This window comes from Delphinus delphis, chromosome 18 (assembly GCF_949987515.2).
Source record: "Delphinus delphis chromosome 18, mDelDel1.2, whole genome shotgun sequence".
NCBI classification, from domain to species: Eukaryota; Metazoa; Chordata; class Mammalia; order Artiodactyla; family Delphinidae; genus Delphinus; species Delphinus delphis.
The window spans coordinates 42,824,014-42,896,102 of record NC_082700.1 but is presented as its reverse complement, the minus strand read 5'-3'; positions in this window follow the sequence as shown (position 1 = coordinate 42,896,102).

Here is a 72,089-nt window from a genome sequence, read left to right as displayed (position 1 = left end):
AGGAACTCCCATAAGGTTAACAGCTGATTTCTCAGCAGAAATTCTACAAGCCAGAATGGAGTGGCATGATATACTTAAAGTGATGAAAGGGAAGAAACTACAACCAAGATTACTCTACCAAACAAGGATCTCATTCAATTTGATGGAGAAAACAAAAGCTTTACAGACAAGCAAAAGCTAAGAGAATTCAGCACCACCAAATCAGCACTACAACAAATGTTAAAGGAACCTTGCTAGGTGGGAAACACAACAGAAGAAAAGGACCTATAAAAACAAACCCAAAACAACTAAGAAAATGGTAATAGGAACATACATATCAATAATTACCTTAAATGTGAATGGATTAAATGCTCCAACCAAAAGACACAGGTATGATGAATGGATACAAAAAGAAAACCCCTATATATGCTGTCTACAAGAGACCCACTTCAGACCTAGAGACACATACAGACTGAAAAAGAGGGGATGGAAAAAGATATTTCATGCAAATAGAAAACAAAAGAAAGCTGGAGTAGCAATACTCATACCAGATAAAATAGACTTTAAAATAAAGAATGTTACAAGAGACAATGAATGACCCTACATAATAATCAAGGGATCAATCCAAGAAGAAGATATAACAATTATAAATATATATGCAGCCAACAAAGGTGCACCTCAAAACATAAGGCAAATGCTAACAGCTTTAAAAAAGAACATTTGACAGTAACACAATAAGAGTAAGGGATTTTAACACCTCAATTAAACAAATGGAGAGATCATCCAGACAAAAAATTAATAACAAGCAAAAGCTTTAAATGACACAATAGGCCAGATAGATTTAATTGATATTTATAAGACATTCCATCCAAAACAGCAGATTACACTTTCTTCTCAAGTGTACACGGAACATTCTCCAGGATAGATCATATCTTGGGTCATAAATCAAAGCTTGGTAAATTTAAGAAAATTCAAATCATATCAAGCATCTTTTCTGACCTCAATGCTATGAGATTACAAACAAATTACAGGGAAAAAATGTAAAAAACACAAACACGTGGAGGCTAAACAATACATTAATAAATAACCAAGAGATCACTGAAGAAATCAAAGAGGAAATCAAAAAAAAAAAAAAAAAAAGAACCTAGAGACAAATGACAATGAAAACATGAAAATCCAAAGCCTACAGGATGCAGCAAAAGCACTTCTAAGATGGAAGTTTATAGCAATACAATCCTACCTCAAGAAACAAGAAAACTAAAATAACAATCTAACCTTACACCTAAAGGAACTACAGAAAGAAGAACAAATCAAACCCAAAGTTAAAAGAAAGAAAGAAATCATAAAGATCAGAGCAGAAAAAAATGAAATAGAAAAGAAGAAAAATATAGCAAAGATCAATAAAACTAAAAGCTGGTTCTTTGTGAAGATAAAGAAAATTGATAAACATTTAGACAGAATCATCAAGAAAAAGAGAGAGAGGACTCAAATCAATAAAATTAGAAACGAAAAAGGAGAAGTTATAACAGACACCGCAGAAATACAAAACATCCTAAGAGACTACGACAAGCAACTCTATGACAAAGAAATGGACAACTGGAAGAAATGAACAAATTCTTAGAAAGGAATAACATTCCAAGACAGAACCAGGAAGAAACAGAAAATATGAACAGACCAATCACAGGTAATGAAATTGAAACTGTGATTAAAAAGCTTCCAACAAACAAAAGTCCAGAATAAGATGGCTTCACAGGTGAATTCTATCAAACATTTAGAGATGAGCTAACACCAATCATCCTCAAACTCTTGCAAAAAATTGCAGAGGAAGGAACACTCCCAAACTCATTCTATGAGGTCATGATCACCCTGATACCAAAACCAGACAAATATACTAAAAAAAAAAAAAAGAAAATTACAGGCCAATATCACTAATTAACATAGATGTAAAAACTCTCAACAATGTAGTACCAAAACAGAAACCAACAACATATTAAAAGGATCATACACTATGATAAGTGGGATTTATCCCAGGGATACAAGGATTCTTCAATAGATACAAATAAAACAGTGTGATACCATATTAACAAGTTGAAAAATAAAAACCATATGATCACCTCAATAGATGCAGAGAAAGCTTTTGACAAAATTCAACAGCCATTTATGATAAAAACTCTCCAGACATTGGGTACAGAGGGAACCTATCTCAACATAATAAAGGCCATATATGATAAACCCAGAACAAACATCATTCTCACTGGTGAAAAACTGAAAGCGCTTCCTCTAAGATCAGGAGCAAGACAAGGATGTCCACTCTTGCCACTATTATTCAACATAGTATTGGAAGTCCTAACCATGGCAATCAGAGGAACAAAAGAAATAAAAGGAATACAAATTGGAAAAGAAGAAATAAAGCTGTCACTGTTTGCAGATGAGATGACACTATACACAGATAACCCTAAAGATACCACCAGAAAACTACTATAGCTAATCAGTGAATTTGGTAAAGTTGCAGGATACAAAACTAATGCACAGAAATCTCTTGATTTCCTATACACTAACAAAGAAAGTTCAGAAAGACAAATTAAGGAAACAATCCTATTCACCATTGCAACAAAAAGAATAAAATAACTAGGAATAAAAGTACATAAAGAGGTAAAGGATCTGTACTCAGAAAACTATAAGACACTGATGAAAGAACTCAAATACAACACAGAGAAATATAGCATGTTTGTGGATTGGAAGAATCAATATTGTGAAAATGACTACACTACCAAAGGAATCTACAGACTCAATGCAATCCCTATAAAATTACCAATGGCATTTTTTATTTACAGAACTAGAACAAAAAATTCTTACAATTTGTATAGAGACACAAAAGGCCCTGAAAAGCTAAAGCAATCTTGAGGGAAAAAATGGAGTTGGAGGAGTCAGACTCCCTGACTTCAAACTATACTTCAAAGCTACAGTAATCAAGACAATACGCTACTGGCACAAAAACAGAAATATAGATCAATGGAACAGTATAGAAAGCCCAGAGATAAACCCACACACCTATGGTCAACTAATCTATGACAAAGGAGGCAAAGATATACAATGGAGAGAAGGCAGTCTCTTCAATAAGTGGTGATGTGAAAACTGGACAGCTACATGTAAAAGAATTAAATTAGAATACTACCTAACACCATACAGAAAAAAAATTCAAAATGGATTAAGACCTAAATCAAGCAAGATCTATATTGACCCACCTCCTAGAGTAATGGAAATAAAAACAAAAGTAAACATATGGGACACGTAATGAAACTTAAAAGCTTTTGCACAGCATAGGAAACTATAAACAAGATGAAAACATAACCTTCAGATGGGAGAAAATATTTGCAAACAAATCAACAAAGGATTAATCTCCAAAATATATAAACGGCTCATGCAGCTCAATATTTAAAAAAAACAAAAGCCCAATCAAAAATGGACAGAAGACCTAAATAGACATTTCTCCAAAGAAGACATACAGATGACCAAAAGGTACATGCAAAGCTGCTCAACATCACTAATTACTAGAGAAATGCAGATAAAATCTACAATGAGTCATCACCTCACACTGGTTAGAATGGGCATCATCAGAAAATCTACAAACAAAAAATGCTGGAGAGTGTATGGAGAAAAGGGAACACTCTTGCACTGTTGGTGAGAATATAAATTGATGCAGCCACTATGGAGAACAGTATGTAGTTTCCTTAAAAAACTAAAATTAGAATTATCATATGTCCCAGCAATCCCACTATGGGGCATATACCCAGAGAAAACCATAATTCAAAAGAACCCATGCACCTCAATATTAATTGCAGCCTATTTACAATAGTTAGGTCATGGAAGCAACATAAATGCCCATCGACAGATGAATGGATAAAGAAGATTTGGTACATATATACAATGGAATATTACTTGACCATATAATGGAATGAAATTGAGTCATTTGTAGGGATGTGGATGAACCTAGAGACTGTCATACACAGTGAAGTAAGTCAGAAAGAGAGGGAGACCTTCAAATGGCAGTAGAGAAAGACGTGGAGATCAACTTCCTCCCCACAAATACATCAGAAATACATCTACATGTGGAACAAGTCCTACAGAACACCAACTGAATGCTGGTGGAAGAACTCAGACTTCACAAAAGGAAAGAAAGTCTCCACGAACCTGGGTAGGGCAAAATAAATAAGAAAAAACAGACAAAAAAGACTAGGGACAGGACCTGCCTCTTGGGGAGGGAGCTGTGAAGAAGGAAAATTTTCCACACACCAGGAAGCCCCTTCACTGGTGGAGATGGTAGGGTGGCAGGGAGGAGCTTCAGAGCCACAGAGGGGAGCACAGCAACAGGGGTACAGAGGGCAAAACGGAGAGATTCGCGCACAGAGCATTGGTGCCGACCAGCACTCACCAGCCTGAGAAGCTTGTCTGCTCAACAGCCGGGGCAGGTGGGGGCTGGGAACTGAGGCTCAGGCTTCGGAGGTCAGACGCCAGGGAGAGGATGGGGGTTGGTTGAGCCTGAAGGGGGCTAGTCCACCACAGCTAACTGGGAGTGAGTCCGGGGAAAAGTCTGGAACTGTCTAAGAGGCAAGAGATCATTGTTTCAGGGTGCATGGAGAGAGGGGATTCAGAGCACTGCCTAAATGAGCTCCAGAGATGTGTGCAAGACATGGCTATCAGTGCAGACACCAGAGACTGGCGTTAAACACTAAGTCTGATGCTGCAGCCACCAAGAAGCCTGTGTGCAAGCACAGGTCACTATCACTACCTTCCATCCCCAGAGCCTGTGAAGCCTGCCACCACCAGGGTCCCATGATCCAAGGACAACTTCCCTGGGAGAACACACAGTGTCTCAGGATGTTGCAATGTCATGCTGGCCTCTGCCATCACAGGCTCATCCTGCATTCTGCATTCCTTACCCATCCCTCTCACAACCTGAGTGAGCCAGAGCTCTCTAATCAGCTTCTACTCTAACACCCTCTTGTCTGTACAAAGAACAGACGTCCAAAGGTGACCTACATGCAGAGGTGGGGGCCAAATCCAAAGCTGAATCCCAGGAGCTGTGTGAACAAAGAAGAGAAAGGGAAATTTCTCCCAGCAACCTCAGGAGCAGCAGACTAAATCTCCACAATCAACTTGATGTACCCTGCAACTCTGGAATACCTGAATAGACAATGGATCATCCCAAAATTAAGGCGGTGGATTTTGGGAGAAACTGTAGACTTGGGGATTGCTTTCTGCAAATAATTTGTTTCTGGTTTTATGTTTATCTTAGTTTAGTATTTAGAGTTTATTATCACTGGTAGATTTGTTTATTGATTTGGTTGCTCTCTTCCTTTTTAAAAAATATATATAGGTATACATATATATTTTTTCCTTTTTCTCTTTTTGTGAGTCTGTATCTGTATGCTTCTTTATGTGAGTTTTCTGTATAGCCTTGTTTTTACCTTATGGCCTAGCGTCCTGTCTGTTGTTTTTTTTTTGTTGTTTTTTTCTTTACTATAGTTTTTAGTGCTTGTTATTATTGGTGGATTTGTTTTTTGGTTTGTTTACCCTCTTCTTTCTTTCTTTTTTTGTTTTTACTTAAAAAATTAATTTTTTTTTTATTTTAATAACTTTATTTTATTTTTTCTTTATTTCTTTCTTTTTTGCTCCCTTTTCTTCTAAGCCATGTGACTGACAGGGTCTTGGTGTTCCAGCCAGGTGTCAGGCCTGTGACTATGAGGTGGGAGAGCCGAGTTCAGGACATTGGCCCACCAGAGACCTCCCAGCTCCATGTAATATGAAATGGCGAAAGCTCTCCCAGAGATCTCCAACTCAATGCTAAATCCAGCTCCACTCAATGACAAGCAAGCTATAATGCTAGACACCATATGCCAAACAAATAGCAAGACAGGAACACAACCCCACCCATTAGCACAGAGGCCTGCCTAAAACCATAATAAGGTTACAGACACACCAAAATACACCACCTGTGAAAAGGAGACCCCAAACACAGTAGGTTAAGCAAAAGGAGAAGACAGAGAAACACACAGCAGATGAAGGAGCAAGGCAAAAACCCAGGAATGCAAACAATGAAGAGGAAATAGGCAGTCTACCTAAAAAAGAATTCAGAGTAATGTTAGTAAAGATGATCCAATATCATGGAAATAGAATGGAGAAAATACAAGAAATGATTAAAAAAGACCTACAAGAACTGAAGAGCAAACACACAATGATGAACAACACAATAAATGAAATTAAACATTCTCTAGAAGGAATCAATAGCAGAATAAATGAGGCAGAAGAATGGATAAGTGACCTGGAAGATAAAATAGTGAAAATAACTGCCGCAGAAAAGAAAAAAGAATGAAAAGAATTGAAGACAGTCTAAGAGACCTTTGGGACAACATTAAATGCACCAACAGTTGAATTATACAGGTCCAAGAAGAAGAATAGAGAAAGCAAGGTACTAAGAAAATATTTGAAGAGATTAGAGATGAAAACTTCCAAAATATGGGAACGGAAATAGTCAATCAAGTCCAGAAAGGGCAGAGAGCCCCATACAGGATAAACACAAGAAGAAACACGCCAAGACACATATTAATCAAACTACCAAAAATTAAACACAAAGAAAAAAATATTAAAAGTAGCAAGTGGGCTTCCCTGGTGGCACAGTGGTTGAGAGTCCGCTTGCCAATGCAGGAGACATGAGTTCATGCCCCGGTCCGGGAGGATCACATATGCTGTGGAGCTGCTGGGTCCATGAGCCATGGCCACTGAGCCTGTGTGTCCGGAGCCTGTGCTCTGCAACGGGAGAGGCCACAACAGTGAGAGGCCTGCATACCGCAAAAAAAAAAAAAAAAAAAAAAAAAAAAGTAGAAAGGGAAAAACAACAAATAACATACAAGAGAATCCCCATAAGGTTAACAGCTGATCTTTCAGCAGAAACTGTGCAAGCCAGATGGGGGTGGCAAGATATATTTAAAGCTATAAAAGAGAAAAACCTACAAACAAGATTACTCTACTCAACAAGGAACTCATTCAGATTCGATGGAGAAATTAAAACCTAGGCAGGAAACACAGAGAAGGAAAAGACTTACAATAACACACTCAAAACAATTAAGAAAATGGTAATAGGAACATACTATTTTGATAACTAACTTAAATATAAATGGATTAAATGCATTAAATGCTCCAACCAAAAGACATAGACTGCCTGAATAGATACAAAAGCAAGACCCATATATATGCTGTCTACAAGAGACCCACTTCAGACCTAGGGACACATATGAACTGAAAGTGAGGGGATTGAAAAAGATATTCCATGCAAATGGAAATCAAAAGAAATTTGGAGTAGCAATTCTCATATCAGACAAAAGTCTTTAAAATAAAGACTATTACAAGAGACAGAGAAGGACACTACATAAAGATCAAGGGAGCAATCCAAGAAGAAGATAAAACAATTGGAAATATTTATGCACCAAACATAGGAGCTGCTCAAAATATAAGGCAAATGCTAACAGGCATAAGAGGGGAAACTGACAGTAACACAATCATAATAGTGGATTTTACCAGGCACTTCCACCAGTGGAGAGATCATCCAAAATGAAAATAAATAAGGAAGCACAAGCTTCAAGTGATACATTAAACAAGATGGACTTAATTGATATTTATAGGACAATCCATCCAAAAACAACAGAATACACATTCTTCAAGTGCTCATGGAACATTGTCTAGGATAGGTTATATCTTGGGTCACAAACCAAACCTTGGTAAATTAACGAAAATTGAAATCGTACCAAGTACCTTTTCTGACCACAATGCTATGAGACTTGATGGAAAAATCTGTAAAAAATACAAACATATGGAGGCTAAAAAATACACTACTAAATAACCAAGAGATCACTGAGGAAATCAAAGAGGAAATCAAAAAACACCTAGAAAAATGTGACAATGAAAACACGCTGACCCACAACTTATGGGATGCAGCAAAGGCAGTTCTAAGACAGATGTTTAAAGCAATACAATCCTACCTCAAGAAACAAGAAACATCTCAAGTAAACAACCTAACCTTACAGCTAAAACAATTAGAGAGAGAACAACAACAACAAAAAAAACCCCCAGAACTTAGCATAAGGAAAGAAATCATAAAGATCAGATCAGAAATAAATGAAAAATAAATGAAGGAAATAATAGCAAAGATCAATAAAACTCAATGCTGGTTATTTGAGAAGATAAAGAAACTTCATAAACCATTAGCCAGACTCATCAAGAAAAAAAGGGAGAACACTCAGATGAATAGAATTGGAAATGAAAAAGGAGAAGTAACAACTGACACTGCAGCTATACAAAGGATAATGAGAGATTACTACAAGCAACTATATGCCAATAATTTGGACAACCTGGAAGAAATGGACAAATTCTTAGAAAGGCACAACCTTCCGAGACTGAACTAGGAAGAAATAGATAATATAAACAGACTAATCACAAGCATTGAAATTGAGACTGTTATTAGAAATCTTCCAACAAACAAAAGCTCAGGACCAGAAGGTTTCACAAGCAAATTCTAACACATTCAGAGAAGAGCTAACACATATCTTTCTCAAACTCTTCCAAAATATAGCAGAGGGAGAAATACTCCCAAACTCATTCTACGAGGCCACCATCACCCTGATACCAAAACCAGACAAAGACATCACAAAGAAAGAAAACTACAGGTCAATATCACTGATGAACATAGATGCAAAAATCCTCAAGAAAATACTAGCAAACAGAATCTGACAGCACATTAAAAGGATCATCCACCATAATCAAGTGGGGCTTATCCCTGGAATGCAAGGATTCTTCAATATACGCAAATCAAACAATGTGATACACCATATTAAAAAACTGAAGGATAAACACCATATGATCATCTCAATAGATGCAGAAAAAGCTTTTGACAAGATTCAACACTGATTTATGATAAAAACCCTCCAGAAAGTAGGCATAGAGGAGACCTACCTGAACATAATAAAGGGCATATATGACAAACCCACAGCCAACATCATTCTTAATGGTGAAAAACAGAAACCATTTCCTCTAGGATCAGGGATATGACAAGGTTGCCCTGTCTCACCACTATTATGCAACATAGTTTTGGAAGTTTTAGCCACAGCCATCAGAGAAAAAAACAGAAATAAAAGGAAACCACATCAGAATAGAAGAAGTAAAGCTGTCACTGCAGAGGACATGATACTATACATAGAGAATCCTAAAGATGCTATCAGAAAACTACTAGAGCTAATAAATGAATTTGGTAAAGTAGCAGGTTACAAAATTAATGCACAGAAATCTCTTGCATTCCTATACACTAATGATTAAAAATCTGAAACAGAAATTAAGGAAACACTCCCAATTACCACTGCAACTAAAACAATAAAATACATAGGAATAAACCTACCTAAGGAGACCAAAGACCTGTATGCAGAAAACTATAAGACTGATGAAAGAAATTAAAGATGATACAGACAGATAAAGAGATATACCATATTCTTGGACTGGAAGAGTCAACATTGTGAAAATGACTACCCAAAGCAATCTACAGATTCAATGCACTCTCTATCAAAATACCAATGGCATTTTTCACAGAACTAAAACAAAAATTTTCACAATTTGTTTGGAAACACAAAAGACCCCGAGTAGCCAAAGCAATCTTAAGAAAGAAAAATGGAGCTGGAGGAATCAGGTTCCCTGACTTCAGAGTACGCTACAGTAACCAAGACAGTATGGTACTGTCACAAAAACAGAAATATAGATCAATGGAACAGTAGAGAAAATCCAGAGATAAACCCACACACATATAGTCACCTTATCTTTGTTAAAGGAGGCAGGAATATACAATGGAGAAAAGACAGCCTCCTCTATAAGTGGTGCTGGGAAAACTGGACAGACACATGCAAAAGAATGAAATTAGAATACCCCTAACACCATACACAAAAATAAACTCAAAACGGATTAAAGACCTAAACGTAAGGGCAGACACCATAAAACACTTAGAGGAAAACATAGGCAGAATGCTCTATGACATAAATCATAGCAAGTTCCTTTTTGACCCCCCTCCTAGAGAAATGGAAATAAAAATAAAAAAATAAACAAATGAGACCTAATGAAACTTAAAATCTTTTGCACAGCAAAGGAAACCATAAATGATGAAAAGACAATCCTCAGAATGAGAGAAAATATTTCCCAATGAAGCAACTGAAAAAGGATTAATCTCCAAAATTTACAAGCAGCTCATGCAGCTCAATAACAAAAACCAAACAACCCAATCCAAAAATGGGCAGAAGACCTAAATAGACATTTCTCCAAAGAAGATATACAGACTGCCAACAAACACATGAAATAATGCTCAACATCATTAATCATTAGAGAAATGCAAATCAAAACTACAATGAGATATCATCTCACACCAGTCAGAATGGCCATAATCAAAAAAATCTAGAAACAATAAATGCTGGAGAGGGTGTGGAGAAAAGGGAACACTCTTGCACTGCTGGTGGGAATGTGAATTGGTACACCAATATGGAGAACAGTATGGAGGTTCCTTAAAAAACTACAAATAGAACTACCATATGACCCAGCAATCCCACTACTGGGCATATACCCAGAAAAAACATAATTCTAAAGACTTATGTACCACAATGTTCATTGCAGCTCTATTACAATAGCCAGGACATGGAAGCAACCTATGTGTCTATCAATAGATGAATGGATAAAGAAGATGTGGCACATATATGCAATGGAATATTACTCAGCCATAAAAAGAAATGAAATTGAGTTATTTGTAGTGAGGTGGATAGACCTAGAGTCTGTCATACAGAGTGAAGTAAGTCAGAAAGAGAAAAACAAATACCATATGTTAACACATATAAATGGCATCTAAAAAAAGAAAAAAGGTTCTGAAGAACCTAGGCACAAGACAGGAATGAAGATGCAGACATAGAAAATGGGCTTGAGGACATGACGAGGGGAAGGGTAAGCTGGAACAAAGTGAGTGAGTGGCATGGACATATATACTCTACCAAATGTAAAGTCGATAGCTAGTGGGAAGCCTCCACATAGCATAGGGAGATCAGCTTTGTGCTTTGTGACCACCTAGAGTGATGGGATAAGGAGGGTGGCAGGGAAACACCAGAGGGAGGAGATATGGGGATATATGTATATGTATAACTGATTCACTTTGTTATAAAGCAACAACTAACACACCATTTTAGAGCAATTATACTCCAATAAAGATGTTAAAAAAAAAGAAAAACAAATATCGTATATTAACACATATAGGTGGGATCTAGAAAAATGGTACAGATGAACTGGTTTGCAAGGCTGAAATAGAGACACAGATATACAGAACAAACGTCTGGACACCAAGGGTGGAAGGCGAGTGTGGGTGGTGGTGGTGGGATGAACTGGGAGATTGGGACTGACATATATACACTAATATATATATATATAAAATATATAACTAATAAGAACTGGCTGTATAAAAAAATAACTAAAATTCAAATACAAAAAGGAGAAACTGATGGTGTCTAAACACACAATCGGAGCTCCTAGGCCTCCTTTTTCCCTCTGTTTTTAAGGTCGTTCCACCTATGAAGGCTGATAATCCCAAAAGGCAGTTCTTTGCATGGGCAAATTATTCTGTATTAGAATCTTTTTTTTACTCCTATACCTTAGAAAAAACATTTTCAATGAAAAGTTATATATAATTTACTATGGTAACTAACTATCAGTCACTCTTGCTTTCGTAGGTAATCATCTGTAGAAAATAGAAGGTTTCAAACTCAGTGTACTCTTCATGTAAAGTTATAACTATTATCAGATAGAAGATTAAATAATATTCTATTAGCAAGAGGTGAACTTTTATAATGTCTTTATACACAGACATCAAAAACACTTTTAAAATGTCCTACATATTGGGGATACAATATTTGTTTCCATGTAATGATAGATAGAGATGATTAAATTAATAGGCAGTAAATATAGCTATACTGAAAATTTTGATTCTCCAAATAAACAAGGATAAAAGTCATTCACCTTCTATCTGTGTGAAATGTTTAAACTGAGATATGTTTTTTTTTTAAACATCTTTATTGGAGTAAAATTGCTTTACACTGGTGTGTTAGTTTCTGCTTTATAACAAAGTGAATCAGTTATACACATACATATGTCCCCAAATCTCTTGTCACTTGCGTCTCCCTCACTCCCACCCTCCCTAACCCACACTGCTAGGTGGTCACAAAACACCGAGCTGATCTCCCTGTGCTATGCAGCTGCTTCCCACTAGCTATCTATTTTACATTTAGTAGTGTATATATGTCCATGCCACTCTCTCATTTGTCTCAGGTTACCCTTCCCCCACCCCAAGTCCTTTCTCTAGTAGGTCTGCATCTTTATACCCATCTTGCTCCTAGGTTCTTCAAAACCTTGTTTTTCTTTCTTTTTTAGATTCCATATATATGTGTTACCATACAGTATTTGTTTTTCTATTTCTGACTTACTTCACTCTCTATGAAAGACTCTAGGTCCATCCACCTCACTACAAATAACTCGATTTCGTTTCCTTTTATGGCTGAGTAATATTCCATACTATACATGTACCGTATCTTCTTTATCCATTCATCTGTTAATGGACACTTAGGTTGCTTCCATGTCCTGACTATTGTAAAGAAAACTACAATGAACATTGTGATACATGACTCTTTTTGAATTATGGTTTTCTCAGGGTATATGCCCAGTAGTGGGATTGCTGGATAGTATGATAGTTCTAATTTTGGTATTTTAAGGAACATCCATACTGTTCTTCATAGTGACTATATCAATTTACATTCTTACCAACAGTGCAAGAGGGTTCCCTTTTCTCCACAACCTCTCCAGCATTTATTGTTTGTAGATTTAGTGATGATGGCCATTCTGACAGGTGAGATGATATCACACTGTAGTTTTGATTTGCATTATTCTAATGATCAATGACGTTGAGCATTCTTTCATGTGTTTGTTGGTGAGCTGTATATCTTCTTTGGAGAAATGTCTATTTGGGTCTTCTGCTCATTTTTGGATTGGGTTGTTTGTTTCTTTGATATTGAGCTGCATGAGCTGCTTGTATATTTAGGAGATCAATCCTTTGTCAGTTGCTTCATTTGCAAATACTTTCTCCCATTCTGAGGGTTGTCTTCTCGTCTTGTTTATAGTTTCCTTTGTTGTGCAAAAGCTTTGAAGTTTCATTAGGTCCCATTTGTTTATTTTTGTTTTTATTTCCATTTCTCTAGGAGGTGGGTCTAAAAGGATCTTGCTGTGATTTATGTCATAGAGTGTTCTGCCTATGTTTTCCTCTAAGAGTTTTATAGTGTCTGGCCTTACATTTAGGTCTTATTCCATTTTGAGTTTATGTTTGCTTATGGTGTTTGGGAGTGTTCCAATTTCATTCTCTTACATGTAGCTGCCCACTTATCCCAGCACCACTTATTGAAGAAGTTGTCTTTTCTCCACTGTATATTCTTTCCTCCTTTATCAAAGTTAAGGTGACCATATGTGCGTGGGTTTATATCTGGGCTTTCTATCCAGTTCCAAAGATCTGTATTTCTGTTTTTGTGCCAGTACCATACTGTCTTCATTACTGTAGCTCTGTAGTATAGTCTGAAGTCAAGGAGCCTGATTTCTGCAGTGTCATTTTTCTTTCTCAAGATTATTTTGGCTATTCGGAGTCTTTTGTGTTCCCATACAAATTGTGAAAAGTTTTTGTTCTAGTTTTGTGAAAAATGCCAGTGATAGTTTGATAGGGTAGTTTGATAGTAGATTGCTTTGCGTACTATAGTCATTTTCACAATGTTGATTCTTCCAATCTAAGAACATGGTATATCTCTCCATCTATTTGTATCATCTTTAATTTCTTTCATCAGTGTCTTATAATTTTCTGCATACAGGTCTTTTGTCTCCGTAGGTAGGTTTATTTGTAGATATTTTATTTTTTTGTTGCAGTGGTAAATGGGAGTGTTTTCTTAATTTCACTTTCAGATTTTTCATCATTAGTGTATAGAGCACAAGAGATTTCTGTGCATTAATTTTGTATTCTGCTACTTTACCATATTCATTAATTAGCTCTAGTAGTTTTCTGGTAGCATCTTTAGCATTCTCTATATATAATATCATGTCATCTGCAAACAGTGACAGATTTACTTCTTCTTTTCTGATTAGGATTTCTTTTTCTTCTCTGATTGCTCTGGCTAAAACTTCCAAAACTATGTTGAATAAGAGTGGTGAGAGTGGGCCACTTTTTCTTGCTCCTGATCTTAGTGGAAATGCTTTCAGTTTTTCACCATTGAGGTCAATGTTGGCTGTGGGTTTGTCATATATGGCCTTTATTATGTTGAGGAAATTTCCCTCTATGCCTACTTTCTGCAGGGTTTTTATCATAAATTGGTGTTGAATTTTGTCAAAAGCTTTCTCTCCGTCTATTGAGATGATCATATGATTTTTATCCTTCAATTTGTTAATATGTTGTATCACATTGATTGATTTGCATATATTGAAGAATCCTTGCATTCCTGGGATAACCCCCACTTGAGCAAGTGTATCATCCTTTTAATGTGCTGTTGGATTCTGTTTGTTAGTATTTTGTTGAGGATTTTTCCATCTATGTTCATCAGTGATATGGGCCTGTAGTTTTCTTTCTTTGTGATGTCTTTGTCTGGTTTTGGTATCAGGGTGATGGTGGCCTCGTAGAATGAGTTTGGGAGTGTTTCTCCTCCTGCTATATTTTGGAAGAGTTTGAGAATGATATGTGTTAGCTCTTCTCTGAGTGTTTGATAGAATTTGCCTTTGAAGCCATCTGGTCCTGGGCTTTTGTTTGTTGGAAGATTTTTAATCACAATTTCTATTTCATTGCTTGTGATTAGTCTATTCATATTTTCTATTTCTTCCTGGTTCAGTCTCGGAAGGTTGTGCTTTTCTAAGAATTTGTCCATTTCTTCCTGGTTGTCCATTTTATTGGCATATAGTTGCTTGTAGTAATCTCTCATCATCTTTTGTATTTCTGCAGTGTCAGTTGATACTTCTCCTTTTCAGTTCTAATTTGATTGATTTGAGTCATCTCCCTTTTTTTCTTGATCAGTCTGGCTAATGGTTTATAATTTTTGTTTATCTTCTCAAAGAACCAGCTTTTACTTTTATTGACCTTTGCTATCATTTCCTTCATTTCTTTTTCACTTATTTCTGATTGATCTTTATGATTTCTTTCCTTCTGCTAACTTTGGGGGTATTTTATTCTTCTTTCCCTAATTGCTTTAGGTGTAAGGTTAGGTTGTTTATTTGAGATGTTTCTTGTTTCTTAAGGTAGGATTGTATTGCTATATGCTTCCCTCTTAGAACTGCTTTTGCTGCATCCCATAGGTTTTGGGACATCGTGTTTTCATTGTCATTTGTTTCAAGGTACTTTTTGATTTCCTCATTGATTTTTTAGTCATCTATTGGTTATTTAGTAGTGTATTGTTTAGCTTTCATGTGTTTGTATTTTTTACAGATTTTTCCTGTAATTGATATCTAGTCTTATAGCTTGTGGTCAGAAGAGGTACTTTATATGATTTCAATTTTCTTAAATTTACCAAGGCATGATTTGTGACTGAAGATATTATCTATCTTGGAGAATGTTTCATGAGCACTTGAGAAGAAAGTGTATTCTGTTGTTTTTGAATCGATTGTCCTATAAATATCAATTAAGTCTATCTTGTTTAATGTATCATTTAAAGCTTGTGTTTCCTTATTTATTTTCACTTTGGATGATCTGTCCATTGGTGAAAGTGGGGTGTTAAAGTCCCCTGCTATGATTGTGTTACTGTCGATTTCCCTTTTTATGGCTGTTAGTATTTTCCTTATGTATTGAGGTGCTCCCATGTTGGGTGCATAAATAATTACAATCATTGTATCTTCTTGTATTGATCCCTTGATCATTATGTATTGTCCTTCTTTGTCTCTTGTAATAGTCTTTGTTTTAAAGTCTATTTTGTCCAATATGAAAATTGTTATTCCAGCTTTGTTTTGATTTCCATTTGCATGGAATATCTTTTTCCAACCCATTACTTTCAGTCTGTATGTGTCTCTAGGTCTGAAGTGGGTCTCTTGTAGACAGCATATATATGGATATTGTTTTTTCATCCACTCAGCAAGCCTGTGTCTTTTGGTTGGAGCTTTTAATCCATTTACATTTAAGGTAATTATTGATATGTATGTTCCTATTATCATTTTCTTAATTGTTTTGTGTTTGTTATTGTTGGTCTTTTCCTTCTCTTGTGTTTCCTGCCTAGAGGAGTTCCATTAGCCTTTGTTGTAAAGCTGGTTTGTTGGTGATGAATTATGTTAGCTTTTCCTTTCTTTAAAGGTTTTAATTTCTCCATCAAATATGAATGAGATCCTTGCTGGGTAGAGTAATCTTGGTTGTAGGTTTTTCTCTTTCATCACTTCAAATATGTCCTGCCACTCCCTTCTCACTTGCAGAGTTTCTGGTGAAATTTCACCTCTTAACCTTATGGTGATTACCTGTATGTTATTTGTTGTTTTTCCCTTGCTGTTTTTAATATTTTTCTTTGTATTTAATTTTTGATAGTTTGAGTAATGTGTGTCTTGGCATGTTTCTCATTGGATTTATCCTGTATGGGACTCTCTGTGCTTCCTGCACTTGATTAACTATTTCCTTTCCCATATTAGGTAAGTTTTCAACTATAATGTCATCAAATATTTTCTCAGTCCCTTTCTTTTTCTCTTCTTCTGGAATCCTTATAATTCGAATGTTGATGCATTTAATGTTGTCCCAGAAGTCTCTGAAGCTGTTCTCAATTCTTTTCATTCTTTTTTCTTTATTCTGCTCTGCAGTCAGAGATTTGTTTTAACAAATATGTAGAACTGACCTTCCAACCTACGAAAGTCCATGGGATTTGCTGATTGTCTTCAAAACTTATGAAACATTTCCAACTGCTCCTCAAACTACTTCCTAAACCCACCATGGGATTAGAAGCGGATATAGTTTATTTTTTCTAATACAGTAAATATATATTTTTTTAATTCATAAAAGCATTTTAGCAGAAGCATCTCTTTCTCCAACTTGTAGATGGAGTTCCTTTAGAAAACTGACATCTCATCCATGTTTCATTTATACTTGCACCCTCACAGAGTTTTGGAGATATTTTTTTCCTTCCTTTTCTAAAGCACTAGAATTTCATTCTTCCTCTGACCTGTTTATAAATAACCAAGACTGGGGCCCTGCAGTCTGCTCTCTTTTTTTTTTTTTTTTACCAACATTTAATGGAAAGAGGATGAGAGAAAGGAGAATGCATGCTGTTAGCTATTATCTTTACAAATGACTTGTTAGCCTTTTATTTGTCTGCTCATGCTTGAAACACTCCAAGGATATTTTCAGAATCTCAGTAGATGAAGGTTCATACTTGAAATGACTTGACAGGCTGTATATTCCTTAAGAGATTTTGACATGATATTAAGCCATAGTTACAAGCCAATATTTGAATGGGAAGCCCTGGGGAAAACTTTCAGAGCTGGAACACAGCATTTACAGTAGGAGGCAGGTGTCTGCACCAGTGAAGCAAACAATGATATGATATATTTAGTATTGAAAATGGAAGCAAAAGTACTGATTCTTTACCACTGGGGACAGTGGAAGAAGTTGAATGAGGAAAAAAGATAATCTTTTGTGGCCCCTGAAAATGTAAACTTTCTGACGGTATGAAATATACTTTCATCATGGTAGGTATACCCCAAACCAGGTGCGTTTCTCAATATTGCCTTTGAATTTATTTGATTTCTTTGCAGTGACAGGATATAAAGTAGCTGTACTGGTCATATGGAGAGAAAGCAAAGAGCTTTTAATTAGCAATGAGACAGCTGTTAATTTTTCTTGGTATCTCTCTCTCTCCCTCTCCCTCTTTCTCTCTCTTTTTCTCTTTGCACTTTTAATATTATCTTAGCAGGAGTTTCTGCAAGTCAAAAGCACAAAGAAAACCAAGCAAGCCAAATATTATGGTAGGTTTATGGCAGGGGTTGTGTGTTATTTTTAAGTAAATTTAAGAAGCCTAGATGAAGGTTTTATGGAAATTAAATCCACAACCAAGATGCTACAATTACTACTTTGAACATTCTTTTACTTATAACATTGTGTGATCACAGTTGTATCCAATATTATTATATTAAATCCAATTTTTTTGTTCAATTTTTGTTCACTGTGTCAAAGTTTTGAAAGTTATAAATATATATTAAAGGATCTACTACTTAGAAAGTTTTCATTTTAGCTTTAGCATACTTAAAGATAAAAGCAATCCAATATCTAAAGTGTTATCAGCATTAATATTGGAAATTTTTGTCAAAATATTTTGTCGTATACTTTTTGTGCTTTTTATGTCAATACTCTACACATTTCAGTTATTATTCAGAAGTCAGTAGTCATTAATCATTAATCACTATATCTGAATAACAGCTATATATAAATAAACTAAAAGTACTCTTAGTTTTATAAGTTTTTTTTTTTTTTTTTGCCCCACCAAACAGCTTGCAGGATCTTAGTTTCCTGACCAAGGATCGAACCTGGGTCCCAAGCAGTGAGAGCACAAAGTCCTAACCACTGTACCACCAGGGAATTCACTTTACAATTGCTTGTAAAAAGTACTATTAATTTTTAAAGATATGGGGAAAATAAAACATATAAAATTGATTGTAGCCACCTGATAATTAGAGTTTTATTTTTTCTAACTAATAATAAATTTCTCTTCCTGAATCCATTTCTAGAATTTTAAGATTATAAATAATTTTAATATATGGTCTAATATTTTAAAGCTTTAAATTTTATTTTAAATCATAAGATTCGTCTTTATTTTGATCTTTCCAAGATCAGCTTTCTCTCTTTCTTGCTCTACTTAGGCACCTTAAATTTGCACTAGAAGAGTGTAACAATAACAAAATATGTTTGACTAGTCAATGAATTGATGTAAATGGGTATGCTTGATTGTGTTATAATGTTTTAATAGTGGTTTAAGTTTTTCTTTAACATTTCAAAGTTTAGCTTCTTAATGTCATAGCTAAAGCTTGGACAATAACAGCTCAGGCTAAGCTCGGATATGTTGGGAAACTTGACTTGGTCTTGATCTTAAAATTGTATACATTTATAATAGGCAGACAGGAAGGATGAGATTGCTGTCAGGAAAGTAAACAGCAGAGCAAAGTCAGAGCCAGGAGTAATAAAGGTAGAAGTCTAACCTTGCTGCAAAGCAAGAATTAATGTGAGAAATTACTTTTAAATGCATTTGGATTTGACATTAATGAAGGATTTGGAGAGTTAGTTCTCTAATCTTACAATTGATATGGTCAGAATTACATAAATAAATATGAGTTATAAAATTATGACAGAAACTATTAAATGAGTGGTAAAATATTGTAAAGTCTTTGTGGATTAACAAACATAAGTTTCAGATCTTCATTCACTAAGAGTTTCTTTTTTGTTGTTGTTGTTTTGTGGTACGTGGACCTCTCACTGCCGTGGCCTCTCCCGTTGCGGAGCACAGGCTTCCGACACGCAGGCTCAGCAGCTGTGGCCCACGGGCACAGCCGCCCCATGGCACAAACCTGTGTCCCCTGCATCGGCAGGTGGACTCTCAACCACTGTGCCACCAGGGAAGCCCCACTAAGAGTTTCTTTATTTGAGGATGAGGACAGCTGTACCTCTATCACAAGTTTGTTTTAATTATTAAATATATTTATTAGGGGCTGCATTTGGTAGATTATAATTGGGAAACAGTGTTTTCTCCCACCACTATATTAAACACACTTTGTTGTACCAATTGTTGTATCTTTGCCTCTTACTAACATCTCAAGTGAATCTTAGAGCTTCTTAGTAATTGCAAATATAAGAATAGACTCCTCTAAGAACAGACTGAATCAAAATTGAAAATTCTTGTTCATTTACAAACTCCTCCAATTCCCTCATCTGAGACCTGACCAGAAGCATAAAGACTAGCAGTTGTGGGGGTGCAGGTAGGAGGTTGCCGGGATGCGGTCTGTTGTTTCAGTTTTCTTATTCCAATTCTCTCCCAGAGTATTTACTTGTGTTTACTCCAGTGTAAATGCTGAGAACGGAGAAGAAGGGAAAGTAAAAATGTAGTTTTCTTTTTTAGTTGGCTGTTGTGATAGGTTATATCATCTCCAGATGACCTTTTAAAACCCACCGCTTGAGGTGAGAGGGGGAAGATGGCAGAAGAGTAAGAGGCAGAGATCACATTCCTCCCCACAGATACACCAGAAATACATCTACACGTGGAACAACTCCTACAGAACACCTACTGAACGCTGACAGAAGACCTCACACCTCCCCAAAGGCAAGAAACTCCCCACATACCTGGGTAGGGCAAAAGAAAAAAGAATAAATAGAGACAAAAGAATAGGGACGGGACCAGCACCAGTGGGCCGGGAATGAGTCCAGGGAAAAGTCTGCACCAGCCAAAGAAGCAAGAGACTTTTTCTTCCCTCTTTGTTTCCTGGTGCACGAGGAGAGGGGATTAAGACCGCTGCTTAAAGGAGCGCCAGAGATGGGCGCAAGCCACGGCTAACAGCACAGACCCCAGGGACGGGAATGAGATGCTAAGACTGCTGCTGCCACCACCAAGAAGCCTGTGTGTGAGCACAGGTCACAATCCACACCTCCCTTCTGGGGAGGCTGTGAAGCCAGTCACTGCCAGGGTCCCGGGATCCAGGGGCAACTTCCCCGGGAGAATGCACGGTGCACCTCAGGCTGGTGCAATGTCCTGCCAGCCTCTGCAGCCACAGGCTCACCCAACATCTGCACCCCTCCTTCCCCCTGGCCTGAGTGAGTCAGAGCCGCGAGTCAGCTGCTCCTTTAACCCCATCCTATCGGAGCTAAGAACAGATGCCCTCAGGTGACCTACATGCAGAGGCAGGGCCAAATCCAAAGCTGAGCCCCGGGAGCTGTGCGAACACAGAAGAGAAAGGGAAATTTCTCCCAGCAGCCTCAGATGCAGTGGATTTAAAATCTCCACAATCAACTTGATGTACCCTGCATCTGTGGAATACATGAATAGACAATGAATCATCCCAAATTGAGGAGGTGGACTTTGAGAGCAAGATTTATTATTTTTTCCCCTTTTCATCTTTTTGTGAGTGGGTATGTGTATGATTCTGTGTGAGATCTTGTCTGTATAGTTTTGCTTTCACCATTTGTCCTAGGGTTCTATATATCCTTTTTTCTTCTTTCTCAAAAAAATTTTTTTCTTAATAATTATTTTTTATTTTATATTTTATTTATATTTATATTTTTTATTTTATTTTTATTTATATTTATTTTATTTTAATAACTTTATTGCAGCTTATTTTATTTTATCCTCTTTCTTTCTTTCTTTCTTTCTTTCTTTCTTTCTTTCTTTCTTTCTTTCTTCCTTTCTTTCTACATTATATCCCTTTTATTCTGAGCCGTGTGGATGAAAGGCTCTTGATGCTGCAGCCAGGAGTCAGTGCTGTGCCTCTGAGAGGGGAGAGCCAACTTCAAGACACTGGGCCACAAGAGACCTCCCAGCTCCACATAATATCAAATGGTGAAAATCTCCCAGAGATCTCCATCTCAACACCAGCACCGACATTCACTCAACGACCAGCAAGCTACAGTGCTGGACATCCTATGCCAAACAACTAGCAAGACAGGAACACAACCCCACACATTAGCAGAGAGGCTACCTAAAATCATAATAAGTCCACAGACACACCAATACACACCACCAGACGTGAACTTACCCACGAGAAAGACAAGATCCAGCCTCATCCACCAGAACACAGGCACTATTCCCCTCCACCAGGAAGCCTACACAACCCACTGAACCAAGTTTAGCCACTGGTGACAGACACACAAAACAACTAGAACTAAAAAATTGCAGCCTGCAAAAAAAAAAAAGACCCCAAACACAGTAAGATAAGCAAAATGAGAAGACAGAAAAATACACAGCAGATGAAGGGGCAAGATGAAAACCCACCAAACCTAACAAATAAAGAGGAAATAGGCAGTCTACCTGAAAAGGAATTCAGAATAATGACAGTAAACATGAGCCAAAATTTTGGAAATAGAATAAAGAAAAGGCAAAAAACATTTAACTAGGACCTAGAAGAACTAAAGATGAAACAAGCTAAGATGAACAACATAATAAATGAAATTAAAAATACTCTAGATGGGATCAATAGCAGAATAAGTGAGGCAGAAGAACAGATAAGTGACCTGGAAGATAAAATAGTGGAAATAACTACTGCAGAGTAGAATAAAGATAAAAGAATGAAAAGAACTGAGGACAGTCCCAGAGACCTCTGGGACAACATTAAATGCACCAACACTTGAATTATAGGGATTCCAGAAGAAGAAGAGAAAAGAAGGGGACTGAAAAAATATTTGAAGAGATTATACTTAAAAAATTCCCTAATATGGGAAAGGAAATAGTTAATCAAGTCCAGGAAAAACACAGAGTCCCATACAGGATAAATCCAAGGAGAAACACACCAAGACACATATTAATCAAACAGTCAAAAATTAAATACAAAGAAAACATATAAAAACAGCAAGGGAAAAACAACAAATAACACACAAGGCAATCCCCATAAGGTTAACAGCTGATCTTTCAGCAGGAACTCTGCAAGCCAGAAGGGACTAGCAGGACATACGGAAGGTGATGAAGAAGAAAAACCTGCAACCAAGATTACTCTACCCAGCAAAGATCTCATTCATATTTGACGGAGAAATTAAAACCTTTACAGACAACGAAAGCCAAGAGAGTTCAGCACCACCAAACCAGCTTTACAACAAAAGCTAAAGGAAATTCTCTAAGCAAGACACACAAGAGAAGGAAAAGACCTACAATAACAACCCAAAACAATTTGAAAATGGGAAATAGGAACATACATATTGATAATTACCTTAACTGTCAGTGGATTAAATGCTCCCACCAAAAGACACAGACTGGCTGAATGGAAACAAAAAAAAAGACCCAGATATATGCTGTCTACAAGAGACCCACTTCAGACCTAGAGACACATACAGACTGAAAGTAAGGGGATGGAAAATGATATTCCATGCAAATGGAAACCAAAAAAAAGCTGGAGTAGCAATTCTCATATCAGAAAAAATAGACTTTAAAATAAAGATTATTAGAAGAGACAAAGAAGGACAGTACATAATGATCAAGGGATTGATCCAAGAAAAAGATGTAACAACTGTAAATATTTATGCACCTAACATAGGAGCACCTCAATACATAAGGCAAATACTAACAGCCATAAAATGGGAAATCGACAGAAACACATTCATAGTAGGGGACTTTAACACCACATTTTCAGCAATGGACAGATCATCCAAAATGAAAATAAATAAGGAAATACAAGCTTTAAATGATACATTAATCAAGATGGACTTAATTGATATTTATAGGACAATCCATTCGAAAACAACAGAATACACTTTCTTCTCAAGTGGTCATGAAACATTCTCCAAGATAGATAATATCTTGGGTCACAAATCAAACCTTGGTAAATTTAAGAAAATTGAAATTGTATCAAGTATCTTTTCCAGCCACAATGCTATGAGACTACACATCAATTACAGGAAAAGATCTGTAAATAATACAAACACATGGAGGCTAAATAATACACTACTTAATAACAAAGTGATCACTGAAGAAATCAAGAGGAAATCAAAAAATACCTAGAAACAAATGACAATGGAGACATGATGACCCAAAACCTATGGGATGCAGCAAAAGCAGTTCTAAGAGGGAAATTTATAGCAACACAATCCTACCTTAAGACACAGGATACTTCTCGAATAAACAACCTACCTTGCACCTACAGAAATTAGAGAAAGAAGAACAAAAAAAACCGAAAGTTAGCAGAAGGAAAGAAATCATAAAGTTCAGATCAGAAATAAATGAAAAAGAATGAAGGAAATGACAGCAAAGATCAATAAAACTAAAAGCGGGTTCTTTGAGAAGATAAACAATATTGATAAACCATTAGCCAGACTCATCAAGAAAAAGAGGGAGGAGACTCAAATCAATAGAATTAGAAATGAAAAAGGAGAAGTAACAACTGACACTGCAGAAATACAAAAGATCATGAGAGATTACTACAAGCAAATCTATGCCAATAAAATGGACAATTTGGAAGAAATGGACAAATTCTTAGAAATGCACAACCTGCCAAGACTGAATCAGGAAGAAATAGAAAATATGAATAGACCAATCACAAGCACTGAAATTGAAGCTGTGATTAAAAATCTTCCAACAAACAAAAGTCCAGGACCAGATGGCTTCACAGGCGAATTCTATCAAACATTTAGAGAAGAGATAACACCTATCCTTCTCAAACTCTTCCAAAATATAGCAGAGGGAGGAACACTCCCAAATTCATTCTACAAGGCCACTATCACCCTGATACCAAAACTGGACAAGGAATTCACAAAGAAAGAAAACGACAGGCCCATATCAGTGATGAACATAGATGCAAAAATCCTCAACAAAATACTTGCAAACAGAATCCAACAGCACTTTAAAAGGATCATACACCATGATCAAGTGGGGTTTATTCCAGGAATGCAAGGATTCTTCAGTATACACAAATCAATCAACGTGATACACCATATTAACAAATCAAAGGAGAAAAACCATATGATCATTTCAATAGATTCAGAGAAAGCTTTCGAGAAAATTCAACACCCATTTATGCTAAAAACCCTGCAGAAAGTAGGCATAGAGGGAAATTTCCTCAACATAATAAAGGCCATATATGACAAACCCACAGCCAACATCGTCTTCAATGGTGAAAAACTGAAAGCATTTCCACTAAGATCAGGAAGACAAGGTGGCCCACTCTCACCACTATTATTCAACATACTTTTGGAAGTTATAACCACAACAATCAGAGAAGAAAAGGAAATAAAAGGAATCCAAATAGGAAAAGATGGAGTAAAGCTGTCACTGTTTGCAGATGACATAATACTATACATAGAGGATCCGAAAGATGCTACCAGAAAACTACTAGAGCTAATCAATGAATTTGGTAAAGTAGCAGGATACAAAATTAATGCACAGAAATCTCTGGCATTCCTATATACTAATGATGAAAAATCTGAAAGTGAAATCAAGAAAACACTCCCATTTACCGTTATAACAAAAAGAATAAAATATCTAGGAATAAGCCTACCTAAGGAGACATAAGACCTGTATGTAAAAAATTAGAAGACACTGATGAAAGAAATTAAAGATGATACAAATAGATGGAGAGATATACCATGTTCTTGGATTGGAAGAATCAACATTGTGAAAGTGATTCTACTACCCAAAGCAATCTACAGATTCAATGCAATCCCTAACAAACTACTACTGGCATTTTTCACAGAACTGGAACAAAAAATTTCACAATTTGTATAGAAACACAAAAGACCCCAAATAGCCCAAGCAATCTTGAGAACGAAAATAGAGCTGCAGGAATCAGGCTTCCTGACTTCAGACTATACTACAATGCTACAGTAATCAAGACAGTACGGTACTGGCACAAAAACAGAAAGATAGATCAATGGAACAGGATAGAAAGCCCAGAGATAAACCCATGCACATATGGTCATCTTATCTTTGATAAAGGAGGTAGGAATGTACAGTGGAGAAAGGACTGCCTCTTCCATAAATGGTGCTGGGAAAACTGGACAGGTACGTGTAGAAGTATGAGTTTAGAACACTCCCTAACACCATACACAAAAATAAGCTCAAAATGGTTTAAAGACCTAAACGTAAGGCCAGAAACTATCAAACTCTTAGAGGAAAACATAGGCAGAACACTTATGACATAAATCACAGAAAGATCCTTTCTGACCCACCTCCTAGAGAAATGGAAATAAAAACAAAAATAAACAAATGAGACCTAATGGAACCTCAAAGCTTTTGCACAGCAAAGGACACCATAAACAAGACCAAAAGACAACCCTCAGAATGGGAGAAAATATTTGCAAATGAAGCAACTGACAAAGGATTAATCTCCAAAATTTACAAGCAGCTCATGCAGCTCAATAACAAAAAAACAAACAACCCAATCCAAAAATGGGCAGAAGACCTAAATAGACATTTCTCCAAAGAAGATATACAGATTGCCAACAAACACATGAAGGAATGCTCAACAGCATTGATCATTAGAGAAATGCAAGTTAAAACTACAATGGGATATCATCTCACACCATTCAGAATGGTCATCATCAAAAAATCTAGAAACAATAAATGCTGGAGAGGGTGTGGAGAAAAGGGAACACTCTTGCAGTGATGGTTGGAATGTGAATTGGTACAGTCACTATGGAGAACAGTATGGAGGTTCCTTAAAAAACTACAAATAGAACTACCATATGACCCAGCAATCCCACTACTGAGCATATACCCTGAGAAAACCATAATTCAAAAAGAGTCATGTACCAAAATATTCACTGCAGCTCTATTTACAATAGCCAGGTGATAGAAAAAACCTAAGTGTCCATCATTGGATGAATGGATAAAGACGATGTGGTGCATATATACAATGGAATATTATTCAGCCATAAAAAGAAAGGAAATTGAGTTATTTGTAGCGAGGTGGATGGACCTAGAGTCTGTCATACAGAGTGAAGTAAGTCAGAAAGAGAATGACAAATACTGTATGCTAACACATATATATGGAATTTAAGAAAAAATAAATGTCATGAAGAACCTAGGAATAAGACAGGAATAAAGATGTAGACCTACCAGAGAATGGACTTGAGGATATGGGGAGGGTGAATGGTAAGCTATGACAAAATGAGAGAGTGGCATGGACATATATACACTACCAAACATAAGGTAGATAGCTAGTGGGAACCAGCCTCATAGCACAGGGAGATCTGCTCGGTGCTTTGTGACCACCTGGATGGGTGGGATAGGGAGGGTGGGAGGGAGGGAGATGCAAGAAGCAGGAGATATCGGAACATATGTATATGTATAACTGATTCACTTTGTTATAAAGCAGCAACTAATACACCATTGTAAAGCAATTATACTCCAATAAAGATGTAAAAAAAAATAATATAAAACCCACCTCTTAATCCCCAAAACTAGAGCTTCAATCACAGCCCCTTTCAGTAACGAGCCCCTCGCCACAGCTGACTTCAGTGTGGCCACCTTCTTCAATTGTCCATTTTCCCCCCGTATAAGTAAAATGCACCCTTGTCCCTACTGAATAGTAAAAATACAGCTTAGCTAACTGCTCACTCCCTTGTGCTGCCGTTTTGTTGTGGGCAGCCACGTGACTCCAAGTGAGCAATAATACCAGTTTCATGTCTCCACACCCAGCAAATGGATATGTAGAGTGTTCTGCATGTTTCTAGGGACAGTGTGAGGTGAAGTCTTCTCTCAGATGCCAACCCCAGTGTCCTACAAGTGACTTCCTAGCACTTCCTAGCTTAGGTTCAGGAAAAGGGTAAAGGGAAGTACACAGTCCCTTACCTGGTAACAAGAGAGAAAACTAGTAGGTCATTCTCTACCTGTATGATTTCCTTAACATATCTCCTCAAATATCTGATCTCCCCTTATATGAACAGTAAATATGTGATTGCAGCTAATAGAGGAAACAAGATTTTGGACATCAAGATGTGTCTGGCGTCATTCTTAGGAACCTGTTCATAATTATCTTGCCTTATCCTCAGCTTTGAGGATGTAGTGAAATTCTGGAATGAAAAACATCTCTCCCTATGTATACTGATATATATATATATATATATCACTTCAAATATTTTTTCTCAACAAATTAAAAGTATTTATTCTGCTGCTTGGTGAGATAGGTATTTCCAATCCTAATGAGACATTGATATATTTTTGCTCTTTATCTCACTAATGGATTAAAAAATGAAAATTCACTTTATACACACGTTATCACTTATTTTCTATCATAAAGTACAATAGAATATAAACATATAGTGATGTTATTTTTCATTCTGAAAGAAAATTAATAAAAATTGAAATCTGTTTTCAGATTTTATAAATACATTATTCCAGATTTGATAATACAGTAATTACCATATTTTCTTTTAAAAAAGACTTTCAAATTATTTTTTGTTTGTTTTTCATACAGAGGTGTGTAAAATATGACCCTTTTTATTCTTATCTTATTTCTTTTATATTAGATTGTAAAAAAGTAGGGATAGTTTTCTAAATCATAATGAGAATGATAATAAACTGTTTCAAAATAACAAAAAAATTATCACATATTTCATAAACAAATTTTTAGAGCAAGAAGTCATAAACATCATTTAGTTCAATTTATGTTCTTTACAGAAGAAAAATTTGAGGCATAGAGAGGGAAAATTACCTTCTAAGGTCTCATATTTAATACATAGTAAATCTAAAATTAAAAAGATATCTACAGCTTTCTGTCCTCTGACAGTTCCACTAAGCCATGAGGATTCCAAAGTAAATGCTTTGCCTTTTTATAAAGTATACCTTTGTGGTCGTACATTTTATTCATATATGACTATTAGTAACTGTTTAAATGTAAATCATTGGTTATTGTTCAAAAGCTTTTAATGCACACCTAGTTTTCTAAAGTAGAACAAAAAGTTTCAAATTTTCTAATATGCAACATTCAACATTGGCCATAAAATGATTCTCACATTTTTATGATTATGAAACATAATAGAAGCATAAAATGGATCAACTTGTGTTTAACTGAAATCTTGGTGAATTAGAATTGTGCTTTGCCATTTTTCAATGTGAGTGAACTTAGAAGTTCAACATTAATATTTTAACAGATATGTTTTATGAAACAGAATAGTTAACTTGGAAAAATCTGCAGCTTCAGAACAGAATTGAGTAGTTTCATTTTAAAATAGGTTCTAGCTTTTTCTGTTTCCAAAGTCAGCAATTGTTGATGATTACTTTGGTCCTGTGGGTAAATATTAAATCCTACATGGAAAACAAAATGTTTCAAAATCTTATAAAAAGTAGCCAAGTTTACCTTTGCCATACAAATGTACAAAGCATTTATTGTAAGACATATTAAAATATGCATAGAAAAGAAAAAAGCTTGTAAAAATTGAGTTAAACTACCACCACCAAGTTTGCATACACATTTATAACTATATATTATATCTACTACTTAAAGTATTTTGTATTTTGTGAAGGTTTTTCATAAGCACCATCTCACTTCAGCATTGCAACAACCAGGACATTTAGGCATGATGGACAAACAATTTTTTTAAAATTTTATTCATGGAATAAACTGCTACTAATAAAATATCTAACTCTTAAACCACATACAGTTTTCTAATGTTGTACTGGGTACTTTTCATATGATGCTTTTAATGCTCAAAAACCCATTGAGGCAGCTTTTATTTTCTATATTTATTGGTGAGGAAACTAAGAGCCAGAGAGCATAAAATAGTTATGTTCTACGATATCATGCTCCTTCTAATGTAAATCAAGGTTTAGCTTTTAACTGCTGCTCTTCCCTCCTGCCTTTAAAAAATAACTCATGTATTATCACCTATATGAAGCCTCTTCTCAACTTTATTTCTTCCCCCCTAACTTGTCATCATATAATATTAATGATAACAATGGCATTATGTATATTTAGAGTTCTAAATATATCACAGGTATCCTGATAAGCACTAGGGAAGTCTATTATGGCATTAGCCCTCGTAGTGTAAATTTTTATTGCACTGATATTATACATGAGAAAACTGATGAAATGACTGAATGAAAAAGTTGATTTCTAATTATACATTCTCTCTGTTCACATAAAACCTAGTGCTTCTCTTCACATGAGTCAATGGTGGCTAAACATTCTTACTAACACTACAGAGATGAAAAAGTACAGTATATCAGAATCTTTGAGAATCCTTCTTTCAACCCAGTGTAGAGATCCCATTGTTTCTAAGCTAATCCAATAGGAAAGAACAAGATTCAGTACCTTTTGGGGGTGAAGTTGCATGATGTAATATGGCTCAGCTGTGGTATCATATGTTTATACTCATGCGGTGAAAGATAGTTTAAGAGAACAACAAGCAAAGGGAGGGTGAATGTCAAAAATGGAAAAAAAAAATGTTTTCAATAATTAAGGTCCTGGAGTGAGATATGTTTTTGTCTCAGCTGCTACATTGCCTTTCCTACAGTTTAGTTATATGACCTAATTAAGTATCCTCCCTTTCTTTTTTACATAAACCATTATACCCACAATTTTACGCTGACAAAGAGTTGTTTCTTTCTACTATTAAAAAAAAAAGCTGATACAGAAGGTCTCCAAAATTTTTTGAAGAAGAGTATATTTTATACCTTTCTAACCAATATTTTATTCATAATTTTTGTTTTTTATAATTAATAATCTTTTATAATTTATACTTAATTTAAATCTCCAGATTGTGTTATCTCTTCCTTTTATGTAGCGTTTATGGTGCCATGTAACCCAACTCACTGACAGATAGCTGCTAATGTCCCACACACTATATCATTATAAAATCATAATTTTATAATGGAAACTAAAAGCTAGTAATCCCCCTCACACAGACTATTAAGCTGATAATTTAGTATTTGTGTCAATCTGCAAGGGTTTTTCTAATCTACCTCTTTATCCTTGTTTATAACTCAAATGTGTACAATTTTTAAACCTTTAAAACCATAGAGAAGAATGTCTGTAGATCCATGTTAATTTCATAATGCATGTGGAAAATCGGTGACAAAAAACAATATAGGGGGGGACCTTGAAGATGGCGGAAGAGTAAGACGCGGAGATCATCTTCCTCCCCACAGATACACCAGAAATACATCTACACATGGAACAACTCCTACAGAACACCTACTGAAGGCTGGCAGAAGACCTCAGACCTCCCAAAAGGCAAGAAACACCCCGTGTACCTGGGTAGGGCAAAAGAAAAAAAGAAAAAACAGAGACAAAAGAATAGGAATGGCAGCTGCACCAGTAGGAGGGAGCTGTGAAGGAGGAAAAGTTTCCACACACTAGGAAGCCCCTTCACGGGCGGAGACTGCAGGAGGCGGAGGGGGGAGCTTCGGAGCCGTGGAGGAGTGCACAGCAACAGGGGTGCGGAGGGCAAAGCGGGGAGATTCCCGCACAGAGGATCGCACTCACCAGCCCGAGAGGCTTGTCTGCTCACCCGCCGGGGTGGGCGGGGCTGCAAGCTGAGGCTCGGGTTTCGGTGGAGCGCAGGGAGAGGATTGGGGTTGGTGGCTTGAACATACCCTGAAGGGGTTAGTGCACCACGGCTAGCCGGGAGGGAGTCGGGGAAAAGTCTGCACCTGCCTAAGAGACAAGAGACTTTTTCTTCCCTCTTTGTTCCCTGGTGCGCGAGGAGAGGGGTTTAAGAGCGCTGTTTAAAGGAACTCCAGAGACGGGTGCGAGCCGCGGCTAAAAGCGTGAACCCCAGAGACGGGCACGAGCCACGACTAAAAGCACGGACCCCAGGGATGGGCACGAGCCACGGCTAAAAGTGCAGACCCCAGAGACGGGTGCGAGCCGCAGCTAAAAGTACGGACCCCAGGGATGGGCGGGAGAGGCTAAGGCTGCTGCTGCCGCCACCAAGGGGCCTGTGTGCGAGCACAGGTCACTATCCACACCCCTCTTCTGGGTAACCTGTGCAGACCGCCACTGCCAGGTTCCCGGGATCCAGGGATAACTCCCCCGGGAGAACGCACGGCGGGTCTCAGGCTGGTGCAATGTCATGCCGGCCTCTGCCACCGCAGGCCCACCCCGCACGCAGTGCCCCTCCCTCCCCCCGGCCTGAGTGCACCAGAGCCCCCAAATCAGCGGCTCCTTTAACCCCGTCCTGTCTGAGCAAAAAACAGACGCCCTCCAGCGACCTACACGCAGAGGCAGGGCCAAATCCAAAGCTGAGCCCCTGTGAGCTGTGAGAACAAAGAAGAGAAAGGGAAATCTCTCCCAGCAGCCTCAGAAACAGCAGATTAAAGCTCCAAAATCAACTTGATGTACCTTGCATCTGTGGAATACATGAATAGAAAACGAATCATCCCAAATTGAGGAGGTGGGCTTCGAGAGCAAGATCTGTGATTTTTTTCTCTAATCCTCTTTTTGTGAATGTGTATATGTATGCTTCTGTGTGAGATCTTGTCTGTATAGCTTTGCTTCCACCATTTGTCCTAGGGTTCTATCCATCCATGGTTTTTTGTTTTAAATTTCTTTTCTTAATAATTAATTTTAATTTTAATAACTTTATTATACTTTACCTTCTTTCTTTCTTTCTTTCTTTCTTTCTTTCTTTCTTTCTTTCTTTCTTTCTTTCTTTCTTTCTTTCTTTCTTTCTTTCCTTCCTTCCCTCCTTTAGACAACGAATCATCCCAAATTGAGGAGGTGGTCTCTGAGAACAAGATTTATGATTTTTTCCCCTTTACCTCTTTTTGTGAGGGTGTATGTGTATGCTTCTGTGTAAGATTTTGTCTGTATAGCTTTGCTTCCAACATTTGACCTAAGGTTCTATTCGTCCTATTTTTTTCCTAAATAATTATTTTTTAATTCAATAACTTTATTATATTTTACTGTATCTTCTTTCTGTCTGTCTTTTTCCTTCCTTCCCTCCTTCCTTCCCTCCTCCCTCCCTCCCTCCCTCCCTCCTTTCTTTCCTTCTTTCCTTCTTTCTTTTTCTTTCTTTCTTCTTTCCTTCCTTCCTTCCCTCCTCTCTTTCTTTCTTTCTTTCTTCATACTTCTACTAATTCTCTCTACTTTTTCTCCCTTTTATTCTGAGCCGTGTGGCTGAAAGGCTCTTGGTGCTCCAGCCGGGAGTCAGGGCTCTGCCTCTGAGGTAGGAGAGCCAGCTTCAGGACACTGGTCAACAAGAGACCTCCCAGCTCCACATAATATTAAATGGCGAAAATCTCTAGAGACCTCCATTTAACACCAGCACCCAGCTTCACTCAACAACCAGCAAGCCACATTGCTGGACAACCTATGCCAAACAACTAGCAAAACAGGAACACAACCCCACACATTAGCAGAGAGGCTGCCTAAAATCATAATAAGGCCACAGACACCCCCAAACACACCACCAGACATGAACCTGCCCACTAGAGAGACAAGATCCAGCCTCATCCACCACAACACAGACACTAGTCCCCTCCACCAAGAAGCCTACACAACCCACTGAACCAACCTTAGCCACTGGTGATAGACATCAAAAACAGCGGGAACTACAAACCTGCAGCCTGCCAAAAGGAGACCCCACAGTTAGACAAGCAAAATGAGAAGACAGAAAAACACACAGCAGATAAAGGAGCAAGATAAAAATGCACCAGACCTAACAAATGAAGAGGAAATAGGCAGTCTACCTGAAAAAGAATTCAGAATAATGATAGTAAGGATGATCCAAAATCTTGGAAATAGAATGGATAAAATGCAAGAAACAGTTAACAAGGGCCTAGAAGAAATAAAGATGAAACAAGCAATGATGAACAACACAATAAATGAATTAAAAGTACTCTAGATGGGATCAATAGCAGAATAACTGAGGCAGAAGAACGGATAAGTGACCTGGAAGATAAAATAGTGGAAATAACTACTGCAGAGCAGAATAAAGAAAAAACAATGAAAAGAACTGAGGACAGTCCCAGAGACCTCTGGGACAACATTAAATGCACCAACATACAAATTATAGAGGTTCCAGAAGAAGAAGAGAAAAAGAAAGGGACTGAGAAAATATTTGAAGAAATTATAGTTGAAAACTTCCCTAATATGGGAAAGGAAATAGTTAATCAAGTCCAGGAAGCACACAGAGTCCCATGCAGGATAAATCCAAGGAGAAATATGCCAAGACACATATTAATCAAACTGTCAAAAATTAAATACAAAGAAAGCATATTAAAAGCAGCAAGGGAAAAACAACAAATAATACACAAGGGAATCCCCATAAGGTTAACAGCTGATCTTTCAGCAGGAACTCTGCAAGTCAGAAGGGAGTGGCAGGACATACGGAAAGTGATGAAGGAGAAAAACCTGCAACCAAGACTACTCTACCCAGCAAAGATCTCATTCAGATTTGATGGAGAAATTAAAGCCTTTACAGACAAGTGAAAGCTGAGAGAGTTCAGCACCACCAAACCAGCTATACAAAAGATGCTAAAGGAACTACTCTAGACAAGAAAGACAAGAGAAGGAAAAGACCTATAATAACGAACCCAAAACAATTTAGAAAATGGGAATAGGAACATACATATCAATAATTACCTTAAATGTAAATGGACTAAATGCTCCCACCAAAAGACACAGATTGGCTGAATGGATACAAAAACAAGACCCTTATATATGCTGTCTACAAGAGACCCACTTCAGACCTAGAGACACATACAGACTGAAAGTAAGGGGATGGAAAAAGATATTCCGTGTAAATGGAAACCAAAAGAAAGCTGGAGTAGCAATTCTCATATCAGAAAAAATAGACTTTAAAATAAAGACTATTAGAAGAGACAAAGAAGGACACTACATAATGATCAAGGAATCGATCCAAGAAGAAGATATAACAATTGTAAATATTTATGCACCCAACATAGGAGCACCTCAATACATAAGGCAAATACTTAGAGCCATAAAAGGGGAAATCAACAGTAACACATTCATATTAGGGGACTTAAACACCCCACTTTCACCCATGGATAGATCATCCAAATAAAAATAAATAAGGAAACACAAGCTTTAAATGATACATTAAACAAGATGGACTTAATTGATATTTATAGGACACTCCATCCAAAAACAGCAGAATACACATTTTTCTCAAGTGCTCATGGAACATTCTCCAGGATAGATCATATCTTGGGTCATAAATCAAGCCTTGGTAAATTTAAGAAAATTGAAATTGTGTCAAGTATCTTTTCCGACCACAACGCCATGAGACTAGATATCAATTACAGGAAGAGATCTGTAAAAAATACAAACACATGGAGGCTAAACAATACACTACTTAATAATGAAGTGATCACTGAAGAAATCAAAGAGGAAATCAATAAATACCTAGAAACAAATGACAATGGAGACACAATGACCCAAAACCTATGGGATGCAGCAAAAGCAGTTCTAAGGGGGAAGTTTATTGCAATACAAGCCCACCTTAAGAAGCAGGAAACAGCTCGAATAAACAACCTAACCTTGCACCTCAAGCAAGTAGAGAAAGAAGAACAAAAAACCCCAAAGCTAGCAGAAGGAAAGAAATCATAAAAATCAGATCAGAAATAAATGAAAAAGAAATGAAAAAAAAATAGCAAAGATCAATAAAACTAAAAGCTGGTTCTTTGAGAAGATAAACAAAATAGATAAACCACTAGCCAGACTCATCAAGAAAAAAAGGGAGAAGACTCAAATCAATAGAATTAGAAATGAAAAAGGAGAAGTAACAACTGACACTGCAGAAATACAAAAGATCATGAGAGATTACTACAAGCAACTCTATGCCAATAAAATGGAGAATCTGTAAGAAATGGACAAATTCTTAGAAATGCACAACCTGCCAAGACTGAATCAGGAAGAAATAGAATATATGAACAGACCAATCACAAGCACTGAAATTGAAACTGTGATTAGAAATCTTCCAAAAAGCAAAAGCCCAGGACCAGATGGCTTCACAGGCGAATTCTATCAAACATTTAGAGAAGAGATAACACCTGTCTCTCTCAAACTCTTCCAAAATATAGCAGAGGGAGGAACACTCCCAAACTCCTTCTACGAGGCCACCATCACCTTAATACAAAAACCAGACAAGGATGTCACAAAGAAAGAAAACTACAGGCCAATATCACTGATGAACATAGATGCAAAAATCCTCAACAAAATACTAGCAAACAGAATCCAACAACACATTAAAAGGATCATACACCATGATCAAGTGGGGTTTATTCCAGGAATGCAAGGATTCTCCAACATACACAAATCTATCAATGTGAGAAACCATATTAACAAATTGAAGGAGAAAAACAATATGATTATCTCATAGATGTAAAGAAAGCTTTTGACAAAATTCAACACCTATTTATGATAAAAACCCTGCAGAAAGTAGGCATAGAGGGAAATTTCCTCAACATAATAAAGGGCATATATGACAAGCCCACAGCCAACATCATCCTCAATGGTGAAAAACTGAAAGCATTTCCACGAAGATCAGGAACAAGACAAGGTTGCCCACTCTCACCACTCTTATTCAACGTAGTTTTGGAAGTTTTAGCCACAGCAATCAGAGAAGAAAAAGAAATAAAAGGAATCCAAATTGGAAAAGAAGTAAAGCTGTAACTGTTTTCAGATGACATGATACTATACATAGAGGATCCTAAAGATGCTACCAGAAAACTACTAGAGCTAATCAATGAATTTGGTAAAGTAGCAGGATAAAAAATTAATGCACAGAAATGTGTGGCATTCCTATATAAAAATGATGAAAAATCTGAAACTGAAATCAAGAAAACACTCCCATTTACCATTGCAACAAAAAGAATAAAATATCTAGGAAAAAACCTACCTAAAGAGACAAAAGACCTGTATGCAGAAAATTATAAGACACTGATGAAAGAAATTAAAGATGATACAAATAGATGGAGAGATATACCATGTTCTTGGATTGGAAGAATCAACATTTTGAAAATGACTCTACTACCCAAAGCAATCTATACATTCAATGCAATCCCTATCAAAATACCACTGGCATTTTTCACAGAACTAGAACAAAAAATTTTGCAATTTGTATGGAAACACAAAAGACCCCGAATAGCCAAAGCAATCTGGAGAACAAAAAAATGGAGCTGGAGGAATCAGGCTTCCTGACTTCAGGCTATACTACAAAGCTACAGTAATCAAGACAGTATGGTACTGGCACAAAAACAGAAACATAGATTAATGAAATAGGATAGAAAGCCTAGAGATAAACCCACGCACATATGGACACCTTATCTTTGATAATGGTGACAGGAATATACAGTGGAGAAAGGACAGTCTCTTCAATAAGTGGTGCTGGGAAAACTGGACAGGTACATGTAAAAGTATGAGATTAGATCACTCCCTAACACCATACACAAAAATAAGCTCAAAATGGATTAAAGACCTAAATGTAAGGCCAGAAACTATCAAACTCTTAGAGGAAAACATAGGCAGAACACTCTATGACATAAATCACAACAAGATCCTTTCTGACCCACCTCCTAGAGAAATAGAAATAAAAAGAAAAATAAACAAATGGGACCTAATGAAACTTCAAAGCTTTTGCACAGGAAAGGAAACCATAAACAAGACCAAAAGACAACCCTCAGAATGGGAGAAAATATTTGCAAATGAAGCAACTGACAAAGGATTAATCTCCAAAATTTACAAGAAGCTCATGCAGCTCAATAACAAAAAAACAAACAACCCAATCCAAAAATGGGCAGAAGACCTAAATAGACATTTCTCCAAAGAAGATATACAGATTGCCAACAAATACATGAAAGAATGCTCAACATCATTAATCATTAAGAAATGCAAATCAAAACTACAATGAGATATCATCTCACACCCGTCAGAATGGCCATCATCAAAAAAACTAGAAACAATAAATGCTGGAGAGGGTGTGGAGAAAAGGGAACACTCTTGCACTGCTGGTGGGAATGTGAATTGGTTCAGCCACTATGGAGAACAGTATGGAGGTTCTTTAAAAACTACAAATAGAACTATCATATGACCCAGCAATCCCACTACTAGGCATATACCCTGAGAAAACCAAAATTCAAAAAGAGTCATGTACCAAAATGTTCATTGCAGCTCTATTTACAATAGCCCGGAGATGGAAACAACCTAAGTGCCCATCATCGGATGAATGGATAAAGAAGATGTGGCACATATATACAATGGAATATTACTCAGCCATAAAAAGAAATGAAATTGAGCTATTTGTAATGAGGTGGATAGACCTAGAGTCTGTCATACAGATTGAAGTAAGTCAGAAAGAAAAAGACAAATACTGTATGCTAACACATATATATGGAATTTAAGAAAAAAAAATGTCATGAAGAACCTAGGGGTAAGACAAGAATAAAGACACAGACCTAGTGGAGAACGGACTTGAGGATATGTGGAGGGGGACAGGTGAGCTGTGACAGGGCGAGAGAGAGTCATGGACATATCTACACTAACAAACGTAAGGTAGATAGCTAGTGGGAAGCAGCCGTATGGCACAGGGATATTGGCTCGGTGTTTTGTGACAATCTGGAGGGGTGGGATAGGGAGGGTGGCAGGGAGGGAGACACAAGAGGGAAGAGATATGAGAACATATGTATATGTATAACTGATTCACTTTGTTATAAAGCAGAAACGATCACACCATTGTAAAGCAATTATACCCCAATAAAGATGTTAAAAAACAACAACAACAATATAATAATTTTTTTAGTAGAAAAATTTAAAGTTTAGGCAATGAATGGTAACTCTATTAATAGATAAGGCTGAAATATCAGTAGATACAGTTTATATTCTTCATTTGTTAATTTATCATTTTCTTATAAATAAGACAAGGTGTGTTTTAGGATATTTGTTATAGACAATTTTCAAGAATTGGAAATAAAATTTCAGTCAACAGGCTTATTACAGATCTTCCTGTATGGATGAAGAAGTATTCTGGCCAAACCTGTTAACTTTTTGAGTTTCTATACAGTTTTGTAAATTCTTATACTTTGTGTTACAAATAAGAATTTTTTCAATGAAAATAAGTAAATATTTTTAATTTTTTTAGATGTGCATATTCTATTTGTTGCATTTTATCATAGAGAGTTTATATATTATCAGTTTGTCAATAAAAAGGACATTAATCAGTCATTTGGAACATTTATTTGCTTATTTTTCTCTAACATTCTATAAGTATTTACTGAATAGACATTTTGCTGCATCTGAGGGAAAATGGTTGAATAAGGTCCATTCCCTGCTCTTAAGTAGTCCAAGTTATATTAATGATACTAGGAAAAAATAAATATTACAATGTAGAGTGATTAATACTAAAATAGAGGTGAACAGAGAGAGATGAGAATACAAAGAAGTAAAACAATATAAATGATACCAATTTAAGCCTCATTTAGTAAGAATTAACTTCACCAGGGAGATGACACTTAAGTTGCCTTGAAGGTCTGTGGTACATTAATAGGAGAAATTCAGAGAAAGTTGTAGGAAATCGCTTTGGATAGGTGGAGCTACATCTCACTAAAAATACAGAAAGAAGAAAGAATGAGTATGATGCTTGTCTTTGTGACTGTGAGTGAAGAGAATTTAGTTCACACTTGGTATATAAAGTTTTGCACAAATGTAAAAAACAGCCCAGAAACCTGTATATGAAAACATGAAAAAAAATTTTAACATCTTTATTGGAGTATAATTGCTTTACAATGTTGTGTTAGTTTCTGCTGTATAACAAAGTGAATCAGCTATACGTATACATATATCCCCATATCCCCTCTCGCGCGCGTCTCCCTCCCACGCTCCCTAACCCACCTCTCTAGGTTGTCACAAAGCACCGAGCTGATCTCCCTGTGCTGTGTAGCTGGTCCCACTAGCTATCTATTTTACATTTAGTACGGCATATATGTCAGTGCCACTCTCTCACTTCTTCCCAGCTTACCCTTCCTCCTCCCCGTGTCCTCAAGTCCATTTTCTACATCTGCGTCTTTATTCCTGTCCTGCTCCTAGGTTCGTCAGAACGTTTTCTCTTTTTAGATCCCATATATATGTGTTAGCATACAGTATTGAAACATGAAATCATAAGTAGATGATAATATAGTCTGACGGCATAAACCCCAAAGTAGATTATCTATCTATCGATCTATCTATTTTCTATCATCTATCTATCTACCTGTAGTATTATTTCAATAAGCTAAAGCCAGAGCAAGAACTTGCACTGGAGCATTTAAGAGAACTGGATCCCTGAGGCCGTGCCTCCCAACTTGACCCATCCACACCTAGTCACAGGGCTTCTAGCAAAAGAAGGTAGTAGTGCTCTCAAAGTAAAGTCAGATTCATTTAAGTTCTGGTCATTTTATTTAAAAGATATGCAGATATTAAGCATGACAAAGGGAGCAGTTAGACTGAAATATTCTATTTAAGTCAAGAAGAAGATTTAGTGGATTGAAATAAGCATTACCAGCAAGACTTTAAGAGCAGGAACTAATGTCTGATCAATTTCTGAAGCAATCAAATGCTATCTTTTGAATTACAATATGAAATGAAATTAAATTTCAACTTGTTTTTGAAGTGTGCATAACATTTGGCCAGTCAGAAATCTAACTACTCTTTTAACAAAGATCTTGAAGTTTCCTTATAATCTTTTCCTGAAAATGTCAATTATTGTTTGTTTTCTATAGAGCTCTATCTACGTGCTGATAAATAAAAATGAAAGGGCTTTATTTTTATAAAATAAATCTCAAATGTAATCAAAGGCACATTAGCCAACCCCCCACTCTTTAGTGATTGGTTTTCCAGCTATAAGTGAGCAATTATTTATTTTTAATCTAGAAGAAAATCTTTATTTACTCTCTTATTGTGCAAGTGTAAAATTTTTTTGCCTGAAAGAGATTCAAATACAATGCTCCTGGAACACAATCCATAATACCATCATCAAAGGGTGTTGGCAGGATAGTTCTTATCTTTTAAAGTTGAACCCATAGCCAAATACTTCTTTGCTCAGTAAATATCCAGTGCACTTTCTCTGTTCTTAAATACACAATATGGGTAACTAAAAACATACCTTACTTTGACCTATCAAAGAAAATGTCGGCCAGTCACCCCTTGAATAAATATGATAAAGAGATGAATACCAGATATTTCTAATTGAATTCAGTCTTGAGTTAACATTAATTCTAAGTCTATAGAATAATGAAGATATTTGCCTCTTTTTGGTCAATTGCACATATTTTGAGAGGCAGTTTCAAAGCAATTGGAACAGTGCTAACATCACTCTTTTTCTTGACAGTATTTACCTTGACATTTCTATTACAAGTGAGCAAGTGAGTTATTTCTGCTAATATTCAGGAAATGTCTCAGCAGGATGAAAAAGAATCATGTTTAAGAACTTGCATGGAAATCTTTTACATACCAGGTGGCTACAGTGATCACAGGTCTATGCAAAAAAAAAAAAAAAGTTCACAACTTAAATATGTAGGTAGGGCTCAGCCCATCCTTCATCTCTGCACAAGACTATTGATTTCATTAAGGATGAAATATAGCCCAGAGTCTGTAAGCAAACACATTTCCCCCAAAAAAATCAAATAGGGGAATAGGCAAAGGATTCTCTTTCATCTATAAATTATAAAGCCAAGTTCAAGAAATTCAAACTACTTGAAAAGGAGTATTTGATTTCTTATATATACGTAAAAAAGCTCAATGTAGACTCACTTGAATGATGAAACCTTAATATTTTTAATACAAACTCTGGATTCTATGTGCATACACTTTTAATTGGAAACAAATAATAAGATGTACAAGTTGTATAAGCAGCCAGTAGCAAATTTTATCTCATAACAAATTTTCATTGACCAGGCTTTTTTTCAGGAAAACAATAATTTAAAATCCTACAAGTACACACATGCACACACACACATACCTACCATAACTCCCTTAAGTTACCACCATTTTCATCATTTTAGCTAAGAACTATTGTCTCTCTTCTCATCCAAGGAGAAGGTTAATAATGATGGCTCTGAAAATGTAGAAAACAAAAAAGAAATCCTTGATACATTTATCTTCTATTATTCTGTCTAAAATGAGAAAAAGCAAATCTATAGGCAATGTTTACCTTTAAATGGTATTAAATGACAGTAGTGACAGAAAAGGATGAGTTTAATGTAATTCTGACAGTATCTGTTTGGAAGATGGTATGAATTTGTTACTTTAAAGAAACGTTTACGTTTCTCCCTCTTTTCATTTTTTTCTTACCATTATGCCTGAAAAACTAATATATCTGCCTTTCCACATTCCATGCTTATGTGGTGATCATTTAAAACAAATCTAGCCAATGATGAAAAGGTGAAATAAAGTCCTTGGATAGGGCTTTCTTAAATTTTTAAAAAATAATAATAAAAAGTATATTTTTATTAGGAGAGAATGTCTTTCCCTTTTATTTCTCCTTTTTCCTTTTTTTGTGCCTTGAACTCAGACCCAAAGTTGGAGTTACAATGGCTGTCTTCTCTCTATGGTTTGAAAGACAAAAGTTAACCAGGAAGATGAAAAAAGTTGTTCTTGTGCTTATCCACTTGAATTCTGGGCAGCATATCCCAAAATTTCCTACTGCCTTACTACCCAAAACTTATCCAAGCATTAGATAAATAAATGTTTAACTTATTTATGCTATTGTAAAGGGTTTTATGCTAACTGCAGAAATACAGCTATTTTATGTTAACTGCAGAAATACAGCTAAGACCTAATGATATAAACAGTTCATCCTTTGTCAACAGGAGGACCATTACCAAATTGAACTATTATTTATTTCTTTGATTCTGCAGTATGTGGGGAAAAAAATCAAGCAACACTTATTTTTTGCATATTTTCTTCATTTATAATTTGACACAAGCTCATCCCAATAATATGATCCTTTTCAAAGTTTCTTTTGTGGTATGTGAACCATCTAGCCATGTCAATTTTCTAGATTAAATTGCACTACTAATTATACAGTGCTGGTACCTTCTTTTGACCATTCACAATTTTCTCAAACTACCTTCCAAACACTCCATGGGGGGAAAATGTAACTAAATAAAACACCATCAATAAAGCAGAAACTAACACACCATTGTAAAACAATTATACCCCAATAAAGATGTTTAAAAAAAAAGAAAACACCATCAAAATATGGTTACTTATATATTATTACCATGATTATTAATATTATTGAGGAAAAGGAAATTAGGAAAATAATTCAAGTAATATATGTTATTTTTAGGAATGGGATCTAGACTTACAGGAAGGATTATAGGTGGCTTATTTAGGACTTGCTATTTGCTACACATAATTTATATACCTACTTATTTAGGTGCATATGATCTATTATTTACATGGTATTCATGTAATAATTTTACTATCATATTACCAAGTCACTTGTGAATATATATATATATTTATTTATTTATTTGGATTATTGATATACTGTTGATATGTGTAATTTTATGGTGACTTTAAGTCATACTTGTGCTCTGTAGTTTAAAAGCATTTAAAAAATCTAGAATCATCCATTTATTTATGTTTATTCTTTATTAAACAGAGCATTTCATTCTAACTCTTCCTGACATTCAATAAATCATGTAAATTATACCATACAAAAAGCATAAATTATTTAATTTTTAAATATTTACTTCCTTGATTAAAATACCAACCTTATTTCTACTAAAAGTTCTGTCAATGGGAATGTGTGAAAAAAAATACCAGCATTATTATAGTCTATTTCTCCCTTCAGTTCCTTAATATCATTAAGGAAAAAAATCAGCCTGGTTAGTTTTCCCACAGTTTTTGAATTTATATTAATTAAAATTCTCTGCAATGACTAGATACCAATGTTAATTTGACCATAGATGCACAGTGTGTTCAGGCTTAAGGACAATCCAGCTATAAAAAGTCCTATTTCAGTAATGCTAACTATTCCTGGCTTCTCATTTCTTGTAATTTAAGAAGTAGCCTGCAGACCTCTTTATTATGCTCGTCACATCCACCATTATATCCCTATATCTACAAAATGTCTGTAGCAATGTCTCTGAGTCCAATTGCATCTGGTAAGTGATGACCCAGACCTAGGCATCCAAACTTCAGGGATACAGCAAGTCAACATTTGTTCTTTCCTTTCTGTAAAACAGTTTGAAATGACTAATTGACAATAAATTTAAAAGGTATATTTGCAATTTCTTCTTGCAAAAAATTATGTATAATAATAGCACCATATATTTCTGTTACCATAAAAAAAATAAGAAATTAGAATTAAAGGGCTCCCAACCCCAAATTCATGTATTCCAGTTTTACAACTCAACATCAATTTTACAACACAAAGTACATGCATGAACTTTTTTATTACCTCTGTATTTTACAACTTTAAATAAATATCCATGTAAAGTGCTATAAAGGCAAAGATTGCTTAATTTTTAAAAGTAACACAATTTTAGGATGATTTGTAATTTTTCTTTTCCCATTGTTAGAGAAAATATTAATTGGTTATTTTCTTAATGCTTTATCAATGCACATTCACATGATGATTGCTGCCGAGATTTGCTAACAAAACACAATTATGTTTCTTATAAATTCAGTCTTGAAAACCTAACAAAAAAACTCTCAAATCTAAAATCAAAACAGTAATAATTCTCTCTATAAAAAATAGTCTACTCAGTTATATTTGAAAATATTTATTATAATTATTGAAATATACAATAAAAAGAAAGCATATGGTAGTGGTCAAGTGATGGTAGTGGTAGGACTCTGGACTCTGTCAAAAGAGTTAATGTTCAAATCTCAGCCTCACCACTTACAAACTGTGAAATCTTGAGAGATTTATTCAGCATCCTGAGGCACCAAAGTGCAATTAAAAAAATAAGAAGTATAACAGTTATTTCATGGAGTTAGTGATGAAATCCATATAAGTTTCTTCTCCTCAGTATGAACTGTATAAATATTAGCTGTTAATATTATTTTTTTCTTTTCTTGAATTAACTTCCATTCAAAATCTTTTCAGCTGATAAGTTAATGATGATTACAGCTATTTCCAAACTAGAGGTGCTCTGAAACTCATCCTCATCAAATATTCTGCAAAAACAAGCTTCTGATTAGGAAAATTACATCACTGCAGTGGATATTCACATTAGGGTTGCCAGATGAAATATGCCCAGTTAACTTTCGTTGTTCACAGATAAAATATGCCCAACTAAATTTGAATTTCAGATAAAGAAGAAAATTTTAGTAAAAGAACATCCTTAATATTGTACAAGACTTACAATAGGACACATAATTACTCATTGTTTATTTGAAATTAACTGAATATTCTGTATTTTTATTTTGCTAAATTGGGCAACCTTATTCACAGTGCAATTATAATTTAAAAAAACTTGAAAGGAAATGTGTTTAACTTGATTTAAATAATAATTCACAAAATTTATTTGACCACAGAACACTTTGTGAAGGTAATATCTATTAATATGTTGATGGACACAAATCTGGAAAAAAACATTTCAGTCTCTTACCTTAATTTTATAGGTAAGAAAAATGAAGGAAGTTGATACATATATTTTTAAAATTAATTTTTATTTGATTATAATTGATTTACAATGTTGTGTTAGATTCTGCTGTACAGCAAAATTAATCAGTTATACATGTACATAAATCCACTCATTTTTAGATTCTATTCCCATATATGTCATTACAGAGTATTAAGTAGAGTTCCCTGTGCTATACAGTAGGTTCTTACTGGTTATGGATTTTATATATAATAGTGTGTATATGTCAATCCCAATCACCCAGTTTATCCCTCACCCCACTCTCTCCTTTGGTAACCATAAGTTTGTTTTCTACATCTGTGGCTGTATTTCTGTTGTGTAAATAGATTCCTTTGTACCATTTCTTTTAGATTCCACATATAAGTGATACCATATGATATTTGTATCACTAGGTCCAACCATGCCACTGCAACTAGCATTATTTCATTCTTTTATATGACTGAGTAGAGTCCATGGTATATATGTACCACATCTTCTTTATTAGTTCCTCCATTGCTGGATATTTATGTTGCTTCCATGTCCTGGTTACTATAAGTAGTGGAGCAATGAACATTGGGGTACATGTATCTTTTTGAATTATGGTTTTCTCTGGATATATGCCCAGAAGTGGGATTGCTGGATTATATGGTAGTTCTATTTTTATTTATTTAAGGAATCTCCATACAGTTCTCCATAACGGCTGTACCAATTTACATTGCCACCAAAGTGTAAGGGGGTTCCCTTTTTCCACACCCTCTCCAGCATACATTGTTTCTAGATTTTTTAATGATGGCCATTCTGCCGGTGTGAGGTGATACCTCATTGGAGTTTCGATTTGCATGTCTCTAATAATTAGTGATATTGAGCAGCTTTTCATATACCTCTTTGCCATCTGTATGTCTTCTTTGGAGAAATGTGTATTTAGATCTTCTGCCCATTTTTGATTGGGTTGTTTGTTTTTGTTTTTTTTGATATTGAGCTGCATGAGCTGTTTGTATATTTTAGAGATTCATCCATTGTTGGTCACTTTGTTTGCAAATATTTTTGCACTTTATAAGGGTTGTCTTTTTGTTTTATTTATGGATTCCTTTGCTGTGCAGAAGCTTTTAAGTTTAATAATATCCCATTTGTTCATTTTTGGTTTTATTTTCTTTACTATAGGAGGTAGATCAAAAAAGATCTTGCTGTGATTTATGTCAGAGTGTTCTGCTTCTGTTTTCTTCTAAGAGTTTTATAGTGTCCAGCCTTACATTTAGGTCTTTAATACATTTTGAGCTTATTTTTAGGGAGTGTTCTATTTTCATTCTTTTTCATGTAGCTGTCCAGTTTTCCCAGCACCACTTATTGAAGAGACTGTCTTTTCTCCATTGTATATTCTTGCTTCCTTTGTCATAGATTAGGTGACCATAGGTGTGTGGTTTATCTCTGGACTTTCTGTCCTGTTTCATTGACCTATATTTTTGTTTTTGTAACAGTACCATACTGTTTGGTTACTGTATCTTTGTAGTATAGTCTGAGGTCAGAGAACTTGATTCCTCAAGCTCTGTTTTTATTCTCAAGAGTGCTTTGGCTATTTGGGGTCTCTTGTGCTTTCATACAAACTGTAAAATTTTTCTCTTATTTCTGTGAAAATACCATTGGTAATTTGATAGGGATTGCATTCAATCTGTAGATTGTTTTGGGTAGAATAGTCATTTTCACAATATTGATTCCTCCAATCCAAGAACATGGTATATCTCTCCATCTGTTTATGTCATCTTTTATTTCTTTCATCAGTATCTTATAGTTTTCTGAGTACAGGTCCTTTGCCTCCTTAGGTAGGGTTATTCCTAGGTATTTTATTCTTTTTATTGTGATGGTAAAGATGATTGTTTCCTTAATTTCTCTTTCTGATCTTTTGTTGTTAGTGTATAAGAATGAAAGAGATTTCTGTGAATTAATTTTGTATCCTACAGCTTTACCAAATACACTGATGAGCTCTAGTAATTTTCTAGTGGCATCTTTAGGATTTTCTATATATACTATCATATCATCTGCAAACAGTGACAGTTTTATTTTTCTTTTCCAAGTTGGATTCCTATTATTTCTTTTTTTTCCCCTTATTGCCGTGGCTCGGACTTCCAAAACTATGTTGAATAATAGTGGTGAATGTGGACATCCTTGTCTTCTTCCTGATCTTAGAGGAAGTGCTTTCAGTTTTTCACCATTGAGAATGTTCTTTGCTATGAGTTTGTCATTTACGACCATTATTATGTTGAGGTAGGTTACCTGTATGCCCACTTTTGGAGAGTTTTTATCATAAATGTGTGTTGAATTTTGTCAGAAGCTTTTTCTGCATCTATTGAGATGATTATATGGATTTTATTCTTTAATTTGTTAATAGGGTGTATCACATGGATTGATTTGCATATATTGAAGAATCCTTGCATCCCTGGGATAAATCCCACTTGATCATGGTGCATGATCATTTTAACATTGTTGGATTCTGTTTGCTAGTATTTTGTTGAGAATTTTTGCATCTATGTTCATCAGTGATATTAGTCTGTAATTATTTTGTGTGTGATATCTTTGTCTGGATTTGGTATCAGGGTGATGGTGGTCTCATAGAATGAGCTGGGAGTGTTATTTCCTCTGCAATTGTTTGGAATAGTTTCAGAAAGAACTAAATCCTTGATAGAATTCACCTGTGAAGTCATTTGGCCCTGGACTTTTGCTTGTTGCAAGATTTTTAATCACAGTTTCAATTTCATTACTTGTGATTGGTCTGTTCATATTTTCTATTTTTTCCTCGTTCAGACTGGAAGGTTGTACCTTTCTAAGAATTTGTCCATTTCTTCCAGGTTGTCCATTTCATTGGCATATAGTTGCTTGTAGTAGTCTCTTATGATCCTTTGTGTTTCTATGGTGTCCATTGTAACTTCCCCTTTTTCATATCTAATTTTATTGATTTAAGTATTCTCCCTTTTTTTCTTGAAGGATCCAGCTAAAGGTTTATCAATTTTGTTTATCTTTTCAAAGAACATGTTTTTAGTTTCATTGGTCTTTGTTATTGTTCTCTTCATTTCTATTTCATTTATTTCTGCTCTGATATTTATGATTTCTTTCCTACTACTGACTTTAGGTTTTGTCTGTTCTTCTTTCTCTAGTTGCTTTTGGTGTAAGGTTCAGTTGTTTATTTGAGATTTTTATTGTTTCTTGAGGTAAGATTGGTGTAAACTTCCCACTGAGAACTGCTTTTTCTGCATCCTATAGGTTGTGGATTGTCATGTTTTCATTGTCAGTTGTCTCTAGGTATTTTTTTGATTTCCTCTTTGATTTCTTCAGGGATCCATTGGTTATTTAGTAACATATTGTTTAGCCTTCATATCTTTGTGTCTTTTACAGTGTGTCCTGTGTTTGATTTCTATCCTGTGTTTGATTTCATAGTGTTGTGATGGAAAAAGACGATTGATATGATTTCAATTTTCTTAAGGTTACTGAGCCTTGATTTGTGACCCAAGATATGTTCTATCCTGGATAATGTTCCATGTGCAATTGAGAAGAAAGTGTATTCTGCTGCTTTAAGATGGAATGTCTTATAAATATCAATTAAGTCTCTCTGGTCTAATGTGTCATTTTTTTTTTTTTGTGGTACATGGGTCTCTCACTGTTGTGGCCTCTCCTGTTGTGGAGCACAGGCTTTGGACGCACAGGCTCAGCAGCCATGGCTCATGGGCCTAGCTGCTCTGCGGCATGTGGGATCTTCCCGGACTGGGGCACGAACCCGTGTACCCTGCATCAGCAGGCGGACTCTCAACCACTGCACCACCAGGGAAGCCCCTAATGTGTCATTTGAGGCTTGTGTTTCCATATTAACTTTCTGTCTGGATGAACTGTCCATTGGTGTATGTGGGTGTTAAAGTCCCCCACTATTATTCGGTTACTGTTGATTTCCCCTTGTATGGCTGTTACCATTTGCATTATACATTGAGGTTCTCCTATGTTGAGTCCATATATCTTTAAAATTATGTCTTCTTCTTGAATTGATCCTTTGATCATTATGTAGTGTCATTCCTTGTCTCTTCTGACAGTCTTTATTTTAAAGTCTATTTTGTCTGATATGAGTATTGCTACTCTAGCTTTCTTTTGATTTCCATTTTCATGGAATATCTTTTTCCATCCCCTCATTTTTAATCTGTATGTGTCCCTAGGTGTGAAGTGGGTCTCTTGTAGACAGCATATATACAGGTCTTTTTTTTGTATCCATTCATCCAGTCTATGTCTTTTGGCTGGAGCATTTAATCTATTTACATTTAAGGTAATTATCAATATGTATGTTCCTATTGCCATATTCTTAATTGTTCTGGGTTTTTTTTGTAAGTCTTTTTTCTTCCCCCTCCTCTTTCATTCTATTCTTTTATGTTTCCTGCCTAGAGAATTTCCTTTAGCAATTGTTGTAAAGCTGGTTTTGTGGTGCTGAATTCTTTTAGCTTTTGCTTGTCTGTAAAGCTTTTGATTTCTCTGTTGAGTCTTAATGTTCCTTGCTGGGTAGAGTATTCTTGGTTGTAGGTTTTGCCCTTTAATCACTTTAAATTTATCATGCCACTCTCTTCTGCCCTGCAGAGTTTTTGCTGGAAAATCGACTGATAACTTTATGGGTATTCCCTTGTATGTTATTTGTTGCTTCTCCCTTGTTTCTTTTAATATTTTTTCTTTGTATTTAATTTTTGTTAGTTTGATTAATATGTGTCTCAGCATGTTCCTCCTTGGGTTTATCCTGTTTTGGACTATCTGCACTTCCTGGATTTGGGGGACTATTTCCTTTCTCATGTTAGAGACTTTTTTTTTTTTTTCAACTATAATCTCTTAAAAATATTTTCTCAGATACTTTCTCTCTTTCTTCTTCTTCTGGGCCCCCCATAATTTAAATATGGTTCATTTAATGTTGTCCCAGAGTTCTCTGAGACTGTCCTCATTTCTTTTCATTCTTTATTCTGTTCTGTGGCAGAGATTTCCACCATTCTGTCTTCCACATCACTTATTCGTTCTTCTGCTTCAGTTATTCTTCTATTGATTCCTTCTAGTGTATTTTTCATTTCTGTTATTGTATTGTTCATCTCTGTTCTTTAGGTCTTCTAGTTCTTTGGTAAACTTTTCCTGTATCTTCCCAATCCATGCCTCCATTTTTTTTCCTGAGATCTTGGATCATCTTTACTATCATTACCCTGAATTCTTTTTCAGGTAGATTGCCTATCTCCTCTTCCTTTAGTTGTTCCTGTAGGTTTTTATCTTGCTCCTTCTTCTGCAACATATTTCTGTCTTCTCATTTTTGTCAGAATTACTGCATTTGTGGTCTCCTTTCTGCAGGCTACAGGATCATAGTTTTTCTTGTTTCTGGTATCTGCCCCTTGGTGGGTGAGTTTGGTCCAGAGGCTAGTGCTGTTATGCCCTCCTTAGGGAGTTTGATTTTTGTTGTGGTGACCAGAGCTTGCCCTAGATATTGAGCAGGGCCTCCCCTTTGCTCTGTGGTTGTCACATCCCTGTCAGAGAGAGGGTCTGTTCCTTAGTTTTTGGAGTAGAGGTGCCCAGATCTGTTTCTGAGTTCTGTTTCTGATCTGTGGTGCAAGGTAGGCAGGATTGGGGACTCCCATTGGTAGAGAAGACACTGAGTATTCCTCCTCTCGAGGTGTTCACCTTTGAATATTCTCTGCTGTGTCCCTTTTGCCTGTTGTGTTGGCTCACAAAGTACACTGTTTTTGGCACTGCTCCCATTCCCACCTTAACTGTGGCTATGCTGGTAATTGGCTCTGGTGACTCTTAAATGTTGTTTTCACCAGGGCACCATTGTAGATCTACTGAGGTCAGGTCCCAGGACTGCAGTCATCATGCACCTGGACCCACTGTGAGTGCTATGGAGGCAGCTCAGACTTTGTCCTCTCCGAACCCTCAAGTGTACATGCTCACAAATCCCACAGCTGTTAAAGCCAGACCCGTCCCAGCTACAGGAGTACTTTTTGTCCCTTCAGATGTTTTGCAGGTGCTAAATTTAGGAAGCTGTCAATGGAGGTGTGACTCTGTAGTTTGCGCAGCTGCAAGGAGAGATTCCAGCTCTTATTCCTGAGTCACCCAACCCCTGAGGGGTCAGCTGTGGTTTCATCCCCTTTTCTGGGCAGATTTCCTAATGGGTAGAGCTCTCTGCCACCTCCTGAGACAGTGGGGTGGGTTCTGGCACCCACTGGCAGATTTACGTGCCCTCCTGGGATAGTGGGGGTGAGTCTTGTGCTCTGCTAGCAGAATTCCTAGTGGGGAATCTCTCTGAGCCCTCCCAGAACAGCAGGAAAGTTACTGGCACCCACTGATTGATTTCCTAGTCAAGGAAGCTCTCCACATCCTCCTGGGAAAACTTGGGCAGACCCTGTGGCCTGCTGGTGGAATTCCTAGTGATGGAAGCTGTCTGCACCCTTCCAGGTCCTGAAACCTTAATTTCTGCTTTGTGAGACCCCGGGTGGCAGACTTAGTAAAGTCATTCCTGGACTTCTAAACCATGGAAAACAAGATAATTGTGCATTCCTAAACTGTTAAGTTTATGATAATTTGTTACACAGCAATAGAAAAATAATACTGCATTTATGTGTGGGTGACTAATAAGCAAAGACAACAAGTCATTTGTCCACACAGCCTATTTTCCTCTGCTCATATTTATTGCTCCAAGTAGAAAGTTCAAAGTGATTTTCTTCTTCCTGTTTAGAGAACTGCAACTTCAGTGAAGCTTGTCCTGGTGAGTAAAATGTAAGTATAGCAATAAGATATTAAACATATTTGAAGTATATGCACAGCTTGATAAGTATTTGTCTCATTTTTATTGTAGTATAGCAAGTTTAACTGTCTGATGCCAATTAGCCATAATGAAAATTATGGAGTTAAACCATGATGGACTACCCTGAAAATTGACTCATTGGGTTTCTTACTGACTTAATGCTTGTTGTTGAAGGACATATAAAGGACATATAAAGTTTATTAAAGGCTTCTTTTTTCCCACCTAAGAAACATCAGTTACCTTTATTTGAAACTCATATTTAAAACCCAAACTGACATTTACTAAATTTAATTAATAAAAGTAACATCTCTTCACCAGGAAAAAGCTAAAGTTAGTTTAAATTTTGACTTCTTCATTTAATTAGCCCCAAATATGCAAAACATCCTAAACAGGTTCCCTTTGTTTCTTCAAAATAAATAGTATGTGTATGACCAATTGAAAATTTAAAACAATTCTTAATAGAAACCTCTCAAATATGTATAACAGGGTATTGATATAGATTCCAGGTATTTTAAAATGATAGTATATAAAATTTATCATAGATGCTAATGGTTTGTGACCATTGAATTCAGGTAGGAATCCCAGAAATATGAAGGCATTCTCTGATATATTATTTTTAATAATGAGACAAGATTTTGGTATTAAACTAAAAATCTAGAAAAATTCATGTGGAAAAATCAAGTCTGAAGGAACAAAAAAACACACATGCAAACACATACACACACACACACACAATTGCTGTCATAGAAAACTCAGAATTCCAAATATGAAACCTTAAGAATGCTTCCTTCCCAAACCACAGGTTGTGAACTAAATAGCTGCTTCTTTGTATTTCAGATGAAATGTAAAAGTCTTCTCACACTGTATTCACTCAACAAACACTTAATACCACTGACATTGGATCACACATGGTTATAAGTACCTCAGCAATTTAGATCATTAATCCTTATGACAAATTTGTAGACAATTAGAAAAATTTTTTTTAATAAAATGTACTTTTTGTTCATTTTTAAAGAATCCACTCATGTTTCTCAATGATCATAATGCAGACAGAACCAAGGTTGAAGAAACAATTTTCTTCAGCTTTCTGTGATTTGAGATTAGTATGTACTTACTTTATTGCCTGAGTAGAGGGATTTGGTGTTCTGGTTAAGTGAAAATCACATGAAGAAATCTCTCTTCAGAAAGATAATTTTCTGAAAATAACTCATGTGTTGTGGCTCTGAAATTCTTTCCTGTGTATATAATAGAAATTAGGTTCTCTGAGTTATGTACATAGTAAAACAAGACATGTCTTTATCCATCAGGTTTCCTGTCTAGATTATTGCTCTCACCCTTCTTCACTATGGCAAAATCTGATCATCCAATCTTGAACATCAATCTCATTTTCTCTGGCTAGGATTTCCTTTGAATTATAGATAAGTGTAGGCAAGACCAATTCTGACTTGTGTCCACCCTAGAAATTTGTGCTTGTTTTCACTACAAGGTCAGGATTCAGACAGAAAGGAAACTCTTTGTACAACTGTCTGAAACATATTTAAGGGCACAGTAATTTCTCAATAATATTCAGTTTGCTATGATTGTTTATATCATGGAAACTTTATATATCAGTTCCTGTTGAAAATTTGAATATAGCTTATTTGATGACATCTCACATCTGGGGCACTTTCAGTAACCATCTACATTTAAAACCCCCAAGATCATTTATTCCATCTTACAGTCTCACTCCCATACTCTTTTGTGTTTCTTCTATCCTTATCCAAAAATTTTACACTGACCTTCAGAGTCCTTATTCCATCGTTAAGTTCTTGTATATCTTTACCTTTATATTGTTCTCCCAATGTCCTACAGGTCCTAAGTAAAACCTGGCATTCCCCTGCTATAGTGCTATAGATTTTTAATATCTACTTTGTTAATATTATCCTGAATGCACACATGAAGTTTCTGTATTGGACAGTTTGAATTATTAATACTTACATAAAAATTGTGCCATCTTTCCTTTACCTCAGTTCTTGTTCCAGAGGCAATATGCTAAGAACCATATGCTATCATACACATATTAGAGTCTTTAGTATAAATGAGGACCAAAGGAATAGAATGTTACCTGCCTATATACATACTCCTCCCTCCCCTCCTGAAAGAAAGAAGAAAAAGCTTTCAACCAAAGGAAGAATCCCAAGTTCTTGCTCTAATTTAGAATGTAAAAAAATATTTCCAGGGTAAAGGTAAGTCTTGAGTGTAAGCCCTATTCCCTTTGAAATGTAAAATATATCTCTGAGAGGTAAATCTCTGTAGAGTTTTCTTTCTGCTTAATCAGTCAATAAAGTTCATTCCACAGCTTATTCTTTTAGTTCTGGTCCCGAGACTCAGTATGTATCTTTCAGAAATCCCTAACAATGCAGAAACACACATATAATTTTCAATTCCACAGCTGCATTTTTTTCAGGCTTTGGAAGTGGACATTTTTTATTAGGTCACCATTCTCTGATTTTTCACTATAATTCATAGATCCTCACTGATCCACTTAAAGATAAACAATTTCTTCTTTTGAGGCTCATATTATCTGTTTCTTAATCACTATTTCACATCATTAAAAAGATGTACTTTTATTCTCACCCTTTCCTACCTCTGTTAAAATTTGACATTCTATTGATATATGTAATGAAAATTTTTATCCAAGCTTTGAAATAAACTTGAATTATTTCAATATGTATAACTATGACCTATACAATCTTAAACTATGTATATATAATCTTTCTCTGCACTCCACTTCAGTCCCATTCACTCACCTATTGATACAGATAGTTGGAAGAACTTGTCATCATCTATAATTTTACGACTTCTAAAATCATTAATTTTGTGGCCTCAAATACTTATCTCTTTGACTTTTTTCCACTTGACTAATCCCACTGGGTATGATATTTTACCTCACTGGTAGTTTCACAACTTTGTTATTCCATGTTACTAGTCTCTGGGTCCCTGTCTTCATTAACTTTTCTCTGACAGGTCATCATAGACAAGATCTGCCAACTCTCTAGCTGATGCAGTTCTCTCATTGTTCCTTGAATATTGCACATAATTTTCCAAAAACTCAACTTTACTTCAATGACATAATCTTACTTTTTCTTAAATTGCCCATGACTTGCATAGAATATTGATTGAGAGAACTGCTCATATTGATGCCATTATAAAATTATGATCTACAATCACAACTGAATTCCAGAAAAGCCTCCAAAGTTAGTTCTCATTCATTATACCAAAGATTTATTTCAAATTAATAATCCTTTTCCTAAACCTCCTACTTTGATATCTATACCATCATACTTTACAGATCCTTTTGCTTCCTATATTATGGAAAAAAAGTAGTATAGTGTTTGTGTTCCTATCTTATTGTGGAAAGTGTTAGTGTTTATTCTCTTCTTCAGGTGCACTGCTAGACTAAATTTCTGAGATTCTTAGTAAGTTGAATGTGGCCTTATTAACCAATTTCTGGCCAATGATATATGGGCAAAAGAGATATGTTACATTTGTGTGTGATTCTTAAAATATCTCCCTTATGATTTTCCATATTTCTATTCCTCATCTCCTAATAGGGTATAGAGAATCCTTAAAAGTACACCATGTTTATGGAAGAGAGCAGAGCAACAAATTAGAAGGAGGCAAGAGTTACTGAAGTAACATTTTTTTTCTTTTTTTCTGGTCATGTATTGCTGTGTGTTAAATATTAATTTCAAAAAGTGCCTTAAAATAGGAGCAATTTATTATAGCTTGTATTCCTGTGGGTTGACTTGACAGTCCTTTTGCTTTATCTGGTGTTAGTTGAAGGACTAGCATGGCTAAACATTCCAAAATATCTTTATTCACAGACTGCTAGCTAGGACCTCACATGAGCCTGGAGGCCACGAGCCTCAGTTCTGCTCCACAACAGCCTTTGCATATGGATGCTTAGAGTTCCTTGTAGCATTAGTGTTTGAGCTAAAAAGAAGAGTTTCAAATGTCAAAGACAGAACCTACAGAACACTTAAGGCCCTATCTCATCATTTAAACATTGTGCTTCTTATTTTGTTAAAATAAATCAGTGGGGGGCTTCCCTGGTGGTGCAGTGGTTGAGAGTCCGCCTGCCGATGCAGGGGACATGGGTTCACGCCCCAGTCTGGGAGGATCCCACATGCCGCGGAGCGGCTGGGCCCGTGAGCCACGGCCACTGGGCCTGCGCGTCTGGAGCCTGTGCTCCGCAACGGGAGAGGCCACAACAGTGAGGGGTCCGCATACCAAAAAAAGAAAAAAAACAACAGTGGGCAAAGCCAGATTCAAGGGAAGGGAAAATAGGCCCCACATTTCAATGAGGAAGAAGCAAAGAATTTCTAGTCATCTCTAATGGAACACAGTCCACTCTCATGTTACAAATTATTTATTTATGTTCATCTCACATGTGAAATACATTCAGTTTTCCCCCAAACCATACTAGTCTCTTCTCATTACAATACAAAGTTTAGTCTCAAAGTCCAGGTACTTTTCATTTAAATGTGGTTAGATGTGGATGAGGCTCTGTTGGGTTGTTCCATGTATGCAGTGATCCAAAAATTAAACCAATATTTTATTTGGTACCAAATATCATATTTAGTAGCAGACAACAATTAATATAGAATTTGGGATCTTATCCCTCCTCCTTTGCAGGCAGGTGTGCAACAGATCTCTCATCCTCTGTCTGTTGATTCTAATTAGTATTATGGGAAACAATGCTGATAAAAGTGATAGAAAGTGCTATATAACTGAACCACTATGCTGTACACCTGAAACTATCACAACATTGTAAATCAACTATACCTCAATATGAAATAAAAATTAAATTAAAAAAAGAAAGTGTTATCTGTGTATATTTGTCTGATATGGAGTACCTTGATGAATTTTTAAATAAAGTTACCAGGAAAGACATGATCAGGATAAATTTTGAGCAAAGAACTAAAGAAAGATAGCAAGTCATGCAGGAATTTGGCAGTGACAGAAGTGGGAGAACTTTTTAACGCACTTCCAATAATCTAGGCAAGGGACATAGATGGTTTGCACTAGAGAATAACCCTGGAGGGGATAAGATGTGATAAAATTATGCATATGTTTTAAAATAGTGACAAGAGAATTTTTGATGAACAGCTGTGTCAAGAAAGAGAAAGACTGACTCCCAAGAATTTTTGCATGAGAGGGATTAGAGGAATAGTGTTGCCATTGTCTGATTTGTAAGAATATCTGAAGAAAAAGGAGGTTTGGGGAAACGTTCAAAATTTAAGTTTTAGATAGGTTAAGTTTATAATTCTTATCAGATTTCCAAGGAAATTGTCAATAAGAGTAAGCATTTGGACAGTGACCACTCAAATAAGATTAGGACTAAGACATGACTAATGGTTATTGCAATATAAGTCACTTGCATACTTGACAGAGCCATTTCAGTGGCCCAGTAAGGATAACATTCTGGCTCAGGTTTCTTCAGAAAAAATGGGAGTAGAGCAATTGGAAATACTATTTGACAACTCTTCTATCTATAGCATTAAGAAGGACTCTTGCAGTTCCTAATGATGCCTTGAGGCTGATTTGTACATTTTTAATAGCATACCATTACAAAGAAATTTGTTTATTGTTTTGTTCATAACAGGACATTTAGATCTGAAAATCTAGAGGTCTTATCCAAATATGAGGAAACTTAACAAGTTCAAAAAGGAGTTATAATTATATCCTAATATAGGAACTGGTGGTACATTATAAAATATTCAATCAAAAAATGCTTGTTTAGAGAAATTCTTATATTTTAAGAAGACTTATCTGAAAATAAAGCTGCCTGATTGAAGGTCAAATGGCCAAATCCATTACAGGACTTTTCTTTTTAAAACCCTCACTAACCAGGAATAGTTCACAAATCAGGAAGCAGAAAAAATTTTCTTGAATTAAAATATTAAGAAAGAAAATGTTGATTTCTGTTCTTCATTTCCTTTGACAGAAATAAAATGATGTTTCAACAAATTAGTCTATTGTTTAAGTGTACACATTGGATACAAACAAAGGACTACATCAGCAGGAGTAGATGATTCAACATTACTGGAGTTTGAGCTAAGGTTCAGAAGTAGAAGTTATTTACACTGGGGTCTATAAATATGGTAAATTCATATTCTACTTTTTAATGGTTTCCATATATTAGCAATGGAGGATTAGCAGGCAGAACTGACCTTACATAACATTTTGAAATACATGATATAGGTACTAAGGGCCTGATGACATTTTGCCTTTCTCTGGCTTCTCAAAATTTCCAATTGAAAGGTTCACAGTCATCCTCTTACTACAATATTATGTGCCTTAAAATATTCTTTGATCACTTTTTCTCCTACACATGCTCATTCTTGCTCATCAAAACTGCACTGTGGGGCTTCCCTGGTGGCACAGTGGTTAAGAATCCGCCTGCCAATGCAGGGGACACCGGTTCGAGCCCTGGTCTGGGAAGATCCCACATGCCACGGAGCAACTAAGCCCGTGAGCCACAACTGCTGAGCCTGAGCGTCTGGAGGCTGTGCTCCGCAACGGGAGAGGCCGTGACAGTGAGAGGCCTGCGCACCGCAATGAAGAGTGGCCCCGGCTCGCCGCAACTGGAGAAAGCCCTCGCACAGAAACAAAGACCCAACACAGCCAAAAGTAAATAAATAAAAAATAAAAAAAAAAAACTGCACTGTGGCTGATTTCAATGAATTTCTAAAACCTTGGTGGCAATTGTTTTTTCATGAGTGTTAATTTAAGATAAATAAATATGTTGCCATTTGGTTACTTTTTTATGAAGGTTATTTTTGTGATAAATTAGTTTTTTGTCTCAAGGAAAAAATCTATATTTTATTAGGTAGAAAAATATGCCAATGAGAAAATTTGGTACACTATTTAATATCACTAAATATATTTGAATCCCAGCAACACATAAATGGTTTTCTAGTATTTCTTCATGAAATCACTATGGACTTCAGTTTATGCTGTAGTACTGAACAATCTTAGAGTTGATAGTCTCTTTATTATAGGAAAAACAACAGGAGTATAGCAATTGAAAACAAGCACTGAATGAGTACTCAGTCTAACCATTCCATGGGAATTTGAACTTTGAAGTAGCACACTACAACCTGCACACAGACGTATATATCAGCTTTATTAACAATTGCCCAAACTTGGAAGCAACCAAGATATTCTTTAGTAGGGAATGAATAAATAAATTCTGATACATCCAGACAATGGAATATGAATCAGCACTAAAAAGAAAAAGAACTATCAAGCCGTGAAAAGACATGGAAGAAACCTAACTGAATATTACTAAGTGAAGGAAGCCAATATGAAAAGGCTGCATACTGTATGATTCCAATTATGTGACAGTCTGGAGAAAGTGAAATTATGGAGACAGTAGAAAGATTAGTGGTTGCCAGGGATTATGGGGCAAAGGAGAGCTGAATAGACAGGGCACAAAAGATTTTTAGGGCAGTGAAACTATTCTGTATGATACTACAACGGTGGATGCATGTCATTATATATTTGTTAATACTCATAGATTACACAACACCAGAAGTGAATACTAATGTAAATTATGGGCTATAGGTGATAATGAGGTATCAATGTAGACTCGCCAATTGTAACAAACGTACAACTGTAATGCAGGAAATTGAGAGTGGAGGAGGTTGTGCATGTGTGGGGACAGGGATATGTGGAAACTCTCTGTACTTTCCATTCAATTCTAGTGTGAATATAAAAGTGCTCTTAAAAATAACATTTATTAATTAAAAAATAAACATAAACTTAGAAGCTAAAAGTTTCAATGCTTAAAGGTAGTCTCAATAGTGAAACATGAAGGTTGTCTTTTACAATGAATGGGAGGATGACCAAACAGAGGAAATGTGCCCTTTATTTATTTTTTTGATGTTGACCATTTTTAAAGTTTTTATTGAATTTGTTAAAATATTGCTTATGTTTTATGTTTTGGTTTTTTGGCAGTGAGGCATATGGGATTTTAGCTCCCCAACCAGGGATCAAACCCACACCCCCTGCATTGGAAGGCAAAGTCTTAACCAGGGAAGTCCCAGAAATGTGCCTTTTATGATTGAAAGTATTTTTCTTTTGATTAATCCACTTATCAAGTTGCTTCTTTGGTTCAGTAGCACTACATTTATTACTTTTTAAAAATGACCTCTAAGAAAAGTATTTTACAACACACTATCTATATGCTTGAACAATTTTAGTTATAAGAAAATTGTTTCCTTTCAGTACAAGAATATTTTTCTAATCTTTTAATCAAATCTGAGAAAAAAATCACTTTTTAAAAATATTTTTCTAAAAGAGGAGACACGTGACCTCTATGTTTCTAAATCTGATGATTGTTTCCTCTGTTTTTAGTGATACCACACTCTCCTACCTCCCTCTCTGCTCCATCCAGTGTCCTTGGTAAGTTCCTTCTCTTCTCCTTGACCTCTAAACTTTGGAGTAATTCATAACTCTTTCACGCATCTCTTTTCTTCTCTGTGAACATGTTTTTCTTACAAATAGTATCAAGATTTTTGGTTTCTTGCCATCTATATAACTCCACTAGGTTCAAGTCCCATATGTGCAAATGGCTGCTTTTACATTTTCACTTGGATGTCTACACTTGTGGTAGACCTACTCCTTGCCATCAAATCACTATCATCTCTATCCTAATATGCTTCAATAGCTTCCTTGGTGCTCTCTTTTCTTGTACCTTTGCTTGTATAAAATCTGTTACTCACAGAAAAAATAATGAGTTCTATTAAAAGTAAAAATCATATGTTTTCATGCATTCTGCTGAAAATCTTCTGTTGGTTTCCCATCTCATTTAGAATAGCTTCTAAACTCTTTTTCAAAGCTTACATTGTCCAACTTGATCCTCTTTCAATGACCTCCAAGATTTTATCATGTGCCACTTTTCCCTCTTCCTACTAAGCTCCAGACATCTGGTCTTCTATTTGGTTCTAGGATATGACAAATCGCTTTCCATTTTAGTGACTTTTCACTAGCAGCTCCATTTGCCTATAATGATCTTTCTCTAGTATTTTTATGTCTACTTCATACTATTCAGGTCTTAGTATAAATGACATCTATTTAGAAATACTGTCTTTGATACCCATTATTGGGTATTAGTTGCTATCTCTTCTTACTTTAAATGTTTGCATGTTATCCCCTTACATGTTGTCACTAGTTCGCATGCCTTCTTTCTCTAGATTTTTGGCTTCAAAAGAGCAGAAACTCAGTTTATCTTATTTACCAGTATATTTCTGGTGTAAAGCAAAATGTCTTGGTCTCTAGGAAATAAATATTTGCTGAATAGTGGAGTCTGTACAAGGCATTTTTCATATGGGAAACATCATGGGAGCACTGATATAATGAGCAACATTTAACTAAAACTCTCTCAGAAAAAAATGCTTTCAAAAAGATTGTGCTCGGGCTTCCCTGGTGGCGCAGTAGTTGAGAGTCCGCCTGCCGATGCAAGGGACACTTGTTCATGCCCCGGTCAAGGAAGATCTCACATGCCCCGGAGCGGCTGGGCCCGTGAGCCATGGCCGCTAAGCCTGCGTGTCCGGAGCCTGTGCTCTGCAACGGGAGAAGCCACAACAGTGAGAGGCCCGTGTACCGCAAAAAAAAAAAAAGTAAAAAAGATTGTGCTCTTGTAGTTTTGTTTTGTTTCTTTGTTTTCTTTGAAGATAGTAATCTTCAGTGAAAGTGGAGGAATAAAAACCAAAGTATTTCAGGAAAATTCAAGATAATGTGATTTATATCAATAGTTACTATTGTCTGGCTTGATGTAAATATAAGTTCTATAAATATATAATCTACAGCTTGTAACATTTTGGAGTCAAGAAACCTGACCACTAGATGAAAACTATGGATCTTTTCCTCACTAAAATCACATACTCAAATGCACTGCTTGCTAAGTTTTCAGGCTATTTTAGAAGGTTTCCACACAATGCAATATACATCCATGATCTTCTTTCACTTGATGAAGTCAAGATGCAATAGAAGGAATAAACTGCACTTTGAAGCACTCCTCCAGAAAGGGCATGTGCTTTCAAAGTAAAATTTAATGAGAGTTTTTAAGCAGTCATCTTGGGTTTGCATTTTCTGTCAGGGTCAGGGATGCAGGTAATCTGCTATTATTTATTGAACCTAGACCCAACAATGAGTGCAACATTTTTTCAACAAATACCAAGTGATTTTACTCCAAATATTGCATTAGATCTGGGAACTACAAAGTGGAATAAGTAATAGTTGGTCCCTTAAGAATTTTATAATCCTTACAACAAGATAGACATATAAACATATCACATATAAACATCTGGTACTAGAAAATCTCAAAGTCAAGACACCAATACAGGGACTAGGAGAAAGGTCACTTAAGAAGTTTAAGTAGAAATAGTATTGTCATAATGGTATTTTAGATACATCACTCTGACTGCATTTTGGAGAATGGATTGGAAGCATGCATGAAACTAGAAGAATTAGGAGATAAATATAATAGTCTTTGTTTGAAATTATCAAGGCCTGACTTAAGTCAATAGTATTTGAGATGTAAGGTATATTAATTTGCTAGGACTAAGACTAGCAATTTAACAAAGCACTACATAAAAAAGCACTACCGACTGGGTGGCTCAAACAATGGAAATTTATTTTTTTCACAGTTCTGGAGGCTAGAAGTCCAAGATCAAGTGTTGCCAAGATTGGTTTCACACTGAGGCCTCTCTCCTTGGCTTGTAGTTGGTAATTTTCTGGTGTCTTCACACAGTTTTCTCCTGTGTGTGTCCATGTCTTATGCACCTCTTCCCATAAGGACACCAATCACAGTGAATTACGGCCCACACAATGACCTCACTTAACCTTAACTACCTCTTTAAAGACCTTATCTCCGAACGTAGTCACATTCTGAGGAACTGGGGATTAGACCTTCAACACGAATTTTGGAAGGGGACACAATTCAGCTCATAACATATGGAAAGGAATTAATATAATAAGTATTTAAGTGAATGGGGGAAATTAGGGGAAGGTGGAGTAATGATTTGAATCTGGAAATTTTTCAAAATTGTTATTGCTATCACACAATTCTCTCTCTCAGTAGATGGATAGATTAATAGATATCCTGATAATATTCCTGTTTATATGAAATTTTTGAGAAATGGAACTTGGGGTTAATTTGTTTTCTAAAAGCCGGTGGTGCTCATTATGAAGCAGAAAAGCACCTGGATGCACACTGGAATCACATAGAGAGCTTCTAAAAATATATTTATGCCAGGAGTGCACCTCAGCACAATTAAATACAAATCTATGGAGTAGAGCCTGAGCCACAGAAGTTTTTAAAATTTCCCCAGGCTATCCCAATGTATAGTGAAAATTAAAAACTGATGGACTGAAGGAACAGTGTAAGGAGAAGAGGGAGTAGAGTGACAAAGCAACTGAAAAAAAATTGGAACTTGCAATCCTTATAAGATATGAGGGTATAGCAAGGAATGAAACACAGATTGACAAAGTTAAATGTAAGGGGCAGGACTTGAAGCAGACAGCCTAAGCACCAGGGAGCTAGTAAGGCAGAACTTCACAAACATGTCATCATTTTTGTGTCATTGATGTCCTGTAATCTCAGAACAGATTCTACATTATGAGAAATATCACCCTTTTTATTAGTCATGTTTTTTTTAATTAATGATGCATGTGTGTGTGTGTGTGTGTGTGTGTGTGTGTATTTGTAAGAAAGTGTTAAATATTATATGATTTTTAACACAGAAGCCTCGGCATGTTTCAAGATACATTCATTCTGGAAAAATTGTACCACAGCAGAAAAGTCTGTATGAAGATATACACTAAAAAACCTGGGGCTCAGGGTGAGTAACCAACCAAAGTGGAGGTGGAGCCTTCTACAAGGATGTACAACCAGAGAAACACAGGGTTGATGTCTCAGACAATGCACAAAATAACCCAAGCAAGAGTCAGTATCAAGAATTTGCCTAGTCCAGAGAGACAATTGGGTACAAATTTCCCCGACTACCTGACCTCTCTCCTTTCTCTACACTCCACTGAAGCCAGAAGAGTCAGAAACAACAGTTAGCAAATGGAAGAAGTGAGTGAAAAAGGGAGAGGCAACTGCACACATTCTGAAAAGTGTAGCTTCCACAAACATGCCTGACTAGGGAAGGGAAGAAAACTACGTATTGATTAGATGTGAAGTGCTGATTTAAAATATTGGACAAGAGTTTTAATTACTCAATTGACTGCGCATTGTAATTTGCAATGTCCATGGTAATTTTGGCTCATACAGACCAGAAAAGTTATAAGGCCTGCCCCAGATTCATACAGAGGAAAAGGAATAATTAGTTTCATTTTTTAATCTATGAATTAAAGAAGACACATTATGACCAAAAATTAAACTGATTTTATGATTATACCTATTGGTCATGATGTTCGATGTTCCATTTTACTCATTTATCATAAGTAGGGATAAAAGAGCACAGGAACAGATGTGGCCTGAAAAAAAATCTCTCCTCCAAAACACTTGCAGATCAGAAGTGGCTTCTAATGAGAGGTGATGAAAGTTTTAAAAAGGTTTCAAGACTTCGGGAAATAAACCAATACCAAAACTTCTCTTTTGATGGTCAGTATCATTAGGCAGACTAGAACGGTTCCCACAATTGTTATGAAATGATCCATAGTGTAATTCAACGTAATAGCAACAGGACTCTGGAATAATAACCTACACTCCTCAAAATTCCGTTTTGTTTTTTTTTTGTTTGTTAGTTTGGATGCAGGGGGTAGAATGGGGAGAGGTGAGGTGGGAGACTGTGCCGAAGTTGAAAGTTCTTAAGGTCCATGTTTGTCTTGACAACAACATGCGAGCATATGTAAACTAAAGTAGCTATAGTCTTAAAATCGAGCTAGGAAACACCATTCTGGAGGCTCTAAAGCCTAGCACGGTGGAGTCTCAAGTGTTGAATAAACTTCCAATAAGTACTGTGAGCAGTTTTAATATCGATGCTATGTGGCAATGATAACAGTACCAATAGTGTTGGTTCTGTCAGTTACCATTTCCTGGCTTTTGCGGAGGTACTTATTTTTGAATTAAATAACCCTGAATTTCTAGAATGATTTGGTGATAAGTGAGCCTCATGAAGGAAAAAAGTGAACTTCTTGGCAGGTTTGGTAAATGCAGACTTCAGATATTAGTTGAAAAAATCAAATATAAATGTGATTGTCTCACAGGGCGCTAAAGCCTGCTATAACAGCTACAAAGAGAAGGCCCAGTAATGTTAGTAATAACTTTTTAAATGCTTTTTTCACAATATATTTTCCTGCTTCAATTCTTTTAAAATTCTGTATATTTTAAGAAATAATGCCCTCCTTCCATATTTTCTCAGTAGAAAGAGATAATATTCTCTCAAAACCAAGTCTGTCAAGAAACCACAGGAGAAAATGCCCTTTGCAGGGAGAGTACATATTAACTCAAAGTAACTTTTTTCCCTAAAATATGTTTTCATTACATTACATTTCAGCTTCTCTGTTCAAAGGTATACACTGATCTAAATATAGTGCATTAGAGTGTTACCAAATTGATCCATCACTAATAGCTATATATATTATAGAATTAACCCTTTTGAGATGAATCTTGTCTTATCATACTTTATTATTATGTTGACAGTACTAAAAAAGATCATGTGCTATACAATCACGTGTCCCCTAACTCTCTCCACTTTTTTGTTTTGTCCTTACTCTTTGCCTTCTTCCAAATATTTCTTTTTTAGTGAAGAACACTTCCTTCAGACCTCTCGTTCCATGGTTCCTACATTTTTGCTTGTCTACTCCTTACCATGGTGCTTCAACTGGTATACCTGTGGTACACATGCTCCGGGGATCTCCCTCATTATGTACTATAACCTCCATCATTCATTTATTTTATTACATATTTATTTCTCAGATTCACTAAATAAATACTATTCACCTATTTTTATCATTAGTACATCCTAATAATTAGGCCCAATTTGAACTATACTAGGCTTATTTTTATCATTGGCAGCATTTATGTACTCTTATATGAAGGAAATGTGAGTAGACAGATTTCATCCAGATTTCAGCATGGTTGTTGACAAAATAAATTAATCAAAGTCTTAAAGGCCCCAGGGAAGTAGACTCAGAACAACTGGCAGAGGCCAAAATGAGAGGAATGTTAATTTAATAAATAGGAGAAAAATATACTAGTCACAAGTGCAGAGACACTGTCTCACAGCTCTAACTTTAAACTTGCTGCTTGCTCTTCCTTCCTGAACAGCTGCTTCCTGTTTAGCTTCTACTGATTCTATAAGACTTGTACTGAGGGTCTTTTCATCCAGAAAGGTATTATTTATCCCCTACTTTTCAGTTTACATAGTATTTTTTGTTCTTCCATGGCACTGCAATTTTACTGCTATCAAGTCACTTTTCACATTGTATTATATTGTCAGTTTATTTGACTTTAAACTCAACACCTTGTGATGGATTATAACAAGTATATCATTGGATTCAAGAACTATTAGTCCATCTGGACAAAATAATCTGTTTTTCAAAGGTAGGGATGATCAAGGTGTTTAATAATGTGGAGACATATGTGCAAGTAAGGAAACAGAGAGGACCTGAACATCTCTATTAGAAAAGGGATCAGAACTTATACTGGCAAGACATAAATATTTAAAAAAGAGTATTTTAAAGCAGTGATCACTAACAATACTGTTACTTCAAAATTTTAACATTAACGCTTAAAAATTCTGCTATGTACAGTAGAAATATTTATTCAAATAAGAATTATGTAATATATTTCAATTTAGTTATATCGTTAAGTGCTTATATAAGCTATGTAAAACTAATTTTTCATTTGACTTATTGCAGAGATAGAAAATTTGTTGAACACTAACAAAGAAATTAAATATTCTTTGAAAAGGTAAAGGAAAAAGAAGGGTATTTTACTTTAAATATATTATCTCAGTCTTTGCTCTTCCTCTACACAAAAGGTAGAAAATGTTTAGGCAGGACAAGAAAAGAACAATGAAAAAATTACGCAGCTCTAAAAGGAAATGTGTACACTGAAAAGATAACAGTTATTAGCTTTTAAAAAGCTAACAGATTTAGTCTAATGCCGTGGTCATATGTGCAGAGTAAGTGTGTTCCATGGCATAACTGATCTGCTCATGTAAGCTGTTTTAACGATTGATGCAGATCATCTCAATATTGATTCAGTCCCAACAACAGATAATGATAACAAAGATAGCCAAAAGAATTGATGTTTTTGCTGCAATCTAGTTCACATGTATATGTAACTTGTGTTCTTAACTCTTGAAATGATGGAATTTATTGTGGCAAGAAGCATGTGTTTTGTGTAAGTTTATTTTGTGGAAAATATGATTTTATTTGTGGAAGTATAGTAGAGTTAAAGAAAACATGTAAGAAAAAATAAGAAATACATATATTCTACTAATATTTCTAGAAAAGCATAACCTGAAACAGAAAATGTGATGATTGGTCAGAGCAAATTTCACATATACAATTTGATTCCAGTCTGGTGTGTTAACCAAATACATTGAGGCTCTTAAATAATAGCACAGGAGATCAGCTCAGTGCTTTGTGACCACCTAGGGCGGATGGGATAGGGAGGGTGGGAGGGAGACACAAGAGGGAGGAGATATGAGGATATATGTATATGTATAGCTGATTCACTTTGTTATAAATCAGAAACTAACACACCATTGTAAAGCAATTATACTCCAATAAAGATGTTTTAAAAAAATACAGACCTGAACTCTCAAAAAAAACAAAACCAAACAAAACAAAGACCCACTGTTTCTAGGTGTGACTTTATTCCTCACACACACTATAATTTGTACAAATAATTAAGCCATTCCACTCCTTAGTTCCTTGTTTAAAATATGGGGATTTTTAGACTACTTCTGAGGCTCACTGCTACTGTAATATTCTCTATATTATATTTACTGAATGCACTTTTATTAAATTTCAATATTATCTTCCCTCTCAGTGCCCTGAAATTACTATACACATCTGTATGATTTTTATGAATTACGTGTAAATTAATCATATACTCTGATAAAGTTAATCTTTTTGACAGCCAAGGCTCTATATGATCTATGTTATTATCATGATATCTTAACTAATTAGGAAATATATTGAACAACATATTCCAAAAATACCTTGTACGATATTAACAACCATGTAGAAGGTTTTTCTGTAAAATGTAAGATATACTATTTTTATTACATAACTTGAAAAAGCTTACAGAAGAAAATTTTAAAATGAAATCAGAGTTTAAAAAATATTCAATGTTTACTGCTCCACATATTTTCTATGCATGTTTTCCCCATACATATAGGACTGCCATCTAGTTACATTTATATAATATACACACTGGTGCACTAGAATTCTTTCAACTGAACTTAAGTGCTTTCTTGTGTCATTCAATATTTTATAAACAATTTTAGCAGAAACATATTTTACCATATTATATAACATACATTGGCTCATTTAATAATTTTTAAATTTTAGAGTTTTTCAAATTTTTATATTAGAACTAATGTTGTGATAAACATATTTATAGATAAAATTTACAAAGAATGACCCTAGAATGTGAAATATCTGTAGCATCATCCAAAATGCCTTATACAGTGGAGACACTGATTAGCTTCGCACCAACTCTGCTAGGATCCCAATGTCTCAGCCAAAGTTTCTTTCATATTTTCTTCCAAGGGGCTAAGCTTCATCTTTCCAAATGTTCTATTAACATGCTCAGTCATCACTATTCCTTCAAAACAAAATAACTTCAATAACAAAATCCTTTGCTTGGCAACTGCTATGGTCTGAATGTTTGTATCACCCTCAAATTCATATGTTAAAATGAAATGACCAATGTGATTGTATTAGAATTTGGGGTCTTTGGGAGGCGATTCAGTCATGAGAGCAGAGCTCTCATGATGGATTAGTGCCCTAGACAGCTCCCTTGCCCCTTCACCTGTGAGGTTACAATAAGAAGATGGCTGTTTATAAAGAAGCCAGTCCTTACCAGACACAGAATCTGACAGAACCTTGATCTTGGACTTATCAGACTCCAAAACTGTGAGAAATCAATTTCTGATGTTTATAAGCTACCCAGTTGTTTTATTTTGTTACAGCAGATAGGATGGTTTAAGACAATTTTTACTCAGTTTTCTGACAAATTCAAATACCTGTTCATCAGGTAAGTGCTTGTCTCCATTTATAAATTTTCATAATACCTTGTACTTTTCACTTATAGAATTTAGTGGTGTCCATCTAGAGCTTGTATAATTGTGTATTTCTTACCTGTTATTTCATTAGATATGCTTTATGGGAACACTGATTTTGTATGACTCACTCACTATTGCATCCCCTGTGTTTAACAAGTGATTTGTTGCATGGCAACCTGTTCACCATATTCAAAGAAATGACATTTTTATATTTAAAAAATATTTCCCTAAAGTTATTACCATCATCCTTCTAAATAAATACTCTATAGATCCTTTGAAAGAGTCTAATCAAAAAAACAAAACAGCAATAGAATAACACAGGCAATGTACAATACTTATACAAATATCTACAATTTAAAGGTATAACACCCCTATAAGTTCCATGAAAGATGTATAGTATATGGTGGAGGTTTATGTATGGAAAAGGAGACTCTGAAAAAAAAATTAAGCAAAACCTTCAAAACTAAGGAACTTTTCAACAGGAAACATTGAAAATGGTAAAGGACACTGAACACAGGGAAATGGAGTTTGGAACACTGAGATCCTTGTCAGTAATGAGTACAGTTAGCAAGGCTACGAAGAATGCAATGTTGAAACCTAAGGTTAGATAAAGGTGTAAAGGGTACTGGACATTTTTCATTCATTTATCCAGTATGCCCTTCTTAAGCCTTTCTCATGTCAGGTATTGTGAGAAAATCTAGGGTTACTATAAAATTTAAAGCAATTTAATTGTCATTAAAAGCTCATAGTTTACTATTTTGGCTTATATTTCATAAATGAACATAGTTTATTTTCTCCTCAAGGGCGAAGGAAAGTTGTCAGATACTTTGTAACAATACCTCAATCCTCCTGGCTTCTTCCCCACCAATACCTGTAACACTTAATAGAGGGAAACCTGACCTCCCAAACCACTTCCTCAATAATGGAAATAAAAACAACACCAAACTGTAAATAAATTAAGGAGATGAATTAGCAGTGATGAGAATGTTTTAGGATAATTATCTTGAGATTCAAATAAGATTACCAGAAAAACCATCCATCACATTATCCCTGACACATGGCAGAGTGGATCTGAAAAGACTTTCAACGGAGAAAGTTGTATTTTAAAAACTATGTTTGTGAAATGATACAAATATCTCACAAAGGACAAAGAAATTCACCTGTCAATTAAATTTCTTTGTAACTTTTGTCCCACATTAAAATGAGTCTAAGAAAGCCCTTGTAGCAAAGCCTTACAGTTCCCTCACCATATGTTTTCAACTCAACTCTGATTGTACCTACACCTGTAGGAGGTGATTCTATAAAAGGTTAGGTTGACCTTACAGCTGGCAGGTTTTCACCTAAGCATAACACCTGAGTATGTCATGCCACATTCTGTACCAGGGCCTTCTCCAAAACCACACAAATTTGCTCTGCCCCAGACCTCTTTACTTTCCACAGTTTAACCAATTCTTAAGCCCAGAACTCATTCACTAAAAGGGAGACTAAGGTTCCTTGAGGAAAGACTATATACTCACTGCAAGTGTATATTCCATTCCTCATTCCAGATTTTGTAAGGCTTTAAAAATTGCTACCAGAGTATGCACACTTCTCTCACAGATTCCAGCCTCAGGTGGTCTCTTCCCTGCCCAGCCTTTGGTCCAGAGCCAGTTCCTACCAGCCTGGCCCAGCCTCTGGGGCAAGATGCCCTGCACTGTGACTGTAATGGGGTTGTCTGGCTAGGCCTTCTGGATTTGCATGATAAATGGTGTGAGCCAGACTCTAGGAAGGAGTGTGGGAGGAGAGGCCTACAGCATCAGGAGCACTCAGCTGTTTTCTTTTATCCCAGAACATCCCGGTGCTTGCCCCTGTAAAATCCTGAGGTCTCTAAGATCAGGCTTTCACTGGAATTAAAACAAAAAATGTTTTGGGACTTCCCTCATGGCACAGTGGTTAAGAATCCATCTGCCAATGCAGGGGACATGGGTTCAAGCCCTGGTCCAGGAAGATCCCACATACCGTGAAGCAACTAAGCTCGTGCGCCACAACTCCTGAGCCCATGTGCCACAACTACTGAAGCCAGCATGCCTAGAGCCTGTGCTTCTCAACAAGAGAAGCCACCTCAATGAGAAGCTCGCACACTGCAGAGAAGAGTAGCCCTGCTTGCCACAACTAGAGAAAGCCTGTGAGCAGCAATGAAGACCCAATGCAGCCAAATAAATAAAATAAATTATAAATAAATAAACAACAACAAAAAAAGTTTTGAGGGCCTGGATAGAGGCTGGTCAGTTCCCCTTTTCCAACAACTTGTTAATTCCACACCCAGCCACTTCCCTAGTAGGGTGCTCAAACACCAGGGTCAATATGCACCCACCCTAACTCTACCCAGACTAGGTACCAGAGAGCTAGGGACAGCCCAATCTGTCCCTGAGCCTGTATGGTTATTCAAATTAGACAAACTACAGGGAGCTAGCAAAACCTAGCTAACCCAATCCCACTTGTCAGACATAAACTGCTTCCTACAATTCCAGCTTGCTGTACTCTGCTCCATGGTACAGCGCCTGTGTGACTCTGCCTGGTGACCTTCTCACTTTTAGAGTTGTAAGTAACATAGAGTTCTGCCTTTCATTTATCCAGAGTGCCAGTGTGTTGAGTCCCATCATTAAAAGAATCCTTAAATCTTATAAAACAACTGTCACTGTGAGCAAGATGCAGCAGCCATGATCGTTGATTCTT